This window comes from Mobula birostris, chromosome 14, assembly GCF_030028105.1.
Source record: "Mobula birostris isolate sMobBir1 chromosome 14, sMobBir1.hap1, whole genome shotgun sequence".
NCBI lineage: Eukaryota > Metazoa > Chordata > Chondrichthyes > Myliobatiformes > Myliobatidae > Mobula > Mobula birostris.
In genome coordinates this window covers 97,609,710-97,681,798 of record NC_092383.1, presented here as the reverse complement: position 1 = coordinate 97,681,798, position 72,089 = coordinate 97,609,710, and the positions used below count along the sequence as shown (strand labels likewise).

Genomic DNA, 72,089 nt, shown 5'->3' with positions numbered 1-72,089 from the left:
TTCTGATCAGAATATGCCTTAAAATTGATCTCCTTCCCCCTCGCAGGTGATACTCATACAGAATGGAAAAAGGGTCTTAGGCCCGTCACGTCTAAGTTAACTAACATGTACCCATCTATATCAATCGCATGTCCAACGCTTCATCTCCGTGCCTTTCTCTGCCTCTGTGGTTTGTGGTCCACTAAATATTGATTATGATGTGTGCGCGTCAGCCTCCCGGATTCTCTCAGGCAGTGTCCCCCAAACTACAGCCATCAGCTTGGCGATTAAGATATACCTTAGGCTCGTTCGAAATATTTTAGTCTTTACAGAAGCATACCTCTAGTTGTTGACATATAGAATATGGATTAAATGGTCTTTTCAATACCTTACGCATGCCTCTCAGAATTTCGTACATCTCTGCTTGGAAACTAATTTCTTTCCATGCCAAAGAAAATAAATGCACCCCATACCGTCTCCCGTAATTGAAATATTAAATTCCAAGAAATATCCTAATAAATCTGCTCTACTCGCTCTCTAGTGAAGTAAAATTACTACTGAAATGTGGAGACGAGAAATGCGCAGAATATTCCATATGGGCCGCCATCAATGCTTTAAAACTTCCGTGCTCTTATTCTTCTCGCCTGCTTTCTCCGGCACCTTATCTAGGTCAGAGACCTTTGGACTTGTAGTACCAGGCCTCTCATCTATTTAGTACGCCCCGTGACTCATGGTATATTTCCCACCGTCATTTGATCTCCCTTCATGCGAGCTATTCACGCCATATTTGGTAGTATTGAGCTTTCATACTGTCAGTGTGGATTGAAGCACATCCAGCAAATGCAGGTAAATACTGTCATGCTCTATTAAACGTGCGAATCCACTTACCCAGGACACCGACGATTGCCAGACAACTGTTGAAATAGAATTCGATTAGAAGGATTATAGGCTTATTCATTTTTGCTAAGATTCTGCAGGTTTCCACGCGGGGCTCCCAGTGCAAATCGTGTCGAGACAAGTGCCTTATAAATCCCAGATAGCAATCCTACAGCATCTTTGACGTTTTCTTTGAGGTCAACAAATTAAATTGATTTAACCAGGCAGTGTCAATGACATCAGCCATTCCCTCAGAGCCAAGGGATTCCCTACGGATATAACCCAATTTGGGACGAAATCTGCAGAGAACTACACTTCTTCCAATAACACATTGCTCAATATTTTTGCTCTTTTAATAGAAATCGGCTTCGAGCGACATCGGATAACTTACGTTGGATTGACACAAGCCAAATTTTAGCTTGCATTCCATTACATGTATTTGGGGAGAGGTATAGAATATTTGAGGTGCAGATAGGGTAGACTACACAAAATGTTTCCATTTGCCAAAGCCATATATTGATTTATTGCAGTCCACAATAGTTTCCGAATGGATCTGAGGAAATTCTTTGCAATCCAGAAGGTACCGAGATCAGAAAATGCTCTGCACATGAGAGAGGAAAGTCGTTGATAACACTTAATTAATTGATTGAAGAACATATGAATGCATAGGAAATAGAAGGCTACAGTGGGTCGAGGAAACTAGAATTACTGAAATCGATTTGGTGGCCGACTGCCATGTTTAAAAATGATATTCATCCCTGTTTCCAAAATACCATTCGTAAACGTATTTACGTCTGACTTTTCCACGGAAGAAGTTATCCCCATCACCGCACATGAATAACAAAAACTGTAACTTACTCTCTGCATTCTGGAACTTATGCTAGGATAAGTGTTAGGATAGAGGTGAAAATGAAAGGGTAATGCAAAGAACTGTCATAACCGCTGACACTGCCTCGTAAACCGTTGCCTCTCGCAGGCCGGCACCTGAAAGAAGATAGCCATCTCACACGTGAGAATGCACAATCCAACCATTTGGGTGCTTGGCGGTTGTATTGAACTCTCTTCCTTTCGTTTTAGTTTTGTAAAGTCTTGACCGAAGTATAGCGAGGTAGTGCTCACTGTTTCCCTTTGTCAACCTTCCGAGATACAGGATTTCAATTTAGACTGACAGTCTGAAGGAGCATTATTAACTTGGTATTACGTCAATGCTCTTCCACTGCAGAGATGGTGTTAACTTTTAGTTCAAGAGTTTAGTTATCAGCCCTGTTGGCATAGCGTTTAGCATTTTCCCTTGCTCTACACATTTCTTATTAAAGTTTAGTGAACTGTCCACTCCCCACATCTGCCCGCCGCTGCCCTTGGGTCATCACCGAACTCATATCAGGAACCCACACAAAAAATGCTGGTGAACGCAGCAGGCCAGGCAGCATCTCTAGGAAGAGGTGCAGTCGACGTTTCGGGCCGAGACCCTTCGTCAGGACTAACTGAAGGAAGAGTTAGTAAGAGATTTGAAAGTGGGAGGGGGAAGGGAAGATCCAAAATGATAAGAGGAGGGGGAGGGATGGAGCCAAGAGCTGGACAGGTGATTGGCAAAAGGGAGACAAGGCTGGAGAAGGGGGAGGATCATGGGACGGGAAGCCTGGGGAGAAAGAAAAGGGGGGAGCGGAGCCCCGAGGGCGGCGAGCAAGCAAGGAGTTATAGTGAGAGGGACAGAGGAAGAAAAAAAAGAGAAAGAAAAAGAGGAGGGAGGGAATAAAAAAATATATTAAATAAATAAATAAGGGAAGGGGTGTGAAGGAGAGGAGGGGCATTTACAGAAGTTAGAGAAGTCAATATTCAAGCCATCAGATTGGAGGCTACCCTGACGGAATATAAGGTGTTGTTCCTCCAACCTGAGTGTGGCTTCATCTTTACAGTAGAGGAGGCCGTGGATAAACATATCAGAATGGGAATGGGACGTGGAATTAAAATCTGTGACCACTAGGAGATCTTGCTTTCTCTGGTGGACAGAGCGTAAGGGTTCAGCGAAACGGTCTCCCAGCCTGCGTCGGGTCTCGACAATACATATAGAAGGCCGCACCAGGAGCACCGGACGCAGTATATCACCCCAGCCGACTCACAGGTGAAGTCTCGCCTCACCTGGAAGGACTGTCTGGCGCCCTGAATGGTGGCGAGGGAGGAAGTGTAAGGGCATGTGTAGCGCTTGTTCCGCTTACAAGGATAAGTGCCGGGAGGGTGATCAGTGGGAAGAGATGGGGGGAGGGGGACCAATGGACAAGGGAGTCCCGTAGGGAGCGATCCCTGCAGAAAGCAGAAAGGGGGAAGATGTGCTTGGAGGTGAGATCTCGTTGGAGTTGGCGGAAGTTACGGAGAATTATATGTTGGACCCGGAGGCTGAAGGGGTGGTAGGTAAGGCCAAGGTGATCCCTAATCCTAGTGGGGTGTCGGGAGGATGGGGTAAGAGCAGATGTACGTGAAATGGTGGAGATGCGTTTAAGAGCAGAGTTGATAGTGGAGGAAGGGAAGCCTCTTCCTTTAAAAAAAGATTCCAGCCTCGGCAGATATCTTCGTGCCTTCGTCATATTAGGAACAAGTCGGATACCAAAAGAACATAACATCATGACAAGAACCAATAACAGAATAGCGCCATTCGACCATCGAGAGTAGTCCGGCATTTCATCACGGCTGATTTATTATGTCTCTCAATCCCATTTCCTTCCTCGTGAACACTGACGCCCTGATTTATCAAGAACTTTTCAACTCCCGCTTTAAATACACCCAGTAATTTGGTCTGCACAGCAGTCTGCAGCAAAGAATTGCACAGCTTCTCCATCCTCTGGCGAAAGAAAAGAAAACCCACATTTTGACCATAAGACCATAAGACAAAGGAGCAGAAGTCGGCCATTCGGCCCATCGAGTAAGTTCCACCATTCTATCATGAGCTGATCCATTCTCCCATTTAGTCCCACTCCCCCACCTTCTCACCATAACCTTTGATGCCCTGGCCACTCAGATACCTATCAATCTCTGCCTTAAATACACCCAATGACTTGGCCTCCTCTGCCGCCCATGGCAACAAATTCCGTAGATTCACCACCCTCTGGCTAAAAAAAATTCTTCGCATTTCTGTTCTGAATGGGCGCCCTTCAATCCTTAAATCATGCCCTCTCGTACTTTCTGTTCATATTCCTAATTTTGAGGCAGTGTTCTCTGGTCCCAGACTCACCCACGTTAAGAAATATCCTCTCTATATCCGCTCTGCCGAAATCTTCCAATATTTGATGCGTTGCAATGGCGTCCTCCACCCCCACCACCACAATTCTATTTAATTCCAACGAAAGAGAAAGAGGACTTGTACAAATTCCTAGGGTGTCGCTAAGGCTTGAAGTGGAAAAAGATGCCCCTCGTTGGTGCCATTATCTAGGAGGTTGCAGAAGCATTACAGATGACCCCAAGATCCCTCTGATCCTCCACACTGCCAAGAGTCTTACCGTTAATACGATATTCTGTCATCATATTTGAGCCACCAGAATAAACCACCTCACACTTATCTGGGTTGAACTCCATCTGCCACTTCTCAGTCCAGTTTTGCATCCTATCAATGTTCCGTTGTAACTTCTGATAGTCCTCCAAACTATCCACAACACTCCCAGCCTTTGTGTCATCAGCAAATTCACTAACCCATCCCTTCACTTCCTCATCCAGGTCATTTATAAAAATCACAAAGAGAAGGGGTCCCAGAACAGATCCCTGAAGCACACCACTGGTCACCGACCTCCATGCAGAGTATGACCCGTCTACAGCCACTCTTTACCTTCTGTGGGCAAGCCAATGCTGGATCCATAAAGCAATATCCCCTTGGATCCCAAGTCCTCTTACTTTCTCAATAAGCCTTGCATGGGGTACCTTAAATGCCTTGCTGAAATCCATATACACTACATCTACGGCTCTACCTTCATCAATATGTTTAGTCACATCCTCAGATATTTCAATCAGGCTCGTAAGGCACGACCTGCCTTTCACAAAGCCATGTTGACCGTTCCTAATCATATTATGCCTCTCCAAATGTTCATAAACCCTGCCTCTCAGGATCTTCTCCATCAACTTACCAACCACTGAAGTAAGGATCACTGGTCTATAATTTACTGAGTTATCTTTACTCCCTTTTTTGAATAATGGAATAACGTCCATGACGCATCCACAGTATCCAGAAAAGGAAGGCTGAGCGGCCGGAAGTCATGGTACATATTAGTGCCAACGACGTCGCTAAAAAAAGACAGGAGGTTCTGAAAATAGAATACAAAGATTTCGGAAGGAAGCTGAAAAGCAGGACCTCAAGGATAGTAATCTCGGGATTGCTTCCTGCACCACCCAGCAGTGAGGATAGGAATAGAATGAGGTGGCAGATTAATGCGTGGCTGAAGAATTGGAGCGGGGAAGGGATTCAGATTTCTTCTATCATTGTGACGTCTTCTGGCCAGCTGTCACTTGTACAAAAGGGACGGGGTTGCACTGAATACGAGGGGGTCCAATATCGTTGCGAGCAGAATTAATAGAGCTGATGGGTGGGCGTGGTTTGAACTAATACGGCAGGGCGATGGGAACCAGTATAACAGAGCTGAGCATGAGCCAGTAGTTGATAGGTAATATTGATGTACGGAAGGACAAACTCTTGATTGCGTACTGACACAGACAGTGGAACGAGTTAACTGTACCACAGACGCAAAATTCACAATACTAGCGGGGATAACGGCAGAGCAGAGTGATTGATGTTTCTGGGAATAGTTTACAAGGCGCAGGATAGATATATCCTGCAGAAGAATTTCGCAAATGGAGGGAGTTGGCAGCCATGGCTGACAAGGGAAGTTAAGGACAGCATAAAAGCCACGAAAGGAGAATACTATGCAGCAAGAGTGAGTGGAAAGTTGGTTGGATGATTGGGAATTTAAAAAAAATTCAACAAAAGACGACTAAAAAAAAACGTAAGAAGGGAAAGATGAATTATGAGGGAAAACAACCCTGTAATAGAAAGCAGGATACTAGAAGTATTTTCAATTATATAACGAGTAAAAGAGGGGCAAGAGCTGACATTGGATCAATGAAAAATGATGCTGGTGAGTTAGTAATGAGTGACTAAGAAATGACAGATGACCTTAATGAGTACTTTGCATCTATTTTCACTGTGCCAGAAGTCCGTGAGTGTCAGGGAACAGGAGTGAATGTCATTGCTATTACAAAGAAAAAAAATATAGGCAAACTGAGGGGTCTTCAGGTGGGTGAGTCACCAGATGGACTACAGCCGAGAGTTCTGAAAGAGGTTTCTGAAGAGACAGCACATGTATCGGTTATGGTCTTCAACAATCACTTAATTTTGGCATGGTTCCGGAGGACTGGAGAACTGCAAATATCACTCCACTCTTTAAGAAGGAAGGAAGGCAAAAGAAACGAACTTATAGGCCAGTTAGCCTATCCTGTGTGGTTGGGAAAGTGTTGCAGTCCATTAATAAGGATGACTTTTCACTATACCTAGATACCAATGATAAAATAAGTCAAAGTCAGCATGGTTTCTTTAAAGGGAAATATTACCTGGCAAAACTTTAGAGTTTTTCGAGGACGTAATAAGCAGGGATGACAAAGGAGTTGGAGTGGGTGTCACTTACATGGATTTTCAGAAGGCCTTTGATAAGGTCCCACACATGGGGGATCTCATCAATGCCTTTTTAAGCCCCAGTATTACAACCTTGATATCTGTTTGATCCTTATAGCCTTCAATAAGACCGTAAGACCTTAAGACATTGGAACAGAATTAGACCATTCGTCCCATCGAGTCTGCTCCGCCATTCCATCATGGCTGAACCCGAATCTCACTCAAGCCCATACACATGCATTCTCGCCATATCGTTTGATGCCCTGACTGATCAAGAAACGATCAACTTCCACCTTAAGTTTACCCACGGACTTGGCCTCCAGAACAGTCTGTGTCAGAGCATTCCACAGATTCACTTCTTTCTGGCTAAAATAATACGTCCTTACGTCCGTTCTAAAAGGTGGCCCTTCAATTCTGAGGTTGTGCCCTCTAGTTCTGGATACACCTGCCATAGGAAACATCTTCTCCACATCTGCCGTATCTAGTTCTTTCAACATTCGGTAGATTTCAATGAGATCCCCCTCATTCCACCCCCCCCCCCACACACACAAAGTATTCTTCTAAATTCAAATGAGTGCAGGCCCAAAGCTGCCAAACGCTCCGCATATTCCTGGAATATTCCGTGAACTTCCTCTGGACTCTCTCCAATGACAACACATTCTTTCTGTGATATGGGACCCAAAAACTGTTGACAATACTCCTAGTACGGCCTGACTAGTACCTTACATAGTCACAGCATTATTTCCTTTCTTCTATATTCTATTACCCTGACATAAATGCCACCATTGCATTTGGCTTCTTTACCACAGCCTTGGCCTTTACATTGACCTTCTGGGAGTCTTTCACGAGGACAGCCAAGTCCCTGTGCACCTCTGATGCTTGAACCTTCTCCCCATTTAGGTAATAGTCCGCACAATTGTTCCTTTTACCAAAATGTATTCCATCTGCCACTCTTTTGCCTCGTCTTCCAAATTGCCTATGTCCTTCTGTAATCGCATTGCTTCTTGAGCACTACCTAGCCGTCCACCTGTCTACGTATCATCTACAAATTTTGCCATAAAGCCATCAATTCCATTACATAAATCATTGAGAAACAATGTGAAAAGTAGCGATCAAAATACTGACTCCAGAAGAAGACTATCGTCACTGGCAACCAATCAGAAACATCTCCTTTTATTTCCACTCTCTCCCTACTGCCTGTCAGTCATTTCTCTGTCCATCCCAGTGTCTTTCCTGTACCGCCATAGGATTTTATCTTGTTAGTCACTATCATCTGTGGCACTTTCTCAAATGCCTTCTAAGATCCTAGTAAAAGACCTCCACAGCCTTTCCTTTGTCCACCTTGCCTGTTACTTCCTCGAAGAACTCTAACAGAATGGTCAGGCAATATGTACCTTTACAGAAACCATGTTGACTTTGACTTATTTTATCATTAGTCTCCAAGTACCCCGAAATCATATCCTTAACAATAGACTCCAACACTTTCCCAACCACTGAGGGTAGGAGAGCTGGCGTATAATTTCCTTTCTTTTGAATTCCTCCCTTCTTAAAGAGTTGAATGATATTTGCAATCTTCCAGTCCTCCAGGATCATGCCAGAATCAAGTGATTCTTGAAAGATCATGACCAATGTGTCCGTTATCCCTTCAGCAAATTCTTCCGGGACTCTGAGAAGTAGTCCATCTGGTCCAGGTGACTTATCCACCTTTGAGTACTTTGATTTTGCCTTGCACTCTTTCCTTTGTAATTGCAATGGAAACATCTCCTGCTACCTGATACTCACGGACATCTAGAATACTGCTAGTGTCTTTCTTAGTGAAGACTTTTGTAGAGTTTCCATTACGCTCATCCTCTATTTCTTTGCTTCCACACCACCTCCACGCCCCCGCCCCGCCGCTGCCGCATTACCACCTTACTAGCATCATTTTCCAGTGGTCAGCACGACATGGTGGGACGAAGGGCTTGTAATGTGCTGTAGATTTTCTATGTTCTATGTTCTGTTCTAATAGTTGAATAGCTCAGGATAGAAAAAAGTTCTGGAGAAAATAGATAGGAAGGGACCTGACTTACAGCCGAGACATCAGTTTCCACAACTTCGATGGTAAGGCAGACTGAGAAAGAGAAGAACTTACACACAACGTCTGAAGGCATGGATGTGAAGAGAGTGTGGGCTCTTTCAGTAGTAGGGACCACGATCTACAGGACAGAACGGAAGGGGGTAGGCCGAGGAGATACCTTTCCAGTCATTCAAACAGAGGCCACCCGACAACAGCACCGCCCCCCAACATACGTGCATCGATAACAACGTCCGAGAGACTAATTGTCAAGATTCCGACAATCTTCTGTTGTGACATGGAGTATGAAAGTTGCCTGTGATACAGATACATTTGTATCTCTGGCGTCCCTAACCAGAGAATAACCACGGCTGAATTTCAGCTGTCAGAGAACAGAGGGCTTTGATGATGCTGCAAGTAAGTTTCTCTTTGCGCCTCTGTATCTGCTATACAAGATAAAAAATTACCAGCAGTTTGGCCCACAATGATGTGTCGACATTTTAATCTGCACGAAGATCAATGTAACTCTGAGAGTCTCTTAACTGCATCTAATGTATCCGCCTCTCCCACTACCTTGGCAGCGCGTACCATGCATGCAACACTAGCTGTATAATAAAAATAACAACCTCCGACATTTTCGCTCTAATTTCCCCAAGACGAGTTAAAATACGCCCTGTCGTGTTAGCCATTGCCACGCTGGGGAGAAATTTCGATGATCTGTGCCTCTTATCATCTTAGAAACCTCTATGAAGTCACCTCTCACTTTTCTACACTCCAAAGGGAAAAGCCCCAATTCGCTCATCTTTTCCTCATACGACATATAACCATATAACAATATAACAATTACAGCACGGAAACAGGCCATCTCGGCCCTTCTAGTCCGTGCTGAACTCTTACTCTCACCTAGTCCCACCGACCTGCACTCAGCCCATAACCCTCCATTCCTTTCCTGTCATATAGCTGTCCAATTTAACTTTAAATGACAACATCGAACCTGCCTCAACCACTTCTGCTGGAAGCTCGTTCCACACAGCTACCACTCTCTGAGTAAAGAAGTTACCCCTCATGTTACCCCTAAACGTTTGCCCTTAAACTCTCAACTCATGTCCTCTTGTTTGAATCTCCCCCACTCTCAATGGAAAAAGCCTATTCACGTCAACTCTATCTATCCCCTTCATAATTTTAAATACCTCTATCAAGTCCCCCCTCAACCTTCTACGCTCCAAAGAATAAAGACTCAACTTATTCAACCTTTCTCTGTAACTTAGGTGATGAAACCCAGGTAACATTCTAGTAAATCTTCTCTGTACTCTATCTATTTTGTTGACATCCTTCCTATAATTCGGTGACCAAAACTGTACACAATACTCCAAATTTGGCCTCACCAATGCCTTGTACAATTTCAACATTACATGCCAACTCCTATACTCAACGCTCTGATTTATAAAGACCAGAATACCAAAAGCTTTCTTCACCACTCTATCCAGATGAGATTCCACATTCAGGGAACTATGTACCATTATTCCTAGATCGCTCTGTTCTACTGCATTTTTCAATGCCCTACCATTTACCATGTATGTCCCATTTTGATTAGTCCTACCAAAATGTAGCACCTCACATTTATCAGCATTAGACTCCATCTGCCATCTTTCAGCCCACTCTTCTAACTGGCCTAAATCTCTCTGCAGGCTTTGGAAACCTACTTCATTTTCCACAACGCCACATATCTTAGTATCATCTGCATACCTACTCATCCAATTTACCACCCCATCATCCAGATCATTAATGTATATGACAAGTAACATTGGACCCAGTACAGATCCCTGAGGCACACCACTAGTCACCGGCCTCCAATTTGACAAATATTTATCCACCACTACTCTATGGCGTGGCCCATCCAGCCACTGCTGAATCCATTTTACTACTTCAATATTAATACCTAACGATTGAACCTCCCTAACTAAACTTCCGTGTGTGACCTTGTCAAAGACCTTACTGAAGTCGATATAGACAACATCCACCGCTTTACCCTCGTCAACTTTCCAAATAACCTCTTCAAAAATTCAGTAAGATTTGTCAAACATGACCTTCCCCGCACAAATCCATGTTGACTGTTCCTCATCAGACCCTGTCTATCCAGATAATTATATATACCATATCTAAGAATACTTTCCATCAATTTACCCACCATTGACGTCAAACTCACAGGCTGATAATTGCTAGGCTTACTCTTAGAACCCTTTTTAAACAATGGAACAACATGAGCAATACGCCAATCCTCCGGCACTATCACCGTTTCTAATGACATTTGAAATATTACTGTCAGAACCCCTGCTATTTCCGCACTAACTTCCCTCAAGGTCCTAGGGAATATCCTGTCAGGACCCGGAGACCTATCCACTTTTATATTCCTTAAAAGCTCCTCTTCTTTAGTCATCATAGTTTCCATAAATCCTTACCTATTTCCCTTGTCTTATGCAATCCAATATCCTCCTCCTTAGTGAATACCGAACGAAAGAAATTGTTCAGAATCTCCCCCATCTCTTTTGGCTCCACACATAGCAGTCGACTCAGGGACCAATTCTCTAAGGGACCAATTTTATCCCTCACTATCCTTTTGCTATTACTATAACGGTAGAAACCATTGGGATTTATTTTCACCTTATTGCCGAAGCAACCTCGTATCTTCTTTTAGCTTTTCTAATTTCTTTCTTAAGATTCTTTTTACATTCTTTATATTCCTCAAGCACTTCATTTACTCCACGCTGCCTATATTTATTTTAGATATCTCTCTTTTTCCAAACCAAGTTTCCAATATCCCTCGAAAACCATGGCTTTCTCAAACTTTTAACCTTTCCTTTCAACCTAACAGGAACATAAAGATCCTGTACTCTCAAAATTTCACTTTTAAATGACCTCCATTTCTCTATTACATTCTTCCCATAAAACAAATTGTCCCAATCCACTCCTTCTAAATCCTTTCGTATCTCCTCAAAGTTAGCCTTTCTCCAATCAAAAATCTCAACCCTGGGTCCAGACCTATCTTTCTCTACAACGATATTGAAAATGATAGCATTGTGATCACTGGACGCAAAGTGCTCCCCAACACAAACCTCCATCACCTGACCTATCTCATTCCCGAACAGGAGATCCAACACTGCCCCTTCTCTCGTTGGTACCTGTATGTATTGCTGCAAAGAACGATCCTGCACACATTTTACAAACCCCAAACCATCCAGCCCTTTTACAGTATGGACCTCCCAGTCTATGTGTGGAAAATTAAAATCTCCCACAATCGCAACGTTGTGCTTACTACAAATATCTGCTATCTTCTTACAAATTTGCTCCTCCAATTCTCGGTCCTCATTAGGTGGTCTATAATACACCCCTATAAGTGTTACTACACCTTTCCTATTCCTCAATTGCACCCAAATAGCCTCCCTAGATGAGCCCTCTAATCTATCCTGCCAGAGCATCACTGTAATATTTTCTCTGACAAGCAATGCAACACCTCCCCCTCTTGTCCTTCTGATTCTATCACACCTGAAGCAATTAAACCCAGGAATATTTAGTTGCCAATCACACCCCTCCTGTAACCATGTTTCACTAATAGCTACCACACCATACTTCCAGGTATCAATCTATGCTTTAAGCTCATGCACCTTTCTTATAATGCTCCTAGCATTAAAATAAATGCATTTAAGAAATCTTCCACCTCTTACTCTCTGGTTATCTACTAACCGTGCAAACAACTTTACTATTTTCTTTTTCTTTCTTCTTCTTTCTTCTTCCTTACATCCGTTCCTACACTCTGGTTCCCTTACCCCCTCGTATCTAGTTTAAATACACCGGAGCCTATCTACCGAACCTACCTGCAAGAATATTTGTCCCCTTCCTGTTCAGATGTAGATCGTCCCGCCGGAACAGGTCCCACCTTCTCTGGAAAACTGCCCAATTATCTATAAATCTGAAGCCCTCTCTCCTGCCCCACGTCTTCAGCCACGTGTTGATCTGCGCTACCTTACTATTTCTAAACCGGCCTGAACGTGGCACTACTAGCAATCCTGAAATTGCTATCCTGGAGGACCTGTCCTTTTAACTTGGCGCCTACCTTCCTACACTCACCTTTCAGGACCTCCTCACTCTTCCTACCCACGCCATTTGTCCCTACATGGACCACGACATCCAGCTGCTCACCCTCCCTCTTGAGAATACCAAGAACTCGATCCGAGATATCGTTGACCTTGGCACCAGAGAGGCAACAGACCATCCGGGATTCTCGATCTCTTTCACAGAACTTCTTTTCTGTCCCCCTAACTATCGAATCCTCAATCACTACTGCTCTCATCTTTTCCCTCCTTCTCTTCTGAGTTGAGGGTCCCGTCTCAGTGCCAGAAACGCTACCACTGCAACTTGTCCCTGGTAGGTCGTCCCCATCAACAGTATCCAAAACGATGTACTTATTTGTGGTGGGAACGGCCACAGGAGTGCTCTGCTCATTCTGTCTATTCCCCTTCCCTCTCCTGACAGTCACCCAGCTACCTGTCTCCTGACTCTTAGGGGTGACTATCTCCCTGTAACTCCTCTCTATTTCTGCCTCTGCCTCCCAAATGATCTGAAGTTCATCCAGCTCCAGTTCCAGTTCCCGTTCCCTAACTCGGTTTGTCAGGAGCTGCAGCTGGATGCACCTTTCGCAGGTGTAGTTATCAGGGGCGATTGTGCTCGCCCTGACTTCCCACATCCTGCAAACGGAGCACTCAACTGCCCTAACAGCTGCCTCCATTACCTGCTCTTAAGGTAATTAGATTTATTAAAGGAACTTACCCAGCCTTGCCTCACTTGGAGTGAAGATTTTCCTCAGCCACTGCTCGCCGAAGCCTCGGGAGCCAAAACCTTCCTACTCTGTCTCCCTCTACTCCGTCGCCCCCTCCGTTAATCTTCTCACTTTTAAATACTCCCGCTGCCTCACGGTCCGACTTACACGCGCTTGCGCAGTCCTGCCCCGTTCAACTGCCGAAGAAAATGACATGCTCCCAAATCCAGGCAGCTTCCTCGTAATTGTTCCTAATGCAAAGTTGCTATTTACTGCGTTAATGGGGCGGAGCTTAGGAGGACGATAGCGCCTAACCGCGACTCCTTTGCTTGCATTGACAGAAACAGCTCTATTTCTATATTTTTTAATATCTCTATTTTCCCCTTCCAGGGTTATTTTGAAGACCCTGACCTTTTGCGGAAATGGGACGCGCTCTCGGGGTCTCACGACTGGCCGCTATTTGATATGTCAACGACGCTGCCTAGAAGACGAGCGCGCCTTCAGGCTTCAGGGATTTCCTGGCCCCAGGAAGCGGGCGGATTCGAGGTCGGTGCCGTCGCAGACAACTGGTGTGTCGTGGGAGACGGAAGATCGAAAGCAGTGAAAGCGGTGAGCTGCTTTCCGGCTGTATGTGCGGAGGCCCGAGTTCTTTGAGCACAGAGCTCGGAAGAAGCGATACAACAGACTTTTTAACGCCATGAATCAGCGAGTTGTTTTGTTATGTCTCCCCTCTTGCTGTGAAACGAGGACACCTCTTTTTCCTTTAGGGAGAGAGAGAGAGAGAGAGCATGAGGTATGTCGAGTTATCGGATGAACAAGTAGCCTTTGGGTACTACAAGTCTATATTTTTATTGGTGCCTTGCTGCACGCTTGAGTTCTCAGTGGGGTTGCCGCTGATTTTTGCTGGTGGGGGGACTGTTGCCTTGTTTCTGCTTATGCGTGGGAAAGGGGAGCTGAGGGGCCTTTGGGGTTCTAACATTTAATTGTCATTTATTCTTCGGGGCACTTCTCTGTTTTCGTGGATGTTTGCGAAGATGAAGAATGTCAGGATGTATATTGTACACATTTCTGACTTTAAATGTACCTATTGAAACCTATTGCATTTTGTCGGAGGGGCGAGCATTTTTTGCAAAATAAATAAATGCGATAGGACTTTACAAAAACCATACATAACAACATACAGTGATATGCAAAAGTTTGGACACCCCGGTCAAAGTTTCTATTACTGCGAATAGCTAAGCGACTAAAAGATGAACTGATTTCCAAAAGGCATAAAGTTAAAGATGACATATTTCTTTAATATTTTAAGCAAGAAAATGGCAGATGGAGTTTGATACAGACAAGTGTCAGGTATTGCACGTTGGAAGGACAAACCAAGGTAGAACATACAGGGTTAATGGTAAGGCACTGAGGACTGCAGTAGAACAGAGTGATCTGGGAATACAGATACAAAATTCCCTAAAAGTGGCGTCACAGGTAGATAGGGTCGTAAAGAGAGCTTTTGGTACATTGGCCTTTATTAATCGAAGTATTGAGTATAAGAGCTGGAATGTTATGATGAGGTTGTATAAGGCATTGGTGAGGCCGAATCTGGAGTATTGTGTTCAGTTTTGGTCACCAAAGTATAGGAAGGATATAAATAAGATTGAAAGAGTGCAGAGAAGGTTTACAAGGATGTTGCTGGGACTTGAGAAACTCAGTTACAGAGAAAGGTTGAATAGGTTAGGATTTTATTCCCTGGAGCGTAGAAGAATGAGGGGAGATTTGATAGGGGTATATAAAATTATGATGGGTATAGATACAGTGAATGCAAGCAGGCTTTTTCCACTGAGGCAAGGGGAGAAAAAAAAAAGAGGACATGGGTTAAGGGTGAGGGGGGAAAAGTTTAAAGGGAACATTGGGGGGGGGCTTCTTCACACAGAGAGTGGTGGGAGTATGGAATGAGCTGCCAGACGAGGTCGTAAATGCGGATTCTTTTTTAACATTTAAGAATAAATTGGACAGATACATGGATGGGAGGTGTATGGAGGAATATGGTCCGTGTGCAGGTCAGTATGACTAGGCAGAAAATGGTTCGGCACAGCCAAGAAGGGCCAAAAGGCCTGTTTCTGTGCTGTAGTTTTTCTATGGTTTCTATGGTTTCTTTTCGTTCATTTGAATAACCAATTCCCAGTTCACGTCGTTACATTGCTGCCAATTCTATGAGCTCCAGGTTGTTGACCAATATCACGTAAAAGGCTTACTGAAAGCCTTCTGAGAATTTAAACACCACCGCAAATTCACTGGGATCCATTTGACAAGCCATATCCTAGCGAAGTTCAATTGGCGATTCAAGCAAAAATGTATTTTCCTAATTAAATTCTGCTCAATTCTATTTCACAGTAGTTGTATTTTACATTCTTATGGTCGTTTTATCAATTCTACTTCTTACGCAAAGCTAGCAAGTCCTGATGAAGGGTCTCGGCCTGAAACGCCGGCTGTTTTCCATAGATGCTGCCTGGCCTGCTGATTTCCTCCAGTATTTTCTGTGTGTTAGCAATTTCAGTGACCCGTCAGTTGTTTCTATTGTTTTATCCGCCTGTCGTTATCAACGTGGAAAAACACCAGCTAATATAGATAGATAGACAGATAGATAGATAGATATACTTTATTAATCCCGAGGGAAATTTGGTTTGGTTACAGCCGCACCAACCAAGAATAGAGCGTAAGTATAGCAATACAAAAACCACAAACAATCAAACAACAAATGCAAACTATGCCAGATGGAAAATAAGTCCAGGACCAGTCTATTGGCTCAGGATGTCTGACCCTCCACGGGAGGAGCTGCAAGTTCGATGGCCACAGGCAGGAACGACCTCCCGTGCCGCCAAGTGTTGTATCACATGTAATATGACATGTTACTTAATGATTCTGTTTGCTGTTAACTGGTTTGTAGACCGGATATTGAACTGTTTGCTGTTGGACTCCGGCCATATTCCACCGAGATACAACACTGGGCGTCATGGGAGTTTGTTCCTGCCTGTGGCCATCGAACTTTGCAGCTCCTCCCGTGGAGGGTCAGACACCCTGAGCCGATGGGCTGGTCCTGGACTTATTTCCATCTGGCATAGTTTGCATTTGTTGTTTGATTGTTTGTGGTTTTTGTATTGCTATATTTATGCTCTATTCTTGGTTGGTTTAGCTGTAACGAAACCCAATTTCCCTCGGGATCAATAAAGTAGATCTATTTATCTATCTATCTGAATAGTTATTGTTGTAAAGCGTCCCGAATGCAGTGCTCCAGGTACTGAGCAGGTGTGATCTCAAAAATTGGCAAATTCTCTCGTACCGATCAGAATCATAATCACTTTGTTCACCTTGCTATCCAGAAGAATCTTGATTGTCACATATATGCGAAATTGTGCTTTCCGTTAAGACATTCATATTGATTAATTTCTCAGTTTTTTCACCCCATTACAATCTCTCTCTGTCTGTCTCGTTTTCTCTATCTTTTTCTCTCTCGCCAACTCCCTTTCGATCCGTCATTCACACTGTAAGGCGTCTTAAATGTTACCCTTCCAGATATATATGTTTTATATTTATACTGTTTTTATGACGTTTTTCTCCGGTCGGTTACGAATGATATCTTTGGTCAAATTGTAATTCCTCTTTGATGGAGGCACAAGATGACTTCAATAGTCCAGAGTAGTGATTCCACAGGGCATTGGATAATCATTACAGCGATACGGCCCAAATGGAAACTACATCGCTTTCTAAGGAGTCTGTGCTAATACGGGGCAGTAGTCCTCTCACCTCCGCCACTTTTTCTGGAACCTACCTGCTTCATTTCCAATCCTGGGGAAGGATCTCGGTCGGCATATTTTGCAATGTTCATAGATATTGGCTCTCGATCCGTACCCACCATCCCTAGGGGAGCTCGCTGCGTCCGTACATCACAGTAGAAGCCCAGCTGTGATCGGCTCCATTACTCCGCTTCGATTAAATTCGAGAACAAGAGCTAAATCGTCGAGGATGAGTGCAGGTGCTCAGCGCCGAGTGCTTGCGTGTGACCAGACTCGCTCTCTTTCCGATGCGACCATCACGCAACGGCAGGTTCCGGAGCAATTGTTGCCCTGCAGTCATCGGGTTCCTGGTCGGGCTTCACTCGCCTCAGCGCTAAACAGGTCTCTGCAGCTCATGTTTCATGTGTTTTTGCACTTCTTAAAAAACTACTTAAGCCATTTGATCAAGGCCCTTCAGCTCTGAGCTGCTGCTGCAGACGCGCTCCGCAATGAACTGCATTTGCCTCAGCCCTGAACTGGTTTCAAGACTGCGCACTCACTTTCGGGGACTCTGCAGTTCATGTCTGTGTCTTATTTGCTAACATTATATTGTTTTCACGATTTATTCCTTTTCACACATTGAGTGATTGATGCTTTTCTTCTGTGGCGTCTTTCAATGGGTCCTAATTAGATTATTTTTTTTGTGGTTCCCTATAAGAAGATGAGTTTCAGGTTTGTATACAACATAAATATTTGGTAATGAATCTATTTTAAGCTTTGAATGTTGCCTGAATTCCTCCGGCATTATATTTGTTTTGCTCAAGATGTATAGCATCTTTCCTCCCTCTGGTGTTTATGGATATCGATTTGCAAAGGTTTTGATTGAGATAGATATTTCATGGAATTCTTTTTTTTCCCCTGAGACTTATATACCGGGAGATTGACAAAGAATTGAGCAAAATACACGTGGAAAGGAGTATTATCTTTGTGGTCGAATACACACGAGCAGTAACGCATGGACTTTCAAAAACACGATTATTTTTCAGCGGACGTCCGAATATTTAAAATGGTCTCAAATATGATCTATTTTACCTGTTCTTATTTTCTCTACACACAGCAAATGTGGTGACGATTGTGATCCTATCTCGGCGAAAGTGCGGTGTTTCAAACTGTGTCTCTTTATACCCTTTGGCCATGGCCGCGGCTGACCTGTACGTTATTTTTTTTTCGATCTGATACTCAGCCAAATTCCGATTCTGTATAGCAGGCAGTTTGCTTTCATGTATTCCATCCCTCTGTGTAATATGCACGCCGTTCTTTATGCATCTACCGACTGTTCGGTTTGCTTCACCGTCGTTTTCACATTCGATCGAAGTGTGGCTATCGGTTACTCGAAACTGAAAAGCAAACATTGCATCGCGAGAACGGCGGCCGTGGTTTTGGCAGCAGTGATTGTGTTGAGCTGTTTGAAGAATATTTTCTAGTATTTTATGCTGACGGGCCAATAACTTCTTCTGCAGGACCCTTGGTTCTGTCGTGAAAGGGAGGGAGTGCTGGATTCAACGACCTGGGGAGGAATTGAGATCCTTTATTATTTCCTCACGCCAGTGGTCCCATTTGAAAGTTGCTGGTGAACGCAGCAGGCCAGGCAGCATCTCTAGGAAGAGATACAGTCGACGTTTCAGGCCGAGACCCTTCGAAGATCCTGACGAAGGGTCTCGGCCTGAAACGTCGACTGTCTCTCTTCCTAGAGATGCTGCCTGGCCTGCTGCGTTCACCAGCAATTTTGATGTGTGTTGTTTGAATTTCTAGCATCTGCAGAATTCCTGTTGTTAGTGGTCCCATTTGTGCTGGTTCTGCTACTCAATGCTTCAATAATCTAACACGTTTTAGCAGCCAGCGCTGCCCGCGAGAGGCTCAAGATTATGAGATGTGGCGAGTGTCCTAAAGACCCAGAGATGGAGAGCCGAAGGAAATCCCTCATTTTCCTGCTGGTCATCTCCGGTAATTTCATATTCTTATGGGCGCTGTATACAGTGTATTATATTCGGTACAGATTATATTGTTTGAATTTGGTGTCTACAAATCTAGCCACTTTCCTGCAAGAACTGGGCTTGATGCTGAAGATCCCGAGTTGCTGCACAAATACTTTTCTTTACGCCATGATCCAGAATAAGTTCAGCGATCAGCTGAAAGCTCATCTGAAATCGGCGATGGCACTGATCGCAAAGTGCATCCAGTGTAAAAGAAGCTGAGGAAACTTCGAGGATATCTCTTGTGACCCATATGACCGTCATAATCCATAAACAGGGTGTGAAAATGTTTCTCTAGTGAGGTTCCGTGCTGTCGCTGTGCCCCAAGGATTGTTCCATCATCTCCCCTCACGCTTCCTGCTCCGCTGCGACTCCACTGCAACCCCGATTTAATGAGATTAGGGTCGACTTTCACTTCAAATCCGCGGGCCACCTCAAAGTATTTTGACGACTTAAACACGCTCCTCCATCCGGTGCGCCAATTAGAAACATAGAAACATAGAAAATAGGTGCAGGAGTAGGCCACTCGGCCCTTCGAGCCTGCACCGCCATTTATTATGATCATGGCTGATCATCCAACTCAGAACCCCGCCCCAGCCTTCCCTCCATACCCCCTGATCCCCGTAGCCACAAGGGCCATATCTAACTCCCTCTTAAAGATAGCCAATGAACTGGCCTCAACTGTTTCCTGTGGCAGAGAATTCCACAGATTCACCACTCTCTGTGTGAAGAAGTTTTTCCTAATCTCAGTCCTAAAAGGCTTCCCCTTTATCCTCAAACTGTAATCCCTCGTTCTGGACTTCCCCAACATCGGGAACAATCTTCCTGCATCTAGCCTGTCCAATCCCTTTAGGATCTTATACGTTTCAATCAGATCCCCCCTCAATCTTCTAAATTCCAAGGAGTACAAGCCCAGTTCATCCAGTCTTTCTTCATATGAAAGTCCTGCCATCCCAGGAATCAATCTGGTGAACCTCCTTTGTACTCCCTCTATGGCAAGGATGTCTTTCCTCAGATTAGGGGACCAAAACTGCACACAATACTCCAGGTGTGGTCTCACCAAGGCCTTGTACAACTGCAGTAGTACCTCCCTGCTCCTGGACTCGAATCCTCTCGCTATAAATGCCAGCATACCATTCGCCTTTTTCACCGCCTACTGTACCTGCATGCCCACTTTCAATGACTGGTGTATAATGACACCCAGGTCTCGTTGCACCTCCCCTTTTCCTAATCGGCCACCATTCAGATAATAATCTGTTTTCCTATTTTTGCCACCAAAGTGGATAACTTCACAGTTATCCACATTAAATTGCATCTGCCATGAATTTGCCCACTCACCCAACCTACCCAAGTCACTCTGCATCCTCTTAGCATCCTCCTCACAGCTAACACTGCCACCCAGCTTCGTGTCATCCGCAAACTTGGAGATGCTGCATTTAATTCCCTTATCCAAGTCATTAATATATATTGTAAACAACTGGGGTCCCAGCACTGAGCCTTGCGGTACCCCACTAGTCACCACCTGCCATTCTGAATAGGTCCCGTTTATTCCCACTCTTTGCTTCCTGTCTGCTAACCAATTCTCCATTAGTGCATATATGTGTACAATAAAACATAATACAGTATAACATGCTTATACAAATAAAGATTTTCAACAGAGCTTCTCAGAACCATATGCTCTCCCAGGATATACATCGAATTACTACTGAAGTAATAAACACGTGCGGTGGCTCAGAAATTCAAAAAAAAACACACCTTAAATCACGGACATTAAAGAGCAGATAGTTATTTGGTTCATATGTCTGGAAAACCAGAACAAATAGATCCAATAAGTGACGCAGAAAAATCACTTTCTCAGAATCCAAAATCTCAGATCCATAAAACGATAGAAATTAACACAACAGACTAGTCCATAACAGATTCAAAGTACATTTATTAATAAAGAATGTGCGGGTCTACATAACAGAATTCTGAGATTCGTCATTCCACACGCAGACACGAAGCAAAGAAACAGCATGGAACCAGTTCACAGAAAACATTAAAAACCCACCGTGAAAAAAAAACAAATTATACAAACGGGAAAAAGCGAGTGAACAACACATAGAATATCAAACATCAACCCGCAGTACAGGACTACTCAATTTGGTTCATTCATTTCCCCCCCGCACTGCTAGCCGACTGCGGACCTCAAAGACACTCTTCGACGAAGTGCCCGATTAAACTGCTCATGAACATTTAAAAAAGAGAATAACCAGTGTCAAGCACATGCACCATGTACTTCAAAGTCCCCCGAAATTTGTCCCCAGCGAGGAACCTACGAGATCAGACCTTGCAAGGTAGAACCCAAGACTTCTGCACTTTCCTCGGACAGTAGCTAGGAAAAGGAAATGATAAAATCTTCACTATAAAGAGACGAACATCGCACTATTATCCAAACTTTCAGAATGAAAATCGTATAAAGCATCTTATGTTTTCTCAGAATAATCTTCAACCACAGGATTACAGATGACACGGGTCTTCAACATAAATCCATCAGAAAGCCTTTGAGAGCTGTGACTGCAATGACAATCTCTTTAGACAAACGGTCTTATCCTCCGAATTTATCGAGATTGACCAATTATTCAGCACATAAAGACCAGGAAATGTCATTGAGCCACAAAAACAAAGAAACACCCTCAAACTGAGCCAGAACTTTAATCACATAAATGTCTTCAAATCTTCCAGCAAAGCCTGGAAATGAACTATTGCAGCAGAGTGCAAAAAGAAATCTCAGGATGGCAGAACACCCCAAAGCAGTTTTTCAAACTAGGCTTGTTAATCTAGTCCAAATTACACAATCCAAAATAAAACAATGCCAAATCTCAGATTCAGGAATACTGAAATGGTTTTCTGTCGTCAGGATAGCGAAGCATCTACCGTCCTCTTAATATTTCAAAGCTCTTTATCGTCTCGAATTATCCCATGAGCTTACACCAATGAACTAGTTCAAAATAACAGACCAACTGAAATGAAAGAAATGTAGCTCAAATACTTCTCAGCCACGGAGGGCTCGTCCACTTGTAATACCGGTGGAAGTCAGACACAGGAAAGGAACAATCCCTCATTGGTCCTGTTCTATAACCTCCCTATGGGAACAAAGACATTGAGAAGCACACCATGAGGATATCGCAATGGCGGGGGTTTGGGAGAAAGGGTGGACCCAAATGCAAGACATCTTGTGAGGTCAATTAAATTTAGTTTATTGTTCGATATCTGGAGAGCTAGGTAGGAGCAGGAGTAGCGAACTGGCCGAGGACTGAGGACTATGCCTAGACTGGGACCAAGGGTCTGGGCTAGGACTCGGAATCCGCTCCCAGAATTAGAGGAGACATGAAGAGGCTAGGGTATGGACTCCGAGCCCGAGACTGGGCAAGGACCCAGTACCTGGGTCTTGCCTCGGGCTCGGACCCCAGAACTAGGCAAGGACGTGACATGGGCTAGGGAGAGGAGGAACGTGAAAACAGAGCCTCGGTCTCGGGAGAGCAGGTACATGGAACCATAGACACATACACAGAACAGAGAGCCGGGACCCCTCCTTGGGTACAGGACATAGGGCTGGGACTCATGACTCTCCGCGGGGCAACGACGAGACAGCCTGAGTTACCCCACAGAGGACAGGACAAGACAAGACCAACACGAATGAACACCAGACAGTACTTACCGAGCTCCGGCGATGGAACTAGACTGAAGTGCAGGCGGGGGCTGCAGACGAGGGCTAGAGGCGAGAGGGGCAGAGAAGGGATTCAGACAAGGGGGTAGGACAGGAATCACAGACCGCCAGGACTTGACTCAGAACTTGGAAGCCACCAGGAACAGGACATGACTTACTGCTTGAATGCCGCCAGAGCCAGGACTTGACTTGCTGCTTGAATGCCACCAGGACAAGGACTTGACTTGCTGCTTGAATGCCCCCGGAGCCAGGACTTGACTTGGAGCCTCCGGGTAGTGGCGAGCTCTCGTCTCGGCCCGGGAACAGTAAACAGCGGTTCTTGATTCCCTCCGGCGGGTAAACCCACCTCGGTGAGGAAACATTGCAGGCTCGCTTCGGCGAGGTAACTGGACAGGGTTGCTCCGGTGAGGAGAGGCACTCGCTTCGGAAGAGACGAGGCTTGCTGCGGCCAGATGACATCGGCACACCGTAGCTTTGATGACTTTGCAGACGCTCTCCCACCGAACGGCTGAAAGCCGGAGACTATAAACTACCGGTTCAGCCGAGTGTTAATTGCCTCTAATCACCAAAGTCGAGGGACACAGGAAAACAGGGAATCAATGGTCCGGATCGTAACATAAACAAGGTAAATTTAAAGGGGCCCCGATCCGGACCATGACAGAGGAAGATTTTGGAATGAAATGTAACCCTGACCGGGCTCGTATGGAGACGGCTCAGTAGCCGGCTCTGCGAACAGCCACGAGAGTCCGTGGTGAGAAGCCCACCTCTCATGATCAAGATACCTCTAGGGTCGGTATGTTCTGGGGTTCAGCCAAACAGGAATGCTGCGATGTTCCGAGTAATGAAACCTCGATTTGAGTGAATGCTGTGTAAATACTACCCGTACGCCATTGTCGGTGAGCAGGAATTAACAGTCTACATCGCATAAAGTTACAAAGAAAGTATATTTACAAATGTTCGGCTTAATCGTACAGTTAGGAGGGAAAATAAAAGGAAAAAAGGACCGATTACAGTTAACTCAATCTAAATGTGAAGCTCATCTTGAAGTTATCCTTTTTTACTGACGCGCTGGACCCACCGTCTCCGTGAACGCAAACACCGCCTTCCGAACGTTGCTCAGAACCCATCTCGAATAAACGGGCGCTCCCTTGCGAGGTGTGGCCTCCATTCTTGCAGCCATTCATCTGGCTTCGTGCAAGGGGGTTGCTCCTTCTCACGGCACCCACAGCCACACCCCATCCTCCCCCCACCCCCGTCCTCTCCGCAGCTCCCACCAAAAAAATCCCGCGAAAATCCTGTCCGTCACAAATCTCACTCCGTCCAGGTCTCTCCAGATCTTTCTCCCAGTTCCATCATCCTAACTGGCTGACACAGCATTCCTAAATTGAGCGTCACAGCTCCTTATCTTCTAGCTGGTTACGAAGCTGTATGTTGTTTTGACTTTCGTTAGTCGGGAGACAGAACTCAAGAGCAACGAGGGGAATGCTGCAGCGTTATAAAATCATGGTTAGGCTACTCTTGGAGTATTGTGTTCAGATCTGGTCGTCTCATTATAAGAACGGCGTCGAAGGTTTATAAAGGGTGCAGTGGAGGTATACGTTAGTGGGAGGGGAGATAATGAAAAGTCCTGAGGGGCAGGAAAAGCGTTCACTGATCAGAAATAACCAATAGGACTTTGTCAGATTTAAGATTTTCCCTGCACAATCAAATAGATCATTTGCAGAAGGCAATAAAGTATTGATCGGCGCAACACTCACAACACGCTGGAGGAACTCAGCAGATCAGGCAGCATCCGTGGAAACGATCAGTCAACGTTTCGGGCCGGAACCCTTTGTCAGGACTGAAGAGGGAAGGGGCAGAGGCCCTATAAAGAAGGGGGGGAGGGTGGGAAGGAGAACCAGTAACGGGAAAGATACTGCCCCGTGGGGGAGGGGAAGCAGGGAGGTGATAGGCAGGAAAGGTGAAGAAGGAATAGGGGAAAGCACAATGGGTAGTAGAAGGAGGTAGAACCATGAGGGAGATAATAGGCAGCTGGGGGAGGGGGTAGAGTGAAATAGGGATAGGGGAAGGGAGGGGGAGGTAATTACTGGAAGTTGGAGAATTCTATGCTCATACCAGGGGGCTGGAGACTACCTGGATGGTATATGAGGTTTTGCCCCTCCAACCTGAGTTTGCCCTCATCATGGCAGTAGAGGAGGCCATGTATGGACATATCCGAATGGGAATGTGAAGCAGAGTTGAAGTGGGTGGCAAATGGGAGATCCTGTCTGTTGTGGCCAACGGAGCAGAGGTGCTCGACGAAGTAGTCTCCCAATCTGCGTCGGGTTTCACCGATGTAGAGGAGGCCGCACCGGGAGCACCGGATGCAATAGATGAGCCCAACAGACTCACGAGTGAAGTGTTGCCTCACCTGGAAGGACTGTTTGGGGCCCTGAATGGTGGCAAGAGAGGAGGAGTAGGGACAGGTGTAGCACTTACGCTTACAGGGATAAGTGCCGGGTGGGAGATCAGTGGGGAGTGACGTGTGGACCAGGGAGTCGCTGAGGGACTGATCCCTGCGGAAAGTGGAGAGGGGTGGAGATGGAAAGATGTGCTTAGTTGTGGGGTCCTGTTGAAGGTGGCGGAAGTTATGGAGGATAATGTGCTGGATCCGAAGGCTGGTGGGGTGGTAGGTGAGGACAAGGGAACTCTGTTCCTTTTGTGGTGGCGGGAGGATGGGGTGAGGACCGAAGTGTGGGAAATGGAGGAGATGCGGGTGAGGGCATCATTGATGACGGCAGAAGGAAACCAGAATCCTTAAAGAAAGAGGACACCTTAGACGTCCTGGAATGGAAAGCCTCAGGCTGGGAGCACTACATTCTGCACCAAAGCAGTGTGATCCATCTTGACGAGGACAACTTGCATGTTGTATGAAATCATTGCTTCGAAATAAGAGGAGGTGGATCCAGGTTTTCGTGATTGGATACCGGTAATCAGTGATACTACATGGAGACTTTATCGTTTGAAATGATTTGGATGTGGATGTAGGGGATCACTTCAGTAAATTCAGAGATATCGTGAAGGATGTTGGATGTCTGTAAGGTGGTGATCCCTGATAATAGACGCTGTTTCCCTGTGACAGCGCTCTGTGTAGATGGGTTCAATGGTGGGGAGGGCTTTACCCCGGTGATGGACTGGGTCGTATCCGCTACATTTTGTCGTATTTTCCTTTCCAGTGCATTGGTGTTTCTGTACCGGGCTGTGATAGGGAAACCGTGAGCTCCAACCTGTGCTCATTAGATTCGCTCATTAAAAAGAGCCCTTCTCTTTTTGTTTTCTTTACTAACCCTTTAGTCAAATTCAGAATTATAAAGCTAAATCACTTAATTGTATATGGTACATGGCCTGTTATTTCATGGTACTGATTTAGAACAGGGGAACAAATCACGCAGCATCCACTGAAACAGAAGGTTTTGCACCTGAAATTTCACACGATTGGCGGGGCCAGAAATGGTCTTCTCTCAACTAACGCCGCGGACCGATCCAAGGGGTTACAGGGGCATACAGGGAGAGGGGTGAAGGGGAATGGAAAGACAGGGAGGGGAGCTTAGTGAGAGAGGGGCGTAGAAGATGGAAGGGTTTACAGAGACTGGGGCATGTGATGGAGGTGGGTGTCACAGAGACGGGGAAATGTAGCAATAAATTGAGTCCATAAAGATGGAGAGGATTGAAGAGGAGGGAGGAAATCACAGAGATTGTGAAAGAGGGGATTACAGAGATTGGAATGGTTGGGTGGAGGTCATTTAGAACAGGTGCTGTGAGTGCGCTAAAGGGGTCGAACCCCAAGCGGGGCATTCGGCGAGGAGGGGAGACGGAGAGGGACTCGTTGTTGGTCCCAGGCGGCCGGTCGAGGTGGTCCGAGGGGTCGCAGGGTGAAGAAGAAGGGTCCCGAGCTCCAACTGTTTGTGCACGAAGAGATTGAACGTTGATAAGTGTGGCGCCTTTTATTTTCCTTTTATATTTTATTCACTATTAATTATATAGTTCCAGTAATATCTATAAACTGTAAATCATTTAATCGTATCTGGTGTATTGTCTGTTATTTGGGCGGGGTGAGGTACATCACACAGCATCCACACAAACTAATTACCCAGTTTGACGGGGCCGAGGGCTGTTTCCCTTCGACGACAGTGAGCCGAGCGACCCTGAGGCTGGCCGGGGGGGCTACAGGTTGTTGATTGGTCGCGGCACCAAAGCTTATGGGAAGAAGGCCGGGAAGTGGGGCTGAGGAAGGGAAAAAGGATCAGCCATGATTGAAAAGCGGACCTAATGGCCTAATTCTGCTACCATGTTTATGGTTGAGGCCAATGTATTCCAGAGGCGTCTCTGGGTTCCACAGAGATTCGAAAGGGTGACCATAACATCTGGGACAGGGGGACGTGGTGGGAACAGTGGATGGATCAGCGGGGAAGAAGGAGTCTGAGATCCAGTTAGTCTACCTTCAACACAAACCCCTCATCCATTCTTCCCATGTTGTCCTTCTCTCCATCCCCACTCCTCCCTCCTATTCCCTTTACCGTCTGCCTCCTATGGACAAGCCAGTTCTGAATCCAAATGGCCTATTCGCCATGGACCCCATACATCTTAATCTTCTGGATGAGCCGCCCCTGATTGACCCTGTCAATTGCCACATATCCACAGTTCTTCCTTCACCAATCACCCTCGTCACCTCATTAGAAAACACAATCAGATTAGGGAGACATGATTTGTCCCGTACAGAGACATACCGGCTACATCTCATCAGTCTATGGTTATCCGAATTGTCATAAATCCTATCTATAAAAACCTTCTCCAGCAAGTTTCCTACCAGTATCATGAGAGTCGAGGATCTATCCTTTCCACGTTCAGCTAATGTTTATCCATGGTTCCATTCTTGAATAATGGAGCAACATTAGCTCCTTGCTAGTCCTCTGATTCTTCCACCACCTTGTACATGTTGATTTGTCATCTCCTATGGTGTCATCAACTCCACGTGTCAACTGTGTGATTTGTTGAGAAAGCAACATGGTAGACAGAATTTAGTTGCTATAAAAAGGGTTCAATTTGTATCTGCCTTAATATGCTGAAATTCAGCCCAACTCTCTTGGTTGGGATGTGCCCCTTCCTGGAACCACTTATCAATCTTTTCCTGTTCAGGCAGTTGATGAAAAAAAATATCTGTATCCTTTAATACTCACTAACTTTATTACCTCACTACTGTTTATGTATATTTATTTTACAATACTTATTTAATTTATTGTATATAGTTATTGTAATTGACAGTTTTTTCTTTATTATTATGTATTACATTGTACTGCTGCTGCAAAGACAACAAATTTCATGACATATGCTGTTGCTATTAAACCTGATTCTGAAGAACAGGAATTCTGCAGATGCTGGAATTTCAAGCAACACACATCAAAGTTGCTGGTGAACGCAGCAGGCCAGGCAGCATCTCTAGGAAGAGGTACAGTCGACGTTTCAGGCCGGGCATCTCTAGGAAGAAACGTCGACTGTACCTCTTCCTAGAGATGCTGCCTGGCCTGCTGCGTTCACCAGCAACTTTGATGTGTGAAACCTGATTCTGATTCAGATTCATAGCTCCAATCTCCACATCCCTGGTCTTTATGGGGCAATTGGTGACATGGCAGTTAAACCTATATGATTCGTCGTTGTCACCCTCACCTGAGTCGCCAGGGCTCGCTGAGAGACAATGTTGTGTCCATCCAGTAATTGCACGGAGTTTGGATGGTGGCGCTGTCTTGGAGGACTGTCCCGTAGAGGGGTGTTTCCTAAGGAGCAGCGTCACTGGCAGCATCGCCCCTAGAGGGCGCTGGTCAGTTTTCTGCTATTGCTTCACTCTATCTTGAATCTGCATCAAACGTACTTTAATTCAATTAAACTTATTACATCGTTGTTTTAAATGAGCCTTTATACGTCTGCGTCAACACGTCGCCGCAAACCCTACGCGAAAGCCTGCGTTGCTGCGACGCGCACCAAAATGTAACCGCGCGTCGCGGCAACACAGACGGCTGCTGCTGTCTTTGGTCCGCTTGGTAGCATCGCATGTCATCCTACGCTGCAATAGCTTCTCATTGTGCGACTGAAGGGCAGGGAAGGAACTCTGGCTGCAATGCTTTCCATAATGCTTCGAAATTAGGGAGGACACATTTCGCACGAAAAATGACGCTCGCGTCTTGTTTAGCCCGAGACTACCATGACCATGAAGCCTTGCGCGGGCAGCTGAGTGCGCATGCGTGACGTGCGCGCATTGCCGAGCGACGCAGACACACCACCGCACAAGTAGAAATACTCAAAGCGCGCGTAGGCACTTGAGTAGGTTAAGGCGTCCAGTTAACGCAGAAGTACCGTCACATCAGCGAACCAGTCCGGCGTCTCCTTATCCGTCCTGTCAGCGGCATATTGCGCTGCCTCCAGCCGACCCAATCAGGGAGTGCGGTATTCCAGCAGCCAATCGGTAAACACGGCAGCCAGGCGACGGACAATCAGATGTGCAGTAATAACGGTGCTCAATTGGATTGTTCCATAACCACTTCGGCCAATCCTAGAGCGCTTGTCCATGGGCTGTCCAATCAGATTACAGAACGCCATGAGCTAACTTCCGCCGCCGCGCGTCTCCGATCCACGGTGGAGATGGGGAGCGAGGAGCTGAGGGCACCACGGGGACTGAAATGGGGGAAGGAAAGTGGAAGCAATGGAACAGGGTGCGAGAAGGAAGACAACACGCAAACGGGTGCTGCTGTGGGTCAATATCTGTCCTCAGTGTCTCCTCCCCAACCCCGAAGTGACCCAGTAATCTCAGGGGTGGGGGTGGGAGGCAGGGAGTGCCATATGGGTGTTGGTCAGTGAAAGGGTGGGATGTGAGGAGCTTCACAGAGCGTCAGAGTTCAGTGTTCAATTCCAGTGTCCTTCCCGTGGATCCCATCCATCTCTCTGTAATCCCCTCCAGACCCTATATCCACCCATCTCTCGGTAATACGCTGTGGCCCCTACGCCCGTCCCGTCTCTGTGAAACCCCCTCTGGCCCCTATACCTATCCGTCTCTCTGTAACCCCCTCCAGACCCTACACCCAGTCATCTCTCTACAACCTCTTCCAGACCCTGCACCCACCCATCTCTCTGCAACCCCTTCCGGCCCCTATAAATATCCATTTCACTGTAACCCCTCCAACCCTAACATTCATTCATTCATTTCTCAGTAATCCCACTTTGGCCCAGACAGCAACAGTCTTTCCACCCATCCATCTCCCTGTAATCCCCTCTGGCCCTGTACCCATCTTATCTCTCGGTCATACCCTATGGCCCCAACACCCATCACGTCTCTGTGAAACCCCTTCTGGCTCCTATACCTATCCACCTCTCTGTAAAAATCCCTACAGGCCTTCCACCCATCCATCTCTCTAACACCCTCTGGCCCTGCACCCATCCATATCTGAGTAAACCTGCTGCAGCCCAACAAACTCCAACAACAGAATGGTCTGGGAAAATATTGTATAAGAATTTATTATAAAGTAGACAATCTCAAGCAGTAAATATAAAGCAATTGTACAAGTTGGAAATCTCTAGGAAAATCAGGAACTGCTGGAAGCCTGAGGCAAGTCAGGCAGTATCTGTGGAGAGAGACGTGTGTGACCTGAAACATTAACTCTCCACAGATGCTGGCCAAGCTATTAAATTTGACAGTGCACAGATAAAAAATGTGCCCTCTGCCCGATACCTCATCACCAATCTCTAGGGCTGAAAGACTGAGCGTGATTTCACTGGTGAAACCTTCACTGGTTCATGTTGGCAGGGAGTGCACAATATTAACAATAAACCTCTTGCAGTGTGTGGCGGTCCACAGCCCCAGAATCTTGGGGCGGGGGCTTCACAGGACCCTTCACGACATCCGACATCCTGGGTTTTGCTCAGGCTCCAACCTCTGGGACTGTCCTCCAGGATGTCAATGGTTAATCAGGCAATAAGAATTGGAAAGGATGTCCCGGGAGGGATTGTGGGTGGGGAACAGGAAGTTACAGTGTGGGGCTGCAGTACATTGTGAAGCTCGGGGTGACTGATCAGCTGGGGCTGACAAGTTTATGAAAGGGAAAACAGTTAACTGAAGGTGTTATATTTGAATGCACGCTGCATGCAAAACAAGATAGATGGTCTTGTAGCACCGTTAGAGCTTGACAGGTATGATGTTGTGGGCATCACTGAGTCATAACTGAAAGAAAGTTATTGTTAGGAGCTTAAAATCCATGGATACACATTGTATTGAAATGACAGGCAGGTAGGTAGAGGGTGAAGCACAGCCTATTGATAAAAAATAAATCATATCCTTGAAAAAAGGTGACATGGGATTGGAAGATCATTGGATAATTAGGAGACAAGAAGTATGAATACAGTGAACATTTTTGATTGGCTGCTGCTGGCAAATTGTGTTCCAACAGGTAGCGATGTTGGGACTTATTCTTTTAACGTTGTATCAATGATTTCGATGATGGAATTGATGGCTTTGTGGGCAAGTTTGTGGATGATATGAAGGTAGTTAGAGGGGCAAATAGTGTTGCAGAGGCAGAGAGGCTGCTGAAAGACTTGGACAGATGAGGAGACTGGGCAAAGAAGTGCCAGATGAAACATTGTGTTGGGAACTAAGTGGTCATACACTTTGGGAGGAGGAATAAAACGGTAGACTATTTTCTAAACGGGGAGAAAATTCATAAATGCAAAGTGCAAAGGGAATACAACCACAAACAAGAGTAACTCTGCAGATGCTGGAGATCGAAGGAACTCATCTATGGAAACGAGTACAATTGATGTTTCAGGCCAAAACCCTAGGGACATGTGATTCCTTGTGCAGGATTCTCTAAAGGCACTTCTCTAAGAAAAGATGTGCTGATGTTGGAGGGGGTTCAGAGGAGGTTCAGAAAATGTTTCTGGACTTGAGAGTCTTGTCATATGAACATTCTATAGCTCTGGAACAGTACTCACTGAAATTTAGAAGAATGAGGGAGGACCTCATTCTAACCTATCGAATGTTGAAAGTACTAGATAGACTGGATGTGGAGAGGATGTTTCTGATTGTGGGAGAGTACAGGACTAGAGGTCACAATGTCAGAATAGAGAGATGTCTATTTGAAAAGGAGATGAGGAGGAATTTCTTTAGCCAGAGGGTATTCCTTCTGTGGAATTTGTTACCACTGGTGGCTTTGGAGGCCAGATCATTGAGTGTATTCAAGGCTGAGGTTGATGGATTCTTGATAAGTCAGGGCATGGAAGATTATGTGGAGAAGGCAGAAGAATGGGATTGAGAGGGAAATGGACCAGCCTTGATCAAATATTGCAGCTGACTCGATGGGCTGAATGGCCTGATTCTGCACCAATGTCTTGTGGTCTTATTGATTTTACCCAGGTAGGTTAGAGGAAGAGAAAAAAAAATGTGAGAAAATGAACAGAGCATTCTGTGATAACAGAGTGTGGGGATGTTGGGGAATGATGTAGGCACAGGGCTTTGAGTGGGGACACAGGAGAGGACAAGAAAGTTGTAAATTCTGAGGACTAGAGTCAGGAGGAAAGGTGGGCAGTGTTAGATCTGAGCAGCAGGGAGGAAAAGGAGGGAGAGTCAGGTGGACGAGTAGTGGACATGGGCCTGTGTGCAGTAGAGAGGATCCCAGATCCAGGAGTGGGGTTATCACCAGTCACTGCGGAACCCACAGTATATAAAGCAATTTGGAATTGTTGAACAAAGGCAGGGGTTCCAGTAGAGGGGAGGACTAACCCCTAACACACCCAGGAGGGTGTGGGCAACGTTTCCCAGTGATTGGGTTTGGAGAGGTACTCGCTGTCCCGAAGGAGGGGGTATCTGTGAGCTGGGTTCTATTCCGGGGCATCAGTTGCAGGCTCCTTCTTTTGATTTTCCAAAGGCTGGGTCTCCACTTGGCCTGTGGAATAGAGAGCAGAGTTAAGGGCTTCCAGTCGTGATACTGATACCTGGCCTCCCCTCCACAGAATCTCCCAGTGACCCTCAACGTGAGATATGTTCATCTGGTCCCTACTCATCCTCTGCAATGTCACCTCGACTGCCACAAATCACAACACCCCGACTCCCTTCCTCATTCTCATCTCCACTGACATGTCCCATAAACCTCACTTTAGTTACTCTGCCTCTATCTCTCACACTGGTCAATATCCTGCAAAACATCACACCCACACAAGTCAAAGTCTCCCCACCACATCTCACAATTGGGTGTGTGGAGGACAGTAAATCCCAGTAAGTGGGTGTGTAGGGAACATTGTACACCAGTAACTAGTTATGAGGGGTACAGAGTCCTCCGGTAATCCTATGTTACTGAGTACTCCAGTACTCCAACCATGACCTCAACAGTGGAACAGGCGGACGAAGTTACTTCGAACTCAGCGGCTGTGAAGGCGGATGAAGGCAGCAACCAATCCATCAGCTCCAATCGTCGTGGTTTCCATGCCATTGGAATCAGTTGGTTGATTTGTGAAGTATCGTGTGCTTCTTGGAGTGCAACATCAAGTACACGTTAAACAAATACACGCACAGGCGTCTTCACTATTTATGGAACGAAGACCATCATCCTCGACCTTGAAAGATAGCGACAATGAAGACGAACCATATGTGTGGGGACAATGACTGGGTGTGTGAGGACAGTGTGACCCAGTGACTGTCTGTGTGGGAAAATGACTGGGTGTGTGGGAACAGTGTGACCCAGTGATTGTCTGTGTTGGACAATGACTGGGTGTGTGGGGACAGTGTGACCAAGTGACTGGGTGTGTGGAGACAGTGTGACCTAGTGACTGGGTGGGTGGAGACAGTGTGACCCAGTGACTGGGTGTGTGGAGACAGTGTGACCCAGTGACTGGGTGTGTGGGGACAGTGTGACCCAGTGATTTGGTGTGGGGGGGGGCGCAGTGTACCCCAGCAACTGGGTGTGCAGGGACAGTGTACCCCAGTGATGGGGTGTGTGGGAGGATAGGGTACCCCAGTGACCGGGAGTTTGGGGGCAGTGTACCCGAGTGACCAGGTGTGAGGGCAGTATACCCCAGTGATCGGGTGTGTGCAGGATAAGGAACAGGAAATGGAGAGTCAAAGATCGAGGAGTGTGGTCAGCACAATTTACTGCAGATCCGTAAGACCATAAAATATAAGAGGAAATTTAAGACATTTAGCCCTTTGAGCCTGTTCCATCATTTTACTGTGGTTGGTTCCTTATGCAGCCCCACTCTCCTGCCTTTTCTCTGTAACCCTGAACTACTCTACCAATTGAAAACCTTTCAATCTCATCCTTAAATTCCAGATTCCTGGCCTCTGGCTGAAAAAACTCCTTCTCACCTCAGTTCCAAAAGCACATCTCTTTATTCTGAGTCTGTGCCCTTGTGTCCTGGACTCTCCCACTGACAAACATCCTCTGCACCTTCATGTCATCCAGGCGTTTCAGTACCTGTTATGATTTAGTGAATCCTTTCCATCACTCTTCTGAGGTCCATCCTTTTCAGGCCCAAAGCTGCCAAACACTCCTCATACCTGAAGACTTCCACTCCGGCAATTATTCTTGTGAACATTATCTGGACCCTCTCCAGAGGCAGCACATATTTCCTTAGATACAGTACACAAATTGTTCACAATATTCCATATGGGGTCTAAGCAACTCCTTACAAAGCCTCAGCAGTTTGTTCTTGCTATTATATCCACACCCTTCCAAACTAAATACTAACAATTCATTCCCCTTCTTTAATACTGACTCAACGCGAATTGTCTGTCCATTTCATTCCAGGCTACAACATTATTCTTCCTCTCAGAGTCATCTTTGCCTATTCTCCCAACCTCTCCAGGTCCTGCAGCAGACTCGACTCTGTGCCTCTGTGACACCAACTGTACCTCCGGGCTATCTTGATCCTGATATATCCACAATGCCATCTGCTCCTTCATCGAGATCATTCACGTGTAATGTGAAAAGGTACCGTCCCAGCCCAGAAACCTTTGATACTCCGTTGGTCTGTGGCAGGTGTTCGAAAAAGAGCATTTATATCCCCACTCTCTCTAACTTCTGCCAGTCAGACAATCTTCTATCCATGCTGTACCTTACCAATGATGCCATGGGCTCTTAAAAACATAAGAACATAAGAAATAGGAGCAGGAGTAGGCCATCCAGCCCATCGAGCCTGCCCCACCATTCAATAAGATCATGGCTGATCTGTCCATAAACTCATCTCCATCTACCTGCCTTTTCCCCATAACCCTTAATTCCCTTACTGTGTAAAAACCTATTTAACTGTTTCTTAAATATATCTTGTGAGGAAGCCTCAACTGCTTCCCTGGGCAGAGAATTCCACAGATTAACCACTCCCTGGGAAAAACATTTTCTCCTCATCTCCATCCTAAATCTTCTCCCCTGAATCTTGAGGTAATATCCCCTAGTTCTTGTCTCACCGAGCAATGGAAACAACTTTCCTACTTCCATCTTATCTATCCCTTTCAAAATTTTGAATTATCTTGTTCAATAGCCTCGTGGGTGTAACTTTGTCAAATACCTTGTGAAAGTACTTGTAAATTGCTGAAGCTTACTCTCCTTTCTCAGCTGGCCTGTTACCTTCTCAAAGAATCAGAACAAAATTGTGCGAACTTCACCCTATTCTATCGCCTGCTTCCAAGTATCCTGAAATTTCATCTGATATAATCGGTTTTAAAACCTTCCCAATTGCCAAGGTCAAGCTAACCATCTACTAGGGTTCAGGTGTTATTCAACCCTATTGTACAGTTCATCCTTCCCCAGTGATCCAGAAACCAGAAGAGGTGATGACAGGAGGTACAATGAGCTGGTAACTCCCAAGTTGCAGGAGGCAGGTAAGTGGGTGACTGTCAGAAGACAGTGGGCAGCCAGTACAAAGTACCCCTGTGGCCATTCCCCTCAATAATGATGATATCTTGTTGGATGCTGTTGAGCGGGATGACCTACCGGAGTGGGGGGGGGGGGGAAGGGGAGGCAGGGGAGGTGCCACCATGGCCAGGTCTCTAGACTCTGGAGCTACGACCCAGAAGGGAATGGAGGAGAAGAGGACTTCAGTAACAGTAGTGATGGGGGATTCCATGGTTAAAGAAGTAAAGAAGGTTTTCTGTGGACGTAATAGACACCGGGATGATAAGTTGCCTCCCAGGTGCCATGGTCAGTGACATCTCGGATCGAGTCCATGGCATTCTGAAGGGAGAGGGTCAGCATCGAGAAGTCTTGGTACAAAATAGGATCATTGGGCAGAGAACTGTGCACCTGAGAACTGGTGCAGGGGGCAGGAGTTCAGATTTCTGGATCAAAGGGATCTCTGCTGGGGAATCTATGACCTGTTCCAAAGGGATGGGTTGCACCCGAATCCAAGGGGAACCAATATCCTTGCAGGCAGTTCGCTAGAGATGTTGAAATTTTCTTTTACATTATTGGATAATTTACCCTTGTCTTTCATCTTTTTTCCTTATTGGTTTTAAAATTGTTCACACTAGGTCTTAAAACCTTCCTATTAAAATTCACCATATTGTATGCCTCCTTTGCTTTGCTTCTATGCTGCACCTGATTCCTTGTCCTCTCGATAGAGTGAGGGTCCAACCCCACTGGGACTGTAGAACAAGAACAGAAGTTCCACTGGGATGGAAACCCACTCCCAACCTCCTCACTCTGCATTGGGTGTGGGCTCCATTACCCAATAACTGGGTCTGTGGAGAGGTACTAGCTGTCCAGGTGAAGGGGTGGCTTGTGTTGCAGTCTTCCTCAGTGGCTACATGTGAGCTGGGGACTCCCTCCTGGGATGCTGGCATCTATGTCTCTTTCAAGGGAGTCTGTGCTTGGTGTTTCCCTCGGGGGGGATACCAGAACCCAGACTGAACCACTGTTCAGCCCTGGTTCCCTCACCGAGTCTATGGGACAGAGTGCAGTGGCCAACTCCTCTCCACAGCCCTCTACCCAGTTCAACTCCTCCTCCCAAACCTCACACTCTTGCCCCAGCCTGACTCCTTATTCCTGAGGTGGGACCCCATGTCCTCAGGGTCGGAATGGGAGACACTTGCCTGCAGACCCAACCCCTCCTGCTGCTATTCCTGGCTAGAGTTTTCGATACTGGATTATTTTTTGGGGGTGGGGGAGACACCTACTGTCAGATGTACCGGATTTCTTTCCCTTACCTTTGTTCCCACGTGAGCGAGAATCACGCAGCTTTATGCAGTATTTATTATAAACCAGATACAGAATGAGGATCACGACGATCACAATGAGGATCACGGTGGCGACCTTCCAACCATTGTATGATGTTCTGAGATCTGGATCTGGGGAGATAAAAGATTCTGTCATTAATCCCATCCTTACACTCCCAGTGACAAGGAATTGATGGATCCAGTCCATCCCACCACAGGCCAGAGAAAACTCCCTGTCACTGCAACACCGTGCCCCAGTCCTCTCTAGTCAGCCCCACATCACTCTGCTCCACCACCCCGCTCACCTTGAATATCTCCATCCGCTCCAAACAGCCCCATATCGTCCCTTCTAATTGTAGTCTCCAATGTCTCTGACAGTATCCTCATATGATGTTAGTCCAGCACCCTCACTCAGACCCTCAGTAACCCCTCTCCCCCAGCACACTCTGACTGACTGACTGCTTCTAGTATGAAATGGTGACACAGCCCTTGCACACTCACAGGACAGGAATTAGACACAGAGGCAAGCTCCGTTTGCACTGACCCATCACCCACTCGCAGAGCCTGAGTTAGTGCAGGAATCTGTGCTCAGTCGGTATATGCATCTGCTGCGGAGATGGAGGGAGGTGATCTGTCTCCCTCTGACTGATGCTGGTGGGAAAGAGGGGAGCAGGTAGTAGGTGGAGATGACAATGTTCCTTACACTCTATGATTGGTGACTGTGGAATGAAATACTGTTGGTAGAGGCTGGAAGATCACCTGGGTGTGACAGTGAAAGAGTGTGATGGTAAAGTGCACAGCCCAGGTCAGCCGGGCCTCTCTGCATGAAGAAGATTGATTTTTATATCAGGGGCTTTTGTGAGGCCTCAACAATCCTGGGTGAAGAGGCCGCACAATGTCAAAGACCCAGCACAGGAGAGCAGGAACAGATCCCCCAACCCACACTTCCACTCCCTGCCCCACCATAATTTATCTCTCCTCCCCTGTGCTGTTGTTACTGGATTGTACTGTGGTTATATCTCCTAAGGCCTGTGGACCTGATGGTCATTGCATGCTCACCACTGGTGGGACCCATCCACAGTTACCACCGCGGGCCTAATGGTCATCGCATTCTCACCGGTGGTGGGATGTTTCCACAGTTACCACTGTGGACCTGATGGACAGCTCATTCTCTCTGGTGGTGGGACCCTCCCACCATTACCACTGTGGACCTGATGGATGTCTCTCGCCGGTGGTGGTACCATTCCATTGTTAGACCACTGTGTGCCTGCTGGACAATTCATTGTCTCCAGAGGTGGGATATTCCCACAGTTACGCCAGTGTGGGCCTGGGGGACAGATCATTCTTTCTGGTGGTGGGACGTTCCCGCAGTTACACCACTGTGGACACAATGGATACCTCGCTTTCTCCAGTGAGTGGTTATCAGACACCCAGTAACATTGCAGCTTCATTCATTCGTATTGCACAGTCGCTGTTCAAACTGCTATGGAAGAGTGTGGAGACAAACTATGGTCACACCAACATGAACCTCAGTCTATTTAAAGGGAATGGTTGAGATTGTTGTCTCTTTTGCAACTGTCACAGCTTTGAGTTAGGTCTAGGGTTAGACCGAGCTCAGCCTGACAATCGAGTGGATTATGTTGCTTGCCCTCGGGAACACCTGTAATTAGGACATTGTAGCCATTTGGAAGACATGATTGCAGGAGGGGCAAGACTGGCAGCTCAATATTACGGGGTTCCATTGTTTTAGATGTGACAGAGTGAGAGGGACTAAAGGAGGAGGGCTGGCGTTACTAGTCAGAGAGAATATCACCGCAGATTGACTGGAGAACTCGACTAGTGAGGTGTTACGGCTGGAACTGAGAAATCAAAAAGGAATGACCATGTTAATGGGGCTAAATTACAAACAACCCAACCACAGGATTTAGAGGAACAAATTTATAGAGAGCTCGCAGACTGTTGCCAGAAACATAAGGTTGTTATAGTTGGTGATTTTAACTTTCCACATAATGGCTGGGAATCCCATACTGTAAAAGGACGAGATGGGATAGAGTTTGTTAAATGTATTCAGGAAAGTTTCCTTCATCAGTGTGTAGAAGTCCCAACGAGAGTTGCTGATAATTAGTCTGCTATTAGGAAATGAGACAGGGCAGATGACAGAAGTTGGTGCAGAGGAACACTTTGCATCTATTGACAACAATGCAATTAGTTTTAAAGTAAATATACAAAGAGGTAGTCCAATTCACAAACAAGAGAAAATTTGCAGATGCTGGAAATCCAAGCAACACCCACAAAATGCTAGAGGAACTTAGCCGGCCAGGCAGCATCTATGGAAAAGAGTACAGTTGACATTTCAGGCCGAGACCCTCAGGGTCGATGGTACTGTTTTCTTTAGGTGCTGCCTGACCTGTTGATTTCCCCAGCATTTTGTGTATGATACCAAGAGATAGATCTGGTCTGTGAGTTGAGATCCTAAATTAGAGACAGGCTAATTTTGATGGTATCAGAAATTATCTGGCAAGTGTGGTTTGGGACAGGCTGTTTCTGACAAAGGTGTACTTGGAAACTAGAAGGCCTTCAAAAATGAAATTTTCAGAATAGAGATTTTATATGCCTGTCAGAATAAAAGGTGCATGCATGAATTAATAGCATGCATAGGGAACTTTGGTTTACAAGAGATCTTGAGCCCCTGTTTCAGAGATAAAAGGGGGTATATAGCAGGCATAGGCAAGTATGAACAAATGAGGTGCTCATGAAACACAAGAAATGCAAGGGAAGGCTTTAGAAAGAAATTAGAAAGACTAAAATAAGGTTTGAAGTTGCTCTAGCAGACAAGATGAAGGAGAATCCTGAAGGATTCTACAGGTATGTTAAGAGCAAAAGGATTGCTAGGGACAACATTGGTTTGCTGGAAGACATGAATGGTAGTCCATGTGTGGAGCCAGAACAGATGGGGGGAGATCTGAAATGCCTTCTTTGCATCTGTATTTACTTGGGGGGGGGTGGGGGCGGGTGGATACAGAGTCTACAGAAGTGAGCCATAGTGGCAACTTCATGGATCCTCCACAGATTACAGAGCAGGAGGTGTTTGCCACCCTGAGACAAATCAGTGTGGATAAATCCACAGGACCTGACAAGGTGTTCCCTCGGATCCTGTGGAAACCAAGTGCAGAAATTTCCAGGGGCCTAGCAGAGATATTTAAACCACCCTTAACTATAGGAGTGGTACCAAAGGATTGGAGGATAGCCAATGGTGTTTCACTGTTTAAAAAAAGGCTCTGAGGGACCAGATATATCAGTAATTGGATAGATATGGACTGATTAAGGATAGTCAGCATGGCTTTGTACGTGGTATGTCGTGTCTAATTAATCTTGTAAGTTTTTATCGAGGAAGTTACTGGGAAAGTGGATGAAGGCAAGGTAGTAGATGTTTTAGAAAGGCATTTGACAAGGTCCGACATGGGTGTCTGGTCAAGAAGGATCTGTTGCTTGGCATTCAGGATGAGAGAGTAAATTGGATTAGACATTGGCTTTGTGGAAGAAGCCAGAAGTGCTAGTAGAGGGTTGCCTCTCGGACTGGAGGCCTGTAACTAGTGGTGTCCTAGTGGTGTCAATGCTGGGTCCTTTGTTGTTTGCCATCTGTATCAATGATCTAAATAATCATGTGGATAACTAGATCAGCAAATTTGTGGATGACAGTTTTGGGGTGCAGTGGACAGTGAGGAAAGATATCATGGATTGCAAAGTGATCTGTATCAGCTGGAAAAATGGACCGAAAAATGGCAGATGGAATTTAAGACAGACAAGTACGAGGTTTGGCATTTCAGTAGGACCAACAGCAGGTCTTACGCAGTGAATGGTAGGGCACTGAGGACTGTGGTAGAACAAAGGGATCTGGGAATACAGATTCATAATTCATTGAAAATGACATCATAGATGGGGGTCATAAAGAAAGCTTTTGGCACATTGGCCTTCAGAAGATGAGATGTTATGATGAAGTTGTATAAGACATCGGTGAGGCCTAATTTGGAGCATTGAATGGAGTTTTGGTCACCTACCTCCAGGAAGGATGTAAACAGGGTTGAAAGAGTGAAGAGAAAATTTACAAGGCTGTTGCTGGGTCGGGAGGACCTGGATTATAAGGAAAGATTGAATAGATCACAACTGTTTTCTTTAGAATGTGGACAATTGGGAGGAGATTTATAAAGGTATACAAAATTATGAGGGTATAATAGGGGCAACACAAAGGCTTTTTCCACTGATGTTGGGTAGGACTACCACCAGAGATCATTGGTTAAGGTTGAAAGGTTAGAAGTGAAGGGAAACTTCTTCACTCAGAGGGTCACGAGATTGTGGAATGAGCTGCCAGTGCAAGTGGTCCATGCGAGCTCCATTTCAATGCTTAAGAGAAAATTGGATAGGTAGGTACATGGATAGTAGGGATATGGAGGGCAATGATGTCGGTGCAGGTCATTGTGAGTAGGCAGTTTCAATGGTTTCAGCATGGATTAGATGGACAGAAGGGCCGGTTTCTGTGCTGTATTTCTCTTTGACTATGACTCTAAAGGACTCACTGTGGATGAGATATTTCTGCTGGTGGACACACGAGGTCTCCAGCAGCTTTCTAATCAGCCTATTCCCCATGAGCTCCTTCTCTACCATCTGCATCTTCTGGGAGGTGCTGCTGGAGATCACCCCATTCCCACTCAATCGTCAGCACAGCAGCCACGTCTCCTCTTTCTACCGCAAGCTGATGTGGAAGGAGGTTACTGACGGGCAGTTCATTGTTTGCTTCCCAGTGACAGATAGCTGTGTGTCCCAACCCTCAGGCTGCGCTTTGTGCCACTGGGATAGTACTGTTATGCCTGGCCTCTAACCCACGCCCGAGGAAGTAGGTGAGGATCAGCAGCTGGTAAGGAGGGAGGGGACTTTTTGGGTGGAAGGAAGGTGCAGAGGGTAACTGAACACTTCCATTCACATTACCTGGCCACCATCTCCAGTACTGCCCTTTCCCTGGGCCTGACCTTGGGAAGTCCACCTGTTCCAAGGCTGGGGAAGTCAGGCAAGAGGATGGAGTGTTGGAGGTGGTGACTTCCTGTTTGATAGAGTGTCTGAGCCTCTGTACCCCTCAGGGAAGGAGGAAATACTCTCACTAAGTTGAAGGGTGGTCTTGAGGTGCAGAGACCATTTGGGGTTGGGGGATGAAGTGAGCTGCTGGGTCCACAGACATGATAGCCAATCCCTTGAACTATGCAGCTCCTGACTGACCATGCTAAGTTGCTGGAACTGAAGGAGGATATATTCAGGGCCATCCAGGACGCTGAGACCATCATTGATAACAGTTTGTGTGCAGTAGTCACAGGTACACTGCAGATGAGTTGGTGAACACCAGGAAAGGTAGAGGGAGCAGCAACAAGTACTTCCCTTTAGACGCTGCTGCTGGGGGTAGATGGGGAAATGACCTTTCAGGCCACAGCAGCAGCAGCCAGGTGGTTGGCACTGTGGTCACTATGAGGCTCCGTGGGGAAGGGTAAAGTCACACTGAGCAAAAGTGACAGCTTATTATTACCTCAGCACTGTTCCCTCTAAAACTGCACAGGCACATGGCTGCGCAATAACTGAAATGCCCTCATGCACATAGCCTTTGTTGCCATGCAGCAGGAATTGGATGCAGCTAGAAAAAGTTTTGAAACATGAAAGATTTACTTGTTGTACTGTATTTCATTTTACCCTTCAATTAATAAACAAAAATCAAAAGTATGGAAAAGAGTAAACAGTCGACGTTATAGGTCATGACCCTTCAAAGGACTGCCAAAGGGTTTTGGCCTGAAACGTCGACTGTACTTTTTTCCTTCGGTGCTGCCTGGCCTGCTGAGTTTCTCCAGCATTTTGTGTGTGTTGCTCAGATGTCCAGCATCTGCAGATTTTCTCTTGCTTGTGATTCTGTTATGCTGGGTGTGGGTGTGCTCTTGTATCTGTGTACTTTGCTGAGCTCAGACCGCAGTCTGGGCCATTAGCAAGCAGTGCTCTGAGAAATAGACGGAACTGGGATCCCTGAACATGACAGACCATACCTTTGACCTGGAGATGCTGTGGGATCTGTTTAACCGTGACCCACAGATATAGACCATTTGGCCCATCCATTACAGTCCCTCCCACCCCATTGGCTATTGCTCTGTTTTCCACTCCATATGTACTCAGCTCCTCCAGCCTCAGAGTCATGTGGTTTCCCATTGGCAGTTTGTTGCTTCACAGCCTCTGGTCCAGTCTCTGGGGATGTGGTAAGTGTGTCCTCGAGCCTCACACTGGCTCAATCCCACTACACTGGGACCATGAGCCCAGCTCTGGACACGGGCAGACAGTGGGGCTCAGAAAACAGGGGAACACACAGGATCTGCCCTCACCCATTAATTAGGGGTGTTTCAGGAACTGGTGAAACCCGGACCCCTTCACAGTATCTCACTTACCAGCTACCTTCAGTTGCACTTTCCTCCTAGTCCGTGTTCCTGTACTTGCTGTAACAATCACCTCATAAACATCAGTGTCCTCTTTCTGTTGATCATGGATTATTAAACTACAGTCCCCTGGATGACATTTTATCCGTTGCTTGTACTTTTTAGTATTGAGATATGTCAATTTCCCATTCATGCATTCTGCTATCTTGGTTGAGTCTGATAATATTCTCCACACAACATTGGTAATTTTTGGTGCTTTTAGGATCTCAGGAGTTAACCGAGCCACTTTTCCGAGGGCACCTTCCAGGACGAGAATCTCATCTGAGGAGACAAGTGAAAACAGTTATCAGGAGGAGGAATTAGTGCTGAGGAATCACAGACACAGGAGCAGCCATTTCAAGTTTCAGGATTCAAATCCAAGGTTGTTTATGTCACAATGGTGGGGCATTGGGAGCAAGGGTGGACCGAAATGCAAGACACATCTTGTGAGGTTAATTAAATTGAGTTTATTGTTTGATACCAGGAGAGCAAAGCAGAAGCAGGAATAGCGAACTGGACAAGGACTCAGGACTACGACTAGGCTGGGACTAGGGGTCTGGGCTAGGACTCGGAATTGGATCCCAGAACCAGCAGTGACATGAAGAGGCTAGGGTATGGACTCCGAGCCAGAGACTGGGCAAGGACCCAGTACCTGGGTCTTGCCCCGGGCTTGGACCCCAGAACCAGGCATGGACATGACAGGGGCTAGGGAGAGGAGGAACATGGAAAAACAGAACCTCAGTCTTGGGAGAGCAGGCACATGGAACCATGGACACATACACAGAACACAGAGTCGGGACCCCTCCTTGGGTACAGGACATAGGGCCGGGACTCATGACACCCCCACGGGGCAATGGCAAGACGGCCTGACTTACCCCACGGAGGTGAGGACAAGATATGACAAGACATGACCCCCTGCGGGGCAATGGCAAGGTGTTCATACTTACCCCATGGAGGCAAGGACAAGATGAGACCAACACAAAAGAACACCAGACAGTACCTATCTAGCTCCGGCAATAGAACTAGACCGAAGTGCAGGCAAGGGCTGCAGACAAGGGCGAGAGGCGAGAGGGACAGAGAAGGGGTTCAGACAGTGGGGTAGGACAGGAATCATAGACCACCAGGGCCGGGACTCGACTCAGTACTTGGATGCCGCCAGGGCCGGGACTCGACTTGGTACTTGGATGCCCCTGGAGCCGGACCTGATTTGGAGCCTCTGGGTAGTGGCGAGCTCTCGACTCGGCCCGGAAACAGTGGACAGCGGTTCTTGATTCCCTCCGGTGGGTTAACTGACGGACCCACCTCGGTGAGGAAACTTTGCAAGCTCGCTTTGGCAAGGTAACTTGACAGGGTTGCTCCGGTGAGGAAAGGCGAATTACCGGCACTCGCTTCGGGCGGAGACTAGGCTTGCTCCGGCCAGATGACATTGGCACACTGTACCTTTGGCGACTTTGCAAACGCTCTTGCGCCGAACGGCTGAAAGCCGGAGACCATAAACTATCGGTTCAGTCGAGAGTAAATTGCCTCCAATCACCAAAGCCGAGAGACACGGGAAAACAGGGAACCAAAGGGCAACAGGGAGTCAACGGTCCGGATCGTAACATAAACAAAGTAAATTTAAAGGGACCCCGATCCGGACCATGACAGTTTATTGTCACACTTCAGTACACAAGTGTAACGGAGAACAAAATAATTGTCACTGGATCCGATGTAGCATAAAAAAAACATGAAGCATAAACAAAACAATAAACATAGACATGAGACAGGCAGCGGATGCTGGAAACCCAAAGCAAAACACAAAATGCTGGAGGAACTCAGCAGGTCAGGCAGCATCAATGGAAATGAATAAACGGTTGACATTTTGGGCCGAAATCCTACATAAGAGTAGCTGATGTACATAAACTGATTGCATGTTCATAAAGTGACAATAGGTAGTGGAATATCTGTACATTATGTTACTCTGACAGGAAGTTACAACATAATGGTGGTGGGTTTATCGGTGGAGGTGTAGATTAGCCTGATGGCTTGAGGGGAGTCTGCTGGCACATTGTCTGGGTCCCAGCCCAGTGAGAGAGCTGGGCCACACTGAGCCCACACAGGGAAGAGTGAAGACTTCTTGCACCTGGTCCTGAGGAAGGAAGTTGCAACTTGCAGCCAGATATCAATAGAGGGGGCAGAGCTGGGCGTGGTGGGGCACAGACATGACAAATTGGACCCCATCCACGGATGCAGTGGGGGTACTGTTTGGGGAAGGTGAACATGATGAGGGAAGGTGGGATGAATGGGAGAGTGTAAGTGGTGTGGAGGGACAAAGGGAACTTGCCCACAGATCTTTGAATGAGGAATGACAAGAGGGTGAGGCAGTCTGTATCCCTGCATTTGTTGATCAGGATCCCAGATCTGTGAACGGGGATAATGAATGTCTGGGTGGGGATGGTCAGAGCTGAGGCAGGACAAGAGAGCTCTGTGGATGGAACAGGGCTGGGGAAGGTTGATGGAGGGGTCATGGCACAATGAGGGAACAGAGGCTGAGGGCAGATTTAATAGGGTGGTGAAACGATGAGGGTCTCTGACTAAACAGAAAGGATCTCTGTCTCTGGGCAGAGAAGACAATACCAAGAGCCACAGAAAGTACTAGACCGAACGGTGAGAGGGAAGTGGGGAGTGTACTCCAGGGAAAACATTGTCATGTGTTGGGAGGGGAGGTGGAGGCCATGATGGTCCTCACACAGATCAAACCCTGCATGAATAGGACCAGTCACTCTCTCACTGAATGAGAGAGAGAGAGAGAGGTGTGAATATGTGAAATGAGCTGGACTGATACAGCATGAAGCTAGCAGGAATTGACAGGCTGAAGAGCCACATTTGCTGAAATCTTCTGGTGATTCAGTAATTTCAGAGCTGGTTCACAATGGGCCACATGACCTTCCTCAGTTTCATGAGTTCCCAACATCTGTGGGCCCATCATTATGGGTTCCCACACCAGGGAGAGCTGGGTTTATATACAGTCAAACCCTCTACAATGTCCCGACACACACCTCTAGGACAGGGCAGGCTAGGGTTACATACAGAGTCAAACCCATCTACAATGTCTCAACACAGACCTCTAGGACAGGGCAGGCTGAAATGTTCCACTTTCAGACCCTGCAGGGTTATCTTCACACTGGGCATCCTCCCAGACTGGTGGTGTGGTGTATCTACCAGAGACACTGTCCCTCGGGAGGACTCCCAGCAATAGATATCAGCTGTCCTGCTCTGTTGTACTGAACTGGGACGGTCACCTTCATTCAGAGTGTTCCTCCACCAGCAGTGAGAGACTTTCTGGCTCCATGGATGGGTGGGTGGATGAAGCAGTGGATTGGATGAGACTCATAGCTGAAGCCTCCGGCCGTTCTGTCACAACGGGTGTTGAGGAGACTCATCACTGAGGGTCGTTCAGACCAGATTGCCACCCACGGCCAGAACTATTCATCAGACCAAGGCTCAGAGGCTCCTCTTGAGATCTGGCCTCTCTATGACATTTCTCCAGGAGCAGAGGTATTTCTTTTGCAGGCTGCTCCTGCAAACTCTTCAGTTTTTCACACTGGACACTGGGGCCTGGAGAAGAGAATGTTGTGTGACAGGTTCCCAAGTCAATTAACGGGCTCCCTAGCCACCTCTCATTTCTGCAGCCTTGAGGAGAGAGTGTATCATGTATATATGGAGTGTGAGAGGCTGTAGGACTACTGAACCATGTGAAGGCACTGTACCTCAAGGTCTGCTGCACCTCAGCCCTACCCTTGTGACCTTTGGTCACTCAATGCAAAGGCAGGTGAGTCTCTTGGGAATTCTCCAGATCGGTCTGCTCTTGGGCCTGGCCAAGGTGACCATTTTCGGATCCAAGTGGTGGCCACTTGAGGGTTTTCCCTGAGCCAAATGCCCTTCTTCTGGAGTTGTGTCCATACCTGCGTGTCCCAGGAGAAGGAGCACATGGGCTCTCTAGAGGGCAATGTGTTAACTTCAATTATGTACATATTGCAATGCGAGTGTGTATGTTAATATGAAAATCATATTTATAAAGAAATACTCAGCTGAATTTACAATTGGAAATCGCCAGTCAGTGTGTGGGACAATGGAAAAGAGGGGGAGGTGGGGAGGGCCCAGACTGTCATCAGCCTCAGTGGAGGGAGTGAGCACACAGAGAACAGTTTATTCTTGCACAAAAGGAAAAGCTTTCCTTCTGTTATATAATGTCAGTCTGGCAGAGCAATGTTGAGGGTGTTTGGAGAGGATGACAAATCCGTGGGGTGGGGTTATAAATGCACTGATTTTGTTTAACCCCAGTGAACTTCCTCCACACCCCCAGGTGAATGGCCCACATCTCCCAAGGCTGTGTGGGAAGAAAGGTTGATTACAGTCTTGTGTGGACAGCTCCCAGATGACTGGGGTGAAGAAACCTTCCCCAGACCAAGAGCCAGCACAGGACAGCAAGAGTCAACCCAGTGAGGAGGAAAATTTGTTGTCTGTCTACCTCAGCCTGGAATTCCTAGTTCCTGACAAAGAGCTATCGAGGTTCCTGACTGAACCAAATGCCTGTGCCTCTTCTGAGGAAATGTCCATGCTCAGGTGTCCCTGGGGAAGGAAGCATACCATGTCTTCTTCGATCAGTGGATATTCCGGGACTGGAATGTGTCCTGGACAGGGATGTCCATGTTTTAAAATGAGAACCATTCTCATGAAAGTCAGTGAATGTATGTAAACTTTTTTTTGTAAAAGGGCGCAGATTAGACACAAAGTAAAACTCCATCAGCACTATCTTATTGAACAGTCTGGGCAGCCTCTCTAAATTCCAATTGCTCCCTCTGACACTCACCAGATTTGTTCTTTCCACAGATGTCTCCCAGCCAGACCTCTGTCATTTCGTTACTGACGGGGTTCCGGGCCTCACACTTATACAGGACTTCTTCGTCCCCTTTCGCCTCTCCATGCTGCTGGAGGTGATAGTAGCTGCCAGTTCCCACAACTTCTCCTCCCCTCCACCACCTGAAAATGGAGTTGCCTGAATCTTCAGAGCAGATCAAGATGATATTGCAAGTCTTGACGATGTACTGAACCATGATGACTGTACCTGACACAGGATCTGAGGTCGAGACAGAAAAAGAAAGGTGAATTAAGAAGATCCTTATCGACACCTTAATCCCCAACTCCCGCATTCCATCCCAACAGAAACAAATGAAATTTATGCCAATCCCAACTCATTTCCAACCCAACAGTTTAACTCTTCTCTCACCCTTCAGTTCAGCCAGTTACTGCTGGAGGAAGTTCCCACAAGTGCTGCACCCTCTTTCACAAGAGTTACTCATAAAGCTGCGTCATGTCTTGCTGATGTCTCTGTATTGCAGGAATTCATTCCAGCTCCATTTAATTGTTCAGTAGAAACTTTATGTTTGACCATTCAGCCCCTTCCTGTCTGCTGCCCCATTCATGGCTGATTGCCCTCCACCTCATTTTCCTGCACCAAACTCACATCCTTTAATTCCCTTGATATCCAAAAACCATCCACATCTACGTTGAATACCCCATGTGACTGAACTTCTGTAGTGCTGTTTAGTAAAGAGCTGTGAAAATTCACTACCCTCTGGGTGTGATTTCTCCCGTGTATTTCATCCTCTCTTAGTCTGGAGCAGCTGAGCTCATATTCTATCACTCCAGCCAGGGCTCCATCCTGCAGAACCCGATGAGGTGTTTGGATGTTTCAGTGTGATCACCTCTCATCCCCTCAGTTGGCAGTAGCACCACCATAGTCGGCCAAATCTCAAATAATGATGAGTCAGAGCCGAGGAGTGAGGTAAAGAGCCTAGTGATGTATTGCCATGACAGCCATCTTTCTCAATGTCAGTAAAACAAGAGTTGGTCATTGACTTCAAAATGTTGGGGGTGGGTGGTGCGGAGAGTGAGGATAGACAATCCTTAACCACAACAGTGTCGAAGCTGAGAAGGCTGAAGTTCGCAGGACTGAACATCACCGATAGACAGTCCTGGTCAAACTCAATAAAGGTTCAAAGCTTCATAAGTATGTGTGTACAATACAACTCTGATATGTCTCTACTTCAGATAGCCACCAAACACAGAAAGAAATGGTATTGCTGAATGAAAAGCCATTAACTCTTCCCGGACACAAAAAAAGAGAAGAAACAGAAGTCACAGTCCCCAAAATCCCCCCTTTCCCACAGCAAAAAAAAAAGTGACAATGACCATCCCCAACACCCCTCACTCACAGAAAAGACCAGCCACAATAACAGTCCCCGACCCTCTCACTCGCAAAAATTAACTTCCACAATAACAGTCCCTGGCCCCCTCACTCGCAGAAAAGAACAGTGACAGTAACAGTCCCCAAACCCCTCACTCACAAAAATTAACTGCAATAATAACAGTCCCCAGCCCACTCACTCGCAGAAAAGAACAGCACTTCAACACACTAAAAACCATTGGCATGTCCCCTTTAACCCTCACCAGCTTTTGTAGATGCACCATAGAAAGCATCATGGGTGCATCACACTTGTTATGGCAACTGTTTTGTATGTGACCGTAAGAAACTGCAGAGAGTTGTGAACACAACTAAGTATATCATGGAAACCAGCCTCCTATCCATGTACACTTGTCCGCAATTCACTTACAACATAGAAAAGACACCATCCCAGAGTTTAGAACAGTCATCAAGTCATAGAAGATTACAGCACAGTAACAGATCTTTGGTCCATCTGCTCCATGCCAAAATCATTTAAACTGTCTGCTCCAATCGACCAGTGCCGGGAACATAGCTCTCCATACAGTACCATACATGTACCTGTCCAAACTTCTCTTAACTGTTGAAATTGAGCTTGCCCTTCTGGTGACAGCTCATTTCATATTCTCATGACCCTCTGTGAAGAATTTTTCCCTCATGTTCCCCCTAAACTTTTCACCTTTCACCCTTAACCCATGACCTCTGTTTGTAGTCCTACCCAACTGCAGTGAAAAAAAGCCTGTTTGCATTTACTCTATTTATACCCTCATAATTTTGTATATCTCAATCAAGTGTCCCCTCAGTCTTTTACATTCCAAGGAATAATGTCCTAACCTATTCAATCTTTCCTTATAACTCACATCTTCCAGACCCGGCAACAACCTTGTAAATTTTCTCTGCACTCTTTCAACCTTATTTACATCTTTCCTGTAGGCAGGTGACCAACACCGCACATAATATTCCAAAGTAGGCCTCATCAACATTTTATGCAACTTCAACTAACATGCCAACTCCTGTACTCAATACTTTGCTTTATGAAGGCTAATGTTCCAAAATTCTTCTTTACGACCCTATCTACCTCTGACACCACTTCCGATGAATTATAGACCTGTATTACTATATCCCTTCGTTCTACTACACTTCTCAGTGGCATACCATTCACAGTGTAAGATCTACCCTGGTTGGTCCTACCAAAGAAAAACACGTCACACTTATCGGCATTAAATTCCATGTGCCATTTTTCAGTCCATTTTCAGCTGGTCCAGACCCCGCTGCAAGATCTGATGGTCTTCCTTGCTGTCTACTATATCCCTAATCTTGATGTCATCTGCAAATTTGCTGATCCAGTTAACCACATTATTGCCCAGGTCGTTGATATAGATGGCAAACAACAATGGACCTAGCACAAATCCCTGCAGCACTCGCCTTGTCACAGACATCCAGTCAGAGAGGCAGCAATAGCTGAATAATTCAGCCAAAACAATCTATGACCTCTGACATCCTCTGGGAGAACAGGGAAAGGCAGAGCTGCGGAATATCAGCAGACGTCTGGATGACGTAGATGGAGCAGCCAGCAGGATCTATGAATGGAGCTGATCAAGCCATTGAAAACATTGGAGTCTCACTGTCAGTAATTGTATTGTTAAGTGTCGACTCTGTTTCTCCATGATAGTTAAATAAACTCCCTGTCTTCATTACAGAGCTTGGGTCCATGCTTTTCAGGTCAGAATTAATTGGGAGTTCTTGGTGAGACTATTTAGGTGTCCTCTGTCTCACTGAAGTTGTAACAGATGAAGAGGGGTTAATGCCCTTAGTTGGTAAAGTTACCAAGTGACAGCAATGATCACAAAGACTGGGAGCAGGTGTGAAATAGTCAAGGACAGGACCTGCCTGGAGTGAATCAACAGTCGGGGGAGCTACGAGGATGCGCCACCTTGTGGGGTAGAGGGTGGAACCTAGAGTGAGGACACAGCATCAGAATAAGTGTCTGCCCATTTCACACAGAGACGAGGAGTTGTGGGTGTGGGGAACAGGCAGGAAAGTGGACCTGAGGCTGCCAAACCAACCCTGACAGGACTAGGCTTGGGGGCGGATTGGCCTGCTACCCCTATTTCTCATTTTCTAATGTTATCCCTCCAATGGAAACCAGTTAACCCTGGGATGGAAGAGAGAACATTTCTCAGCCAAACTTCAGATGGATGTTGCTGGGTGAGATTATTTTCAATGGTTCATTGGTTCAATTTAATATCAGAGAATGCATACAGTATCCAACCTGAAATTCTCACACTTCACAGACATCCACGAAACAGAAGAAAACCCCAAAGAATGACTGACAGAAAAATGTTGGAACCACAAAGTCCCCCCACCCCCCTCTCACGCACAAGTGGCAGCAAAGCATGAACCTTCCCCACTTCCCGTTTCACCCACATTCCAGCAGGAAGCATCAGCCCCACACCACCTTCAGGCAAGCGATAGCAAACCCCCAAAGAGACCATGATCGAGGTCCATCAAAAACTATAGTCCACAAACCAGCACTTCAACATGCCACAGGGAGAGAGAGGTGTCGTCCCTTCCACAGCGAGAGAGGAGACCAACAAACAGATCACTGTTTCGATATTGCAGTCTGCAGTCTACTTTGAATGTAATGTTATTGCTAGAGTGAGTCAGGAACCATATTGGTGTGTGTGAGTGTGCTGTTGTGCCCGTGTACCGTGTCACTCACTGGGACACTATATTCAGTGTAATGAGTACACAGGGTATCAGTCAGCACAGCACAGCATGAAGGCTGAGGAATAAACACTTTGCTGAGCTCAGTCTGGGCAATTAACAAGTAGTGCCCTGGGAAACTGATGGGATAACTTGAATCCCTGAACATGACAGACCAGATCTTTAACTGGGGATACAGTGACCCACAGACCACTCACCCCCTTTACAGATCCTCCCACCTTATGGGTCCATTGTTCAGTTCAGGTTCCCATGGGTCAAGTAGAGAAACATCAATGGAAAGAGGCCATTCAGCCCAACTCAACAATCTCTGTGCTGTTCTAAGCTAGTCCCATTTGCCTCCAGACCTTTCATCCATGAACCTGGCCAAATGCTGTTTAAACGCTCACCCTGTAACCACATCTTCCATAGTCCACCTAAGTGCTGATTTCCTCTGGACTCAGAATAATGAGAGTCATCATTACTTCTTCTCGGGCTCTGACTCAGTCTCAGGGGATGTGGTAAGTGTGTTCCCCAGACTGTCTCAATCCCACTACACTGGGACCATGAGCCCAGCTCTGGACACGGGCGGTCAGTAGGGTTCAGTAAACAGGGAAGCACACAGGATCTGCCCTCACCCATTAATTGGGGGTGTTTCAGGAACCGAAGAAACCTGAGCCTCTCCGTGGTGTCTCACTCACCGTACACCTCCAGTCGCATTTTGTTCTGAGTCTGTGCTCCTGAAAATGCTGTAACAGACACCTCATAATCATCAGAGTCACTTTTCTGTAGATCATGGATTTCCAGACTGAAGTTCCTGGGATGAAGAATTATCCGTCTCTTGTACTCCTCAGATCCGTAATAGTCACTGTTCTTGTTTGAATATGTCACTATCTTCGCCCTGGGTGAGAACCGTCTCCACACAAGCTGAGCAATGTCTGGTCCGACTGGTATCCCAGGAGGTAAGGAGACTGAGCGTCCCCGAGTTCCGTTCACAGTGGTAGAGGAATCCCCAGTCCCAGCTGAGGAGACAAGAGGAGACAGTCAGCAGATGAGCTCAGTAACTGGAGGATGAATCAGACTGGGAGAATCAGAGTTACAAGAGTGGGTGATGGGTCTCATTGTTTGTCTCCCGGCCCTGTGAGAGAAGCAGACCACCATTCCAACAGTACACGGTAAGCTCAAGGGAGGAACAGAGTGAAGACTCTTTGCACCGAGTCCGGAGGATGGAAGTTGCAGCCTGCAGCCAGATATCAAAGGCAGGTCAGAGGGGCACAGGCATGAAAAATGAGAGCCAGTCGGGAGAAGGGTTGGGTGAGGTGCTTGGGGAGGCGAACGTGTTGAGGGAACATGTGATAAATGGAAGTTCGTGAGTGCTGTGAGGGACAGAGGGAGCTCGGAGTGGGGCCTTGTCGGGCACATCCACGGATCCCTGAAGGAGGAGTGAGGGAGAAGGTGAGGCGGTTTGTTGCTCCTGGCCGAGGTTTTGTGAACAGGTTGCGGGGGGAGCTGATAATCACTGCAGTGTGGGTGGAGAGAAAGTAGGAGAATTCGGCAGTATGATGAGTTGAGAAATATTTCCTCTGATACAGAAGCAGGAGGCAACCTCATGTAACCACCGTTCAATATCACAGCTCATTGACCTGTTGCTAAACTGGAACTCAGGCTGAGCCGTTTCTCGCTCCACTTACTGTATGTACTGGAGACTAAAGTCAATCTCTGCTTCCCCGCCGCTGTGCTGGTATTCAGTGTCACCCTGTGCTTCCCCACTGCTGTGCTGGTATCCAGTGACACCCTCTGCTTCCCCACTGCTGTGCTGGAATCCAAGGTCAATCACTGCCTTTCTCACTGTTCTGTTGGAATGATGTAAACAAGCTTGAAGGGGTACAAAGAAAATTGCTGGGTCCAGTGGACCTGAATTATCAGGAAACATTGAACAAGTTATGACTGTGTTCCTGAGAATGCAGAAGATTTAGAGTATGTTGCTTGTTAGGGAAAATATTACAGCAGTGCTCAGGCAGGACAGATTAGAGGGCTTGTCTACTGAGTCCCTATGGGTGGAGCTGAGAAACAGGAAAGGTATGGCCACATTAGTGGGATTGTATTACAGAGCACCCAATAGTCAACGAGACTTGGAAGAGCAAATCTGCAGAGAGATAGCAGACAACTGCAGGAAACATGAAGTTGCGGTGGTAGGGGATTTTAATTTTCCATACATTGATTGGTACTCCCATACTGTTAGGGGTCTAGATGGTTTAGAGTTTGTAAAATGTGTTCAGGAAAGTTTTCTAAATCAGTATATAGAGGGACCAACTAGAGGGGATGCAATATTGGATCTCCTGTTAGGAAACGAATTCGGGCAAGTGACGGAAGTCTGTGTAGGGGAGCACTTTGGTTCCAGTGATCATAACGCCATTAGTTTCAATTTGATCATGGACAAGGATAGATCTGGTCCTAGGGTTGAGGTTCTGAACTGGAAGAAGGCTAAATTTGAAGAAATGAGAAAGGATCTAAAAAGCGTGGATTGGGACAGGTTGTTCTCTGGCAAAAATGTGATTGGTAGGTGGGAAGCCTTCAAAGGGGAAATTTTGAGAGTGCCGAGTTTGTATGTTCCTGTCAGGATTAAAGGCAAATTGAATAGGAATAAGGAACCTTGGTTCTCAAGGGATATTCCAACTCTGATAAAGAAGAAGAGGGAGTTGTATGACGTGTATAGGAAGCAGGGAGTAAGTAAGGTGCTTGAGGAGTATAAGAAGTGCAAGAAAATATTTAAGAACGTGATCAGGAGGGCTAAAAGAAGACATGAGGTTGCCTTGGCTGTCAAAGTGAAGGATAATCCAAAGAGCTTTTACAGGTATATTAAGAGCAAAAGGATTGTAAGGGATAAAATTGGTCCTCTTGAAGATCAGAGTGGTCGGCTTTGTGCAGAACCAAAGGAAATGGGGGAGATCTTAAATAGGTTTTTTTTGCGTCTGTATTTACTAAGGAAGCTGGCATGAAATCTATGGAATTGAGGGAATCAAGTAGTGAAACCATGGCAACTGTACGGATTGAAAAGGAGGAGGTGCTTGCTGTCTTGAGGAAAATTAAAGTGGATAAATCCCCGGGACCTGACAGGGTATTCCCTCGGACCTTGAAGGAGACTAGTGTTGAAATTGCAGGGGTCCTGGCAGAAATATTTAAAATGTCGCTGTCTACGGGTGAAGTGCCGGAGGATTGGAGAGTGGTTCATGTTGTTCCATTGTTTAAAAAAGGATCAAAAAGTAATCTGGGAAATTATAGGCCGGTGAGTTTAACGTCAGTAGTAGGTAAGTTATTGGAGGGAGTACTAAGAGACAGAATCTACAAGCATTTGGATAGACAGGGGCTTATTAGGGAGAGTCAACATGGCTTTGTGCGTGGTAGGTCATGTTTGACCAATCTGTTGGAGTTTTTCGAGGAGGTTATCAGGAAAGTGGATGAAGGGAAGGCAGTGGATATTGTCTACATGGACTTCAGTAAGGCCTTTGACAAGGTCCTGCATGGGAGGTTAGTTAGGAAAATTCAGTCACTAGGTATACATGGAGAGGTGGTAAATTGGATTGGACATTGGCTCGATGGAAGAAGCCAGAGAGTGGTGGTAGAAAATTGCTTCTCTGAGTGGAGGCCTGTGACTAGTGGTGTGCCACAGGGATCAGTGCTGGGTCCATTGTTATTTGTCATCTATATCAATGATCTGGATGATAATGTGGTAAATTGGATCAGCAAGTTTGCTGATGATACAAAGATTGGAGGTGTAGTAGACAGTGAGGAAGGTTTTCAGAGCCTGCAGAGGGACTTGGACCAGCTGGAAAAATGGGCTGAAAAATGGCAGATGGAGTTTAATACTGACAAGTGTGAGGTATTGCACGTTGGAAGGACAAACCAACGTAGAACATACAGGGTTAATGGTAAGGCACTGAGGAGTGCAGTGGAACAGAGGGATCTGAGAATACAGATACAAAATTCCCTAGAAGTGTCATCACAGGTAGACAGGGTCGTAAAGAGAGCTTTTGGTACATTGGCCTTTATTAATCGAAGTATTGAGTATAAGAGCTGGAATGTTATGATGAGGTTGTATAAGGCATTGGTGAGGCCGAATCTGGAGTATTGTGTTCAGTTTTGGTCACCAAATTACAGGAAGGATATAAATAAGGTTGAAAGAGTGCAGAGAAGGTTTACAAGGATGTTGCCGGGACTTGAGAAACTCAGTTACAGAGAAAGGTTGAATAGGTTAGGACTTTTTTCCCTGGAGCGTAGAAGAATGAGGGGAGAATTAACAGAGGTATATAAAATTATGATGGGTATAGATAGAGTGAATGCAAGCAGGCTTTTTCCACTGAGGCAAGGGGAGAAAAAAACCAGAGGACATGGGTTAAAGGTGAGTGGGGAAAAGTTTAAAGGGAACATTAGGGGGGGCTCCTTCACACAGAGAGTGGTGGGAGTATGGAATGAGCTGCCAGACGAGGTGGTAAATGTGGGTTCTTTTTTAACATTTAAGAATAAATTGGACAGATACATGGATGGGAGGTGTATGGAGGGATATGGTCCGTGTGCAGGTCAGTGGGACTAGGCAGAAAATGGTTCGGCACAGCCAAGAAGGGCCAAGGAGCCTGTTTCTGTGCTGTAGTTTCTATGGTCCTATGGTTCTATGTGATGAATGTATAATGCTATGCCATAGGTATTTCATTTTAGCAGTTCTGTAAGTGCAGTCTGTTCTGTTTGAGTTTGAACTAAGTTAAAAGGTTTTCTATTCAACTTAGGAATGTGCTGTCAGCCAATCAGAATGGTTGGATTGGGAGAAGGTCTTTGTTGGTGGGAGCTGGAAGAAGACAGGGGGAAAAGATGGCTGAGGATGCCATTCCTATTGCAGAAGGTGCTTTGTACAGATAAACGGCATCAAGAGGAAGACCCAATACTCCCTTGGGAGAGCCGTTTGTTTCAGATGGATTTTGAGTGACGTTCAGAAGGTGCTTTGTGCTTTTACGCAGACCGAGGGACCAGCATGTCAGTGACAGAGGAGTTCAAGATGATCCCCAACTTAAGTGCACATTTGAATATTTAAGAGTAATGGCCTTTTTTTTTTCTTTCTTTCATTTAATAACTGTTTGTTTAAATTAACATTCTTAAATATACTTATTTTTAATAGTATGCACTGTACGATCTGTTATCCCTTGCCGGGGGCAGTAAATCACACAGCATTCACACAAGCCAGGTTTCGGGTGGGCGAGACATCCTAAGCTCACAGATTTGGCAGGACACAAGTTGTGTGCACCCTAGATGTACGAAGCCAGAGAAAGGTGGGTTTATCAGAATTTAGTGGCTGTTAGCGAGGGGCTAACAAGCCAGGTTTCCAGAGACACCCAGTATAAGGGGGTTTCAGAGGTATACAAAATTGTAAGAGGTATAGATAGGGTAAATGCAAGCAGGCTTTTTCCACTGAGGTTGGATGGGACTGCAACTGGAGGTCATGAGTTAAGGGTGAAAGGTGAAAAGATTAAGGGGAGCTTGAGGGAAACCTCCTTCACTCAGAGGACTGTGAGAGTGTGGAATAAGCTGACAGCACAGGTGGTTCATGCAAACTCAATTTCAACGTTTAAGAAAAGTTTGGATCGGTACATGGATGGTAGGGGAATTGAGTTGTTTGGTCCCAGTGCAGGTCGATGGGAATAGGCAGTTTAAATGGTTTCAGCATGGCCTCAGGCCTGTTTCTGTGCTCTGTGACACTATGACCCTGTTTCTCTCCATCTGGCCCATATCCTTTTGAACATTTCCTATCAAGCAGACTGAGGAGACTGCAGACACTGGACTTTGGAGCAACACAAAATGCTGGAGGAACTCCGCATGTCAGACAGCATCTGTGGGGAGAAATGAACAGATGATGTCTCCTCTCTCGTGGTGAAACGGAGACACATCTTTTTCCCTTATTAGGGAGAGAGAGAGCCTATGGAATGTTGACTTATCGGGTGAACGAGTGGTCTTTGAGGTACTGCAAGTCTGTGTCTTTATTGATGCTGAGTGCTCGGTGGAGGATGCTGATGCAGTTATTTTGCTAGTGGGGGAGGGAGGGGTTGTTGCCTTGCTGCTGCTTGTGTGTGGGAGGGGGAGATGGGGGTGCTGTGGGGTACTAACGTTTAACTGTCATTCATCCTTTGGGGCACTCCTCTGTTTGCCTGGATAGTTGCGTAGAAAAAGAATTTCAAGATGTATATTGTATACATTTCTCTGAAATGAAATGTAACGACTGAAACTGTTGATGTTTCAGGTTGAAACTCTCCATCTGGATTGAAGGAAAGTGAAAATGGCCAGCGTAGAGAGATGCGGCAGGGGTGGGCGGGGGGTGAAGGGAGTGGCGCGAATGGGCAGGTGATGGGCGGATCCAGGTGTTGTGGGGGAGGTGATAGGCCGATGGGGAAAGGAGTGACACCAGCATCTGGCAGGTGATTGGTGGAAGTGACAAAGGGCTGAAGGTGATGGGATCTGATTGGAAAGGAAGCAGCACGCGGATTAAAGAGAGGGAACTGTGGAGGGCAGAGGGGGCATTAGGGGGAAGGGTAATGTGTAGGTGATAGGCAGATGGTGGAGTTAGAGGAGGGGAAAGAGATATAGCGATGGGATCAAGGTAGATCAAGATGTGAAGACAGTACACAAAGGAGGAGCTGCTTACCTGAAACTGAAGAATTCACTGTTAATGCTGACAGTCTGTGATCTACACAGGCATAATATTAGCTGCTGTTTCTCTCGTCTGCCTTCTTATCAAGTACCTTTCACAGCTTCCCTCCACCCATCATGATTTTATAAAAGTCACAAGGTCACCTTCAGGCTTCCAAGCCCCAGAAGAAAAATGTCAAGTCTATCCAGTCTTTCCGTATAACTCAAGAGCCAGAGCCAGAAGGGGCCATGGCAGACAAGATGAAGGAAACCCCCAAGGCATTCTACAAGTTTGTGAAGAGCAAGAGTACAAGACATGAGAGAATAGGGTAAATCAAGTGTGACAGTGGAAAAGTGTGTCTGGAAGTGCGAGGAGATAGCAGAGGTACTTAATGAATACTTTGCTTCAGTATTCAGTACGGAAAAGGAAGTTGGTGATTGTAGAGATGACTTGCAGCGGACTGAAAAGCTTGAGCTTGTAGATATTAAGAAAGAGGATGTGTTGGAGCTTTTGGAAAGCATCAAGTTGGGTAAGTCACCGGGACCAGACGAGATATACCCCAGGCTACTCGGGGAGGACGAGGGATGAGATTGCTGAGCTTCTGGCAATAATCTTTGCATCACTAATGAGGATGGGAAAGGTTCTGGAGAATTGGAGGGTTACGGATGTTGTTCCATTATTCACGAAAGGGAGAAGAGATAGGCCAGGAAATTATAGACCAGTGAGTCTTACTCAGTGGTTGATAAGTTGATGGAAAAGATCCTGAGAGGCAGGGTTTATGAACATTTGGAGAGGTATAATAGGATTAGGAATAGTCAGCATGGCTTTGTCAAAGGCAGGTCGTACCTTACGAGCCTGATTGAATTTTTTGGGGATGTAACTAAACACATTGATGAAGGTCGAGCATTAGATCTAGTGTATATGGATTTCAGAAAGGCATTTGATAAGGTACCCCATGCAATACTTATTGAGAAAGTAAGGAGGCATGAGTTCCAAGGGGACCTTGCTTTGTGGATCCAGAATTGGCTTGCCCACAGAAGGCAAAGAGTGGTTGTAGACAGGTCATATTACAGCAGGACATCAATGGGATGCAAAACTGGGCTGAAAAGCTGTAGATGGAGTTCAACCCAGATAAGTGTGAGGTGTTCATTTTGGTAGGTCAAATATGATGACAGAATATAGTATTAATGGTAAGACTCTTGGCAGTGTGGAGGATAAGAGTGATCTTGGGGCCCGAGTCTATTGGGCACTGAAAGGAGCTACACAGGTTGAGTCTGTGGTTAAGAAGGCATACGATGCATTGGCCTTCATCAATTGTGGGATTGAGTTTAAGAGCTGAGAGGTAATGTTGCAACTATCTAGGACCCTGGTCAGACTCCACTTGGAGTACTGTGCTCAGTTCTGGTCACCTCACTACAAGAAGGATGTAGAAACTATAGAAATGGTGCAGAGGAGATTTACAAGGATGTTGGTGGACTGGGGGGGCATGCCTTATGAGAATAGGTTGAGTGGACTTGGCCTTTTCTCCTTGGAGTAAAGGAGGATGAGGGGTGACCTGATAGAGGTGTACAAGATGATGAGAGGCATTAATCGTGTGGATAGTCAGAGGCTTCTTCCCAGGGCTGAAATGTTTAACACAAGAGGGCGCAGTTTTAAGGTGCTTGGAAGCTGGTACAGAGGAGATGTCAGGGGTAAGTTTTTTACGCAGAGAGTGGTGATTGTGTGTAATGAGCAGCCAGCGATGGTGGTGGAGACGGATATATTAGGGTCTTTTAAGAGACTCCTCGATAGGTACATGGAGCTTCAAAAAATAGAAGGCTATGAGCAACTCTAAGGTAAGGACAGATGTTCGGCACAGCTTTGTGGGCTGAAGTGCCTGTGTTGTGCTATAGGTTTTCTGTTTCTATGTCTATGTAAACGTGTGATTTAGAATCCAATAGGGAATGTTGTATTAGGGTGTAGAATTGTAAACATTTTTGTGGTTTAACTTAATCGCATACTTGCTTTTATTTATAGATAATCACATGCATCCATAAAATAGTTCTGTGAATTTTCCAGTAAATATGGCACAGTTGCTTCATACGTATTGGTTTTCAGTAGCAGTTGTCACGCTACATAACTCTTGCTATTTTATAGGTTAATTGTTATGAATTGTTATACTCTAGTCTGAGTATAAGACCACAACTTTTTTTGATTGGTCTTTTCTTTATTCTTTTAATTATTACTTTGCTTTTGTAACACTTAACAATTCGATCAAAACCAATGTTTTATGCCTTATTCTTGATTTCCAAAGAACCTTCGAATTGCAAATGAATCATGATCCAACAATAAGGTGACCTTGAGCTCATCTTTTAGGTATCCGTGTAAGAGTCTAATAACTCTTGTAATAAACACACACAAAATGCTGGAGGAACTCAGTGCAGAGTTCCTCCAGTATTTTGTGTAGATCCTGCCTGGCCTGCTGAGTTCTTCCAACATTTTCTGTGTGTTGCTTGGATTTCCAGCTTCGGCAGATTTCATCTTGATTGTAACTCTTGTGATAACTGTCTTTGAAACCTGCTTGGGTGTGTCTGTTTTGTCTGCTGTCATACAGGAGAGGGGAATCACACACTCAGCGATTCAGGAACAGCTTCTTCCCCTCTTCCATTCGATTCCTAAATCGACATTGAACCTTTGGACACTACCTCACTTTTTGAATATACAGTATTTCTGTTTTGGCACTTTTTAAAATTATTATTATTTGTATTTTATTTTATATTTTTTCTCTGCTAGATTATGTATTGCATTGAACTGCCACTGCTAAGTTAACAAATTTCACATCACATGCTGGTGATAATGAACTTGTTTCTGTGAAGAGAGAATATCCAGTGTCATGGTGTGCACTGACAAACCACTGAACCCAGATACGAAGAAACAACAAAATCCCTTTTGTGCTCTAGGATTTTCTATGTTTCTATGTTTCCAACCCTTCCGTCCTAATAACAGCTGCATAAATGCATTCTGCACCTTTTTCAATTTAATGACATCCTTCCGTATACCTAGGTGATCAGGACTACACACTATAAGACCATAAGACCACAGATACAGGAGCAGAGTTACGTTATTTGTCCCGTTGAGTCTGCTTCGCCATTTCATCATGGCTAATTGATTTCCCTCCACCCCAATCTCCTGCCTTCTCCCTGTATCCTTTCATACACTGGCTAATCAAGACCTTATCAACCTCCACTTTAAATTTATCCAATGACTTGGCCTCCACAGCTACTTGTGGCAATTAAATTCCACAAACTCACCACTCTCTGGCTAAACAAATTGCTCATCATCTCCGTTCTAAATGGATTGGTCTTAATTGCCAGGCTGTATCCTTTGGTCTTAGACTCCCTCACCATCGGAAACATCCTCTCCGCATCCATGTTATCGAGACCTTTCAACATTAGATAGGTTGCAATGAGTTCCTCTTCATTCTTCTGAACTCCAGTGAGTACAGGCCCAGAGCCTTCACATGCTTCTCAGATGAAAAACCTTTCAATCCCGAAATCATTTTTGTGAGCCTCCTTTGAACCTTCTCCAACGTTAGCACATGCTTTCTTAGGAAAGGAGCCCAAAACTTCTCACAATACTCCATGTGAGGCCTCTCCAGTACTTTATAAAGCCTTAACAACACCTAGGTGGTTCACATCTACATCAGTTTTAACATGATACCCAACTGCTGCCGCAATGGTCCAACTGATGAAGGTAAGTGTGCCAAATGCTTTCTTCATTATCCCGTACAGCTGCCACTTTCAGGGAGCTATATCATTGTACCCCTAGCTCTCTCTGTCCCCAGGGGCAGATGGTCTGCGCTCCAGAGTGCTGAAGGAATTAGCCCAAGAAATAGTGGATGCATTAGTGATAATTTTTCAAAACTCTTTACATTCTGAACTAGTTCCTGAGGATTGGAGGGTGGCTAATGTAACACCGCTTTTTAAAAAAGGAGGGAGAGAGAAACCGGGGAATTATAGACTGGTTAGCCTAACATCGGTGGTGGGGAAAATTTTAGAGTCAGTTATCAAAGATGTGATAACAGCACATTTGGAAAGCGTTGAAATCATCGGACAAAGTCAGCATGGATTTGTGAAAGGAAAATCATGTCTGACGAATCTCATAGAATTTTTTGAGGATGTAACTAGTAGAGTGGATAGGGGAGAACCAGTGGATGTGGTGTATTTGGAATTTCAAAAGGCTTTTGACAGGGTCCCACACAGGAGATTAGTGTGCAAACTTAAAGCACACGGTATTGTGGATAAGGTATTGATGTGGATAGAGAATTGGTTGGCAGACAGGAAGCAAAGAGTGGGAATAAACGGGACTTTTTCAGAATGGCAGGCAGTGACTAGTGGGGTACCGCAAGGCTCAGTGCTGGGACCCCAGATGTTTACAATATATATTAATGACTTCGATGAGGGAATTAAATGCAGCATCTCCAAGTTTGCGGATGACACGAAGCTGGGTGGCAGTGTTAGCTGTGAGGAAGATGCTAAGAGGATGCAGGGTGACTTGGATAGGTTGGGTGAGTGGGCAAATTCATGGCAGATGCAATTTAATGTAGATAAATGTGATGTTATCCACTTTGGTGGCAAAAACAGGAAAACAGATTATTATCTGAATGGTGGCCGATTAGGAAAAGGGGAGGTGCAATGAGACCTGGGTGTCATTATACACCAGACATTGAAAGTGGGAATGCAGGTACAGCAGGCGGTGAAAAAGGCGAATGGTATGCTGGCATTCATAGCGAGAGGATTCGAGTACAGGAGCAGGGAGGTACTACTGCAGTTGTACAAGGCCCTGGTGAGACCACACCTGGAGTATTGTGTGCAGTTTTGGTCCCCTAATCTGAGGAAGGACATTCTTGCCATAGAGGGAGTACAGAGGAGGTTCACCAGATTGATTCCTGGGATGGCAGGACTTTCATATGATGAAAGACTGGATCGACTAGGCTTGTACTCGTTGGAATTTAGAAGATTGAGGGGGGATCTGATTGAAACGTATAAGATCCTAAAGGGATTGGACAGGCTAGATGCAGGAAGATTGTTCTCGATGTTGGGGAAGTCCAGAATGAGGGGTGACAGTTTGAGGATAAAGGGGAAGCCTTTTAGGACCGAGATTAGGAAAAACTTCTTCACACAGAGAGTGGTGAATCTGTGGAATTTTCTGCCACAGGAAATAGTTGAGGCCAGTTCATTGGCTATATTTAAGAGGGAGTTAGATATGGTCCTTGTGGCTAAAGGGATCAGGGGGTATGGAGGGAAGGCTGGTACAGGGTTCTGAGTTGGATGATCAGACATGATCATACTGAATGGCGGTACAGGCTCGAAGGGCTGAATGGCCTACTCCTGCACCTATTTTCTATGTTTCTATGTTTCTATGTCCAAGGCTTGCCTTTTGCTGTGTATATTATTGTCTGGTTTAACTTCCCAAACTACAACACTTTGCACTTATCTAAGTACAGGAAGTAGACAGAGCACCAAGTGAAATGGGGTCATAACAACAACCTATCCCTCAATGCCATCAAAACAAAAGAGTTGTTCATTGATTTCAAGATGAAGCAGTGTACATACTGCATCAATGATGTAGAAGTTGTGAAGGTTGAGACCTTCATGTTCTTAGGAGTGAACATCAACATTAGGTGACAAACCACCTCCAGCCAGCTGGACAGATCATCTCCTTCTCACTGTGGCATGGAGTTCTCCGCCTCACTGCAGTTCACAGAAACAATGTTTGTACCATCCAGAGGGAGTCTTCACCCTGTCCACGTGTAGTAAAGACACCTACCTTAGGCAATTGTTTAACAACAATAGATCCATCTTCCATTTCACAATTCCAAGGAAAATCATCTCCAAACTCCTAGAAATGAGACACAACACCTCCCTTTGCAACTGTATGCTTGGCCTCTTGTCCAACAGAAAACAATCAGGAAGGAAGCGCTGTGACATCCACAGCACAATTATTCTCACAGCGTTTGCACCATGAGGAAAACCTCTCTCCAACTCTAGAGTTTGATCGAAATCATTTCTGTCTACATGGACGAAGGGAGAGAGAGCGAAAGGCAAAGGTAGGCTCTGAGTTATGAAGAGAGGTAGACAGAGCTCTGAACACTGGGAACAGGGAGCGGGATAAACAGAGCTCTGACCAGAGGGGACGGGGGAAGGGGAAGAGGGGATGTGGAGAGGAGAGGGGAAGAGGAGAGGGGGGAGTGATGAGGGAGGGACAGAACTCTGGAACACAGAGGGAGAGAGGAGAGCAAGAGACAGAACTCTGAACACACGGGAGAAGGGAGAAGCTGGAAGATCTTCCTGTTCTCTAATCACTATCGATCACCACATATGACCTTACCCACACGGGCGACCCAGGCGACAACACAGAGCAGGGGCGAGACCATCCACATCGTGAGGGCGTTCTGTCGATCTGGAGTTTCGGAGAATCTCGGGGAAAAACAGGAAGAGATTTCCGGTTACACCCGGCCCGCCACTCCCGGAAGAGAAAAGTCAGGAATTCAGTGAGACGACACTCTGTCTGTTTGACACATCGACCCGTTGTATCTTTACCCACAGACTTTTTAAATCTCTCTACCCGCCTGTTTGCTCAAACTATTTCCACCCGCTTTGTCGCCCTCACTCCTATCTCAACCCTCGCTCCACCACAATCGTCGTCCAGCAGTCTGAGGACCAGCTCCGTGTGGCGGTCGGGTTTGCAGGAAATCCGCGGTCAGGGACCGGATCTACACACATACAATCAGAATCAGGTTTAATATCATTGCGTAATTTGTAGTTTTGCGGCAGCAGTACAATGCAATACGTTATAAAACTATAAATTACAATAATTATTAAATCACTCGCGAAAAACAGGAGGAGGAATAGTGAGTTCCTGGATTCTTGACCATTCAGAAATCTGATGACGGAGGGTAAGAAATTGTTCCTGTAACTTTGAGGCATTCGGCAATGGGAAGGATTCGGAGCCGAGGAGAGGTGCTGGTTGCCTGAAAGGGACATCTTGTATCCGACTTTCATCCGTGACTCCAATCACCGCCTCTCCGAGCAGCCAAGGGAGAGGGTTTAGTTACGAGACGTTTCCAACCGTGACAGCTTCTGGGATTCAGACATTCGAACTCTGGCTACTGTCAGCAGTGATACACAAAATACTGGAGGAACTCAGCAGGCCAGGCTGCATCTATGGAAAAGAGTACAGTCAACATTTCGGGCCGAGACCTTTGGCAGGACTAGAGTAAAAAGCTGCGAAATAGATTTAAAAGGCGGGGGAGGGGTGAAAGGGAGAAAGATGAGCTGATAGGTGAAACCTGAGGGAGGAAGGATGCAGTAAAGAGCTGGGAAGCCATGGCGGCGCGAGAGATTTTTTCTTGTTGTTTCTACAGTGGGGCTGAATTATTCAGTGATGGTGCTGAGAGATGTATTATGCAAGGCCAGACGCGTGGCGTTCAAGCATTATGTGCCTACTATAAATGCCCCTGCAGACATCCCACCCTGCAAAAACTGATTTCGGGGAGGTAGCACCATCAATTTGCGGGAGATTCCTGGAACTTCTGAGAGAGGTGGGATGTCTGCAATAGACTAGCTCCTTAGCAGCCAGCCAGCTAGTTTAAATAACGTTAGCTATACTAATGAACGAATGACACCTGTTATACTCACCTTAACATGTCTTTTACAGTCTTAACCTACCATGGGCAATAGAAATGTCACTGTTGCAAACAGTGCAGCGAGCAACACTGTCATTACTTTTGACCCCTATTAGGCAGGGGTACGCTTTAGGGTAGTCTGGGGTGAAGTACGTTTTATATTTTCTTTTTTTTGGAACACTCTGTCATGGCGCGCTCTCTCTCTCTCGCGCTCTCGCTTGCTTTCTCTCTCGCTCTCAAAAAAATTGATTTATGTGATATTGTATATACATTGCAGGCATCAGGGAGCCACTATTAATATGCGGGAGACTCCCGGAACTTCCGGGAGAGGTGGGATGTCTGCCTCTGTTGATTCACAAGCAACAGCAATTGATAGATCTAATATAGAAGTGAACTGTTACAGTGTTAACAGCATCGGAGACAACCCGGGCTACACAGAGCATAAACAAAACAAACCAACAGAGCATCCGACCCACGTGAATCACGCACCAATCCTGAAATCAGCCTCAGATGCGTGCTTTTCAACTAAAAAGCACAACACTAACCCACAATGTCCACTGCTATTCACATTACATAGACAGACAATGCCAAAAGATACACGGTTATTAAAGTCAAATAAGGCAAACAACAGATATGCAAGGCTTTACCAGGAGTTGGACAAATCATACTCTGACCATGCAATACCTCAATTAATTTGACTATTGAACTTAAAACAAAAATCAACAGAATCACTGCTTGGAAGTCTAAGCAAAACAAGTAGGCTTAATAGCAATAAATGTAATATTTTAGTATTTGCAGGAAACATAAGGACTATGAGGTATCTACCACAAAATAATAATAATAATAATCAGCATTGGTTTAGGCGCAAATTTAAAAAAAAAGTCCATCTTTAACCAGACCAACCTCAGAAAGGCGCTGTCAAAGTTATACCAACATGTCTCCTGCCCCACTAGAGGCCCGAATATACTTGACCACTGCTACACAGCAGTCAAGGATGCTGACCATCTATGACCACCTCACAGTCCCATATCGCGGAAAGGCAATTAACCAGAACCTTTCAGCCTCTATCATGGACCTCCAGTCCCGCCGGCCCAGACAGTGGTGAGGTGCTGATGCCATGTGCCGCATGTGGGACTCTATGCAGGCAATATAACAGCTGCCTTTTCTCTCCACTTCCATCACAGTCGGGGACACATGTTCGGCACAGCTTTGTGGGCCGAAGGGCCTGTATTGTGCTGTAGATTTTCTATGTTTCTATGACACACCCGGTAGCCAGGGTTAGTCCCAGTAACCACATACCCCTTTCAGGGGATGGGGAGGACTGAGATTAGTCAGGTCCGTACAGGTAATTTTACCGCTCCCCAGAAAGGGACCCTTGCTCTTCCAGTTGCAGTGACGTTAACTGATCAACGGCCTCGGTTCCAGCAACAGCCATTTGAACCCTCTCTCAATCATTGGCAGACTAACAACCAACAGGAAATACACAAAAAATGCTGGAGGAATCCAGCAGGCCAGGTAGCATCTACCAAAAAAAGTAAAACAGTCGACATTTCGGTGCGAGACCCTTCATTAAGACTGGGGTAAAAAAGATGAGAAGTTGGAGCAAGAACATGGGGGAGGGGAGGAAGTAGTACAAGGATGCTGTCGGTCTCCAAGTTCTTGACTTAAGACTGTTATTGTGTGTTTCTGATTGACATACAGAGTGAATTGCCCAGCTGTATCTGGGATTCTTAATGCACATGTCACCTTTAAAGTTTCAAATGCATCCAGCTGTTCCTCAGAAAGAATCACAGGATCATCTGAGCACTTCCTGTGCTTCAGCAGATTGTTGACTGGTTGAAGAATGGTCGATGAATCTGCCACTAGCCTGTCAATACATCACTTAGCAATCATTTCACCCTTTCACTGCTACGGGCGGAAGTTCCCACTTGCTTCAAAATGGCAGCAATTATACCAGTGCCTAAGAAGAATAATGACTTAATGACTATCGCCCGGTAGTACTCACATCTACAGTGATGAAATGCTTTGAGAGGGGTTGGTCATGACTAGATGGAGCTCCTGCCTCAGCAAGGACCTGGACCCACTGCAATCTATCTATCGCTGCAATAGGTCAACGGCAGATGCATCCTCAATGGCTCTCCACACGACTTTAGGCCACCTGGACAACACAGACACCTACATCAGGATGCTGTTCATTGATGATAGCTCAGCATTTAATACCATCATTCCCACAATCCTGATTGAGAAGTTGCAGAACTTGGGCCTCTGTATCTCCCTCTGCAATTGGATCCTCGACTTCCTAACCAGAAGACCACAAACTGTGCGGATTAGTGGTAATATATCCTCCTCGCTGATGATATATAAGGGCGCACCTCAGGGGAGTGTGCTTAACCCACTGCTCTACTCTCTATATACACATGACTGTGTGACTAGGCAAAGCTCAAATACCATCTATAAATTTGCTGACAATACAACCATTGTTGGTAGAATCTCAGGTGGCGAAGAGAGGACGTACAGGAGTGAGATATACCAACTAGTGGAGTGGTGTCGCAGCAACAGCCTGGCACTCAATGTCAGTAAGACGAAAGAGCTGATTGTGGACTTCAGGAAGGATAAGACAAAGGAACACATACCAATCCTCATAGAGAAACAAATGTGGAGAGAGTGGGCATCTTCAAGTTCCTGGGTGTCAAGATCTCTGAGGATCTAACCTGGTCCCAACATATCGATGTAGTTGTAAAGAAGGCAAGACAGTGACTATACTTTGTTAGGAGTTTGAAGAGATTTAGCATGTCAACAAATACACTCAAAAACTTCAATAGTTGTACCGTGGAGAGCATTCTGACAGGCTGCATCACTGCCGTATGGAGCAGCTACAGCACAGGATCGAAAGGAGCTGCAGAAGGTTACAAATCTAGTCAGATCCATCTTGGGCATTAGCTTGCAAAGTACCCAGGACATCTTTAGGGAGCGGTAGCTGAGAAAGGCAGCATCCATTATTAAGGACCCCTAGAACCCAGGACACGGGGCTTCCCAGACAGAGCGACAGCAGTCACATCACCACCATCATCCTCCCAAGGCGTCACTGGCTGGCTATGCTTTCACGTTTTGTTTTTCATTTTGAAATTTCATACAAAGCATATCCATTGACCCACAGTGTTCTTTCGCTCATTCAGTTAATGCAGAGATTTGCTCTTCAAATTTTTCACTGTCTCTAACATGCTGGTTTTAGAGTTTTATGCATGTTTGGTGTACCTTTCGATTAAAAAGAACTTCACTCGCCTTGTTAACTTTCAATCGGCCACACATTTTACTCAGCTTATTTTATCTATACCATTCACCCTTTCTACTAAGCCTGCCGACTGAGGATGGGAGCAACAATGGAAATGTTGATCAATCTCTGAGGCCTTACATACTTCTCCCATTACCTTCCCATAACGTGTGTACCGTTGTCACGAGACGGTTTCCAAGGTATCCCGAACCTCAGGATGAATCACTTCCAAAATCTAGATAATGATAAAACCTAGAAGATTATAAGGCTAGCAGGAAGGAGCTTAAGAATGAAATTAGGAGAGCCAGAAGGGGCCATGAGAAGGCATTGGTGGACAAGATTAAGGAAAACCCCAAGGCATTCCACAAGTATATGAAGAGCAAGAGCATTCAGACATGAGAGAATAGGACCAATCAAGTGTGACAGTGGAAAAGTGGGTATGGAACCGGAGGAGGTAGTGGAGGTACTTAATGAATACTTTGCTTCAGTATTCATGATGGAAAAGTATCTTGCTGATTGTAGGGATGATGTGCAGTGCACTGAAAAGTTTGAGAGTGTAGATATTAAGGAAGAGGATGGGCTGGAGCTTTTGGAAAGCATCACATTTCCATTATCTTTAAATAAACTAACTGACAATGTGGTGATCAAACACACTTTGAGGATTTGGTTTTGAAAATATTTTGGTTTATTGTGATTCTCCCTGTCAAGTCCCAACTTTTCTAATTGTTTTTAATACCATCTTTAATTGACTTGTCGTTTAAAGAATGAGATAGATTGGGTATTAAACAACTTCAAGATTTTTTTGATGGAGGGAATCGCTCTTCTTTTGTCCAACTTTCAACAAAATTTAACCTTTCCAATACCCACTTTTTTCCATACTTACAGATTACAGATTTTTTAAGATCTCAATCACAAACATTTCCTACGTCCAGATAAGAATATAATAGATACAATTTTTAATCAAAACCCTTTGACAATGGTTCAATATCTTACATTTACGGTCTGCTGTTGGGACTGAAAAAGGCCTCTTTAGATAAAATTAAAGGAGATTGGGGAAAGGATTTGCAGATTTTCATATCTGAAGAAAGCTGGAAGATTATTTTAAAATTGATTAATTCTTCATCATTATGCGCTCGTCATTCTTTATTACAATTCAAAGCGGTACATAGAGTTCATATGTCTGAAGACAAGCTCTCTTGTTTCTATGTGGATATTTCTCTCTACTGTGATAGATGTACTAATGGAGTGGCCACACCAATTCATATGTTTTGGATATGTCCGAACCTTGAAAAATATTGGAAAGATGTATTTCAAACTTCTTCTGTACTTTTCAATAAAGTTTTAAGCCCGATCCCTTGTGACTGCCATGTTTGGTATTGTTGAGGATAATACTACAAAACTGAAGCCATCCAGTTTGCTGATATTGGTCTTTATGTCTCTTATGGCCAGGAGGGTGATCTTGCTCGAGTGGAAGGAGGCCGCCCCGCCCACTCATGTTCAATGGCTATCTGACATTATGTTACGCCTTGATCTAGAGAAGATTCGTTGTTCAATTTCTGATTCTAAACGTGATTTTCTAATGTCATGAGGACCCTTTCTGAGTTATTTTCATACTCTTTGAACTCTTATTAAAGTATGGATCTGTGCCATTATTATTATAATATTATATGGTCAGGTTTTTTTTTTAACCAACCAGTTCATTTTGGTAGTGGGGGTAGATGTTTTAAATAAAATACAACTATTATTTTATCTCATTTTATAATTCAATCTTTTTTTCTACATGATTGATTTGGAATATGGGATACTGTGATCATATTACTGTGATTTAAATGAATATAATTTGTATTGTATCCTTATGAATTTTTGTATTCGTATTTATGCAATTTATATAATAATACAAATAATTTAGATTATTAGATGATGAGGAC

General features: G+C 45.7%; 2 protein-coding genes and 1 long non-coding RNA gene across 3 annotated transcripts in view; all 3 read right to left on the bottom strand.

Moving 5' to 3' along the window:
* The window catches only part of LOC140209421 (probable G-protein coupled receptor 139), a 23,232-nt gene extending 22,295 nt beyond the window's left edge, over nt 1-937 (bottom strand). The window contains exon 1 of the mRNA XM_072277667.1: nt 868-937. Coding sequence (XP_072133768.1) covers nt 868-937 — 70 coding nt within the window. The remainder of the gene's footprint in view (nt 1-867) is intronic.
* A 13,157-nt stretch (nt 938-14,094) lies between these two features.
* Nucleotides 14,095-29,277, bottom strand: LOC140209579 (uncharacterized). The gene is made up of 3 exons (XR_011889024.1): nt 28,575-29,277; nt 27,718-27,889; nt 14,095-14,129 (listed from the first exon to the last, which is right to left on the bottom strand). It is a non-coding gene; the product is annotated as an uncharacterized lncRNA (long non-coding RNA).
* A 1,120-nt stretch (nt 29,278-30,397) lies between these two features.
* Nucleotides 30,398-65,957, bottom strand: LOC140210141 (SLAM family member 8-like). Its single transcript, XM_072279019.1, has 6 exons — nt 65,594-65,957; nt 53,256-53,576; nt 48,439-48,705; nt 43,560-43,868; nt 37,084-37,224; nt 30,398-32,833 (listed from the first exon to the last, which is right to left on the bottom strand). The coding sequence occupies exons 1-6, from the start codon at nt 65,643-65,645 to the stop codon at nt 32,769-32,771; spliced, it is 1,155 nt and encodes a 384-aa protein (XP_072135120.1). The 5' UTR covers nt 65,646-65,957; the 3' UTR covers nt 30,398-32,768.
* Nucleotides 65,958-72,089: the final 6,132 nt, after the last annotated feature.

Excerpts from the sequence above, each read along its gene's own strand:
- LOC140210141 (XM_072279019.1), bottom strand. The coding sequence starts at position 65,645 with ATGTGGATGGTCTCGCCCCTGCTCTGTGTTGTCGCCTGGGTCGCCCGT. Across the intron at positions 53,577-65,593 it reads CGCCTGGGTCGCCCGTGTGG|CTGGGACTGGGGATTCCTCT; the intron begins GTAAGGTCATAT and ends TTGTCTCCTCAG. Across the intron at positions 37,225-43,559 it reads AGTGCAACTGAAGGTAGCTG|ATCCAGATCTCAGAACATCA; the intron begins GTAAGTGAGATA and ends TTATCTCCCCAG.